General features: G+C 45.2%; 3 protein-coding genes across 5 annotated transcripts; 2 read left to right on the top strand and 1 right to left on the bottom strand.

Annotated features, from left to right (window-relative positions):
• Positions 1-24,909: 24,909 nt before the first annotated feature.
• Positions 24,910-30,116, top strand: LOC125506259 (protein NPGR2). Of its 2 annotated transcripts, none has more exons than XM_048671115.1 (6): positions 24,910-25,245; positions 25,870-26,159; positions 26,920-27,169; positions 27,339-28,552; positions 29,093-29,243; positions 29,621-30,116. In XM_048671115.1, the coding sequence occupies exons 2-6, from the start codon at positions 25,911-25,913 to the stop codon at positions 29,935-29,937; spliced, it is 2,181 nt and encodes a 726-aa protein (XP_048527072.1). In that variant the 5' UTR covers positions 24,910-25,245; positions 25,870-25,910; the 3' UTR covers positions 29,938-30,116. The 2 variants fall into 2 exon arrangements, with proteins under 2 accessions (XP_048527072.1, XP_048527078.1); XM_048671121.1 differs by lacking the exon at positions 24,910-25,245 and adding an exon at positions 25,263-25,650.
• A 3,633-nt stretch (positions 30,117-33,749) lies between these two features.
• LOC125506240 (DExH-box ATP-dependent RNA helicase DExH1) lies at positions 33,750-47,337 on the top strand. Of its 2 annotated transcripts, none has more exons than XM_048671100.1 (16): positions 33,750-34,064; positions 34,602-34,747; positions 35,026-35,125; positions 35,205-35,408; positions 35,509-35,604; positions 37,769-38,044; positions 39,675-39,878; positions 39,956-40,108; positions 40,359-40,451; positions 42,849-43,063; positions 43,654-43,813; positions 43,903-44,176; positions 44,271-44,463; positions 45,870-46,056; positions 46,208-46,576; positions 46,938-47,337. In XM_048671100.1, exons 1-16 carry the CDS (start codon positions 33,777-33,779, stop codon positions 47,067-47,069), a joined length of 3,090 nt encoding a protein of 1,029 aa, XP_048527057.1. In that variant the 5' UTR covers positions 33,750-33,776; the 3' UTR covers positions 47,070-47,337. The 2 variants fall into 2 exon arrangements, with proteins under 2 accessions (XP_048527057.1, XP_048527063.1); XM_048671106.1 differs by having other exon boundaries at positions 33,783-34,064; positions 35,022-35,125.
• A 1,456-nt stretch (positions 47,338-48,793) lies between these two features.
• Positions 48,794-50,828, bottom strand: LOC125506229 (cyanate hydratase-like). The gene is made up of 4 exons (XM_048671092.1): positions 50,439-50,828; positions 49,601-49,672; positions 49,375-49,483; positions 48,794-49,018 (listed from the first exon to the last, which is right to left on the bottom strand). The coding sequence occupies exons 1-4, from the start codon at positions 50,714-50,716 to the stop codon at positions 48,974-48,976; spliced, it is 504 nt and encodes a 167-aa protein (XP_048527049.1). The 5' UTR covers positions 50,717-50,828; the 3' UTR covers positions 48,794-48,973.
• Between the last annotated feature and the right edge of the window lie 20,460 nt (positions 50,829-71,288).

Raw genomic sequence — 71,288 nt, 5'->3', positions numbered from 1 at the left:
CTCCTGTAGCTCCTGAATGGCCTTGCTGACGAACTCTTGAGGGTCTGGCTCTCCTTGCCTTACTCCTTCTTGAGGGAAGCGTGCTTCGAAACACGCCTCCATGTGGTGCCCAAGCGCCTCCCTCGTGACCCTAGCCAGGTCAGTGGCCCTCCAGGGGAGAGCCCCTGAGCCCTGCCTGAGGAGGGCGTCGGGCGCACTTCCCTATGTGATGGAGGAGGTTCCCCCTGGGCAGGCATGGGCCCAGAGGGGCCTGCCTCCTGAGAGGCCGGGCCGGACGATGTCTTCTTCTTCTTAGGGGCGGTCTCAGGAAGCCTCCTGCTTCCGCGATCCGGGTCTTCCAGTGACGCGGCCTGAAAGGCACGTTCCAGGGAACACACCGCATCCTTCTCTTCACAGGGCACCATGATGACTCCGCCACTTCCTGGCATCTTGAGGATGTTGTAGCCGTGGTGAGTTACGGCCATGAACTTGGCCAGCGCCGGGTACCCAAGGATGGCGTTGTACGGCAGGCGAATGTGAGCGATGTCGAAGTCGATGAGCTCAGTGCGGTAATTGTCGCGTGCCCCGAAGGTGACAGGGAGGCAGACCTGCCCAATCGGGACCGTGGAGCCGTCGGTGATTCCGGAGAAGGGCTTGGTTGGCTGAAGCTGGCTGTAGGGCACTTGGAGATTGTTGAATGTTTCCACGTACAGGACATTGAGCCCTGCCCCGCCATTGATGAGGGTCCTGGTGACCACCACGTTGCTGATGATTGGGGAACAAAGCATCAGGAGGACTCCGGCTGTAGCCGCAGACTTGAGCTGATCTGCTGAGCTGAACATGATGGCGCACGCCGACCACCTGAGAGGGCGCGCGGCTTCGAGCTTGGGGAGGGCTGCATTCACTTCGTGGGCGAACTGCTTGAAGATGTGTTGAGAGGCTGGGGCTTGAGCCCCGCCTAGGATGCAGGCGATTGCGCGCGGCTCCTGGAAGCCCCCAGCCCCCTCGTCCTGGTGACGGTCCTCGTTTCTCCTTGGCTGCGACGGCAGCGGAGGGAGGCCTGCGTTGCCTTGCGGGCGATCCTCGCGAGGCTGATCCCTCCAGTCTCCCTCGCGAGGCGGGTCTTGCCAGCGATCCTCGCGAGGTTGTTCGCGCCACCCTTAGCGCGGGCCACAGTCTTCCCAGCGTCCTGCGTTCCTTCCTCCTCCTCGACCGTAGCCCCGGTCACCGCGGTCGGGGCGACGGCCGATCCTTCCTTCTCGCACGGCTCAGAGCTCTTGACATTCGTTGGTGTTGTGAGTGTGGAGGTCGTGGTACACGCAGTACCGACTGCCCTTGGAAGGTTCGGGCTGATCTCTACCCCGCTTGGTGTCTGGCTCTGCCGCGAGCACGGCAGCCCCCTTGCGCTTCACATCCTTGGCCTTGGGCTTCTTCTCTTCTGGGTCTGCGGCAGGCAGCTCGAGGAGGGAGAGACGCCCTTCCTCAGCCCTGGCGCACTTGGTTGCCAAGTTGAACAGCTCCAAGGAAGTGCACAGGTCTTCATGCATCGCCAGCTCCTCCTTGATCTTGACATCACGCACGCCGTCGGAGAAGGCTGAGATGATGGCCTCCTCAGTCACCTTGGGAATCTTGAGGCGTGCGTTGTTGAAGCGCTGGATGTACTTCTGCAGGGTCTCCCCGGGTTGTTGCTTGATGCGGCGCATGTCGCTCATGGCGGGTGGCCGGTCGCGAGTACCTTGGAAGTTGGCGATGAAGCGGGTGCGCATCTCGTCCCAGGAGGAGATCGTGCCTGGAGCCAGGTTCAGGAGCCAGGTGCGGGCCCCGTCCTTGAGCGCCATGGGGAACCAGTTCGCCATGACCTTCTCGTCTCCGTTGGCAGCTTCGATGCCCAGCTCGTAGAGCTGGAGGAACTCCGCAGGGTCAGCCGTGCCGTCGTAACGAGGAGGCAGGTCTGGCTTGAACTTGCCGGGCCACGCGACGCTGCGTAGCTCGGTGGTGAAGGCACGGTAGCCTGCTGTGGCCACGGGAGGCCTTGGGTGACGGAGAGCTTGGTCTTGCATGTCCCCACGCGCTGCAGCTGGGAGCAGCGTGGGGTCTTAACGTGCTGGAGCAGGAGCATGGTCGCGGCATGCTGGAGCAGGGAGCGCCCGGGCAGTTTCTTGCGGGCGAGGGACTTCTTGGCAGCTCTGCTCTTGCCGCGCTGGCACCTGACGGAGTGGGTTCCGCCCAGGGGTCACGCGCCTTGGGGCCATGGCGCCTTCTTGAGGAGGAGGCGGCCGGGGCGCCGCCGGAGCCTCGTCACCCGCGCGGGGCGGGGTGCGGTGCAGCGGAATGGACGGCGCAGGAGAGCCCCCTGCGGCGCGGACGAGCTCGGCGACGTGGTCGAGCCATTCTTCGTAGACGTCGTCGACGGGATGGTAGCGCAGGAGCTCGTTTGCCGCGATGAGCGCAGCTCGAGCCTCCATGGGTGCGCGGAGCGCGCGGGACGAAGAACCAGCTGGGGTGAGCGAGGGAGTAGCGGTGCGGCCGTCTTGCCGCACGGACGGATGCTGAGACGATGCTTGCTGCTCGTCCCCCGCCGGGCCGGTGGCGGCGTTGACGGCAGGTGACGGGGAACGGCAAGGACGCCCGCCGACAGGAGCCGTCTGGGCGACGCGGGAAGCAAGAGCGGCCCGGCGCTCGGCGCGGGCCCGACGAGCGTCAGACATGGGCGCGATGGTCGGAGGAGAACGGGGTGGTGGAAGACGAATTCCGGCGCACCCCTACCTGGCGCGCCAAATGTCGGATTTCGGGTTCCGGCAGACCCTTGAGGTTCGAACACTGGGGTGCGCGCGGAGATTTCGCCTCCTACCTACCTGCACCCCTCCGCCTCGCTAAGATCTAAGCTATGGAAAGAACAACACAAGAGACACAGGGTTTATACTGGTTCGGGCCACCGTTGTGGTGTAATACCCTACTCCAGTGTGTGGTGTGGTGGATTTCCTTTGGGATGATGATGAGGAACAATACAAGGAAGGACAGCCTTGCGAGGGTCTGTTCTTGGCTGGGGCGATGAACTGCTGGGAGGAGTTCAGTCACCCTTCTCTCTCTCTCTCTCTTCTATCGTTGGTCTCGATCCCCCTAAAACTCTCTCCCTTTCTCCCCTATTGTTTATCTCGATCTCCCTGAACCTCTCCCTCCTTTTTTCTCTCTCTTTGCCCTGTGGGTGGCTGGTCCTATTTATAGAGGCCCTGGTCCTCTTCCCAAATATCGAGCGGGAAGGGAGCCAACAATGGCGGGCTAATTTGAAGGGGGGCAGCTAGTACTAGCTATCCTGACAAAAGTAGTCTTCGCCTGCACAAAGCTCTGGTGGTGACGCCGTCTTGGGCTCCACAATGACCTCCATCTTGCAGTCATCCTGGTCTTGGTCTTGTTGCACCGAAATGGCAACCTTTGCCTGATGCCTCGGTACTCCGCGGCTGTGCTTGCCCCCTTTGCACCAAAGAGGAAAGGAGGACACTGCGCGGGCTGGCACCCGCCTGGCGCCTTTGGTCGTCATGGCTTGCGTCACGGGCACCTCGTGAGGTACCCCGCCTTGATCTCTCCGCCTCCTCGCGAGCCAGCCTGATGAGGCCGTGCCTGAGGAAGCTCCGTGTCGTCCGCCCCGCGAGGCTTGGCCCCTCGCGAGGGTCTTGGGTCTGTGTTGATGAAGATGGGCCGTGCTGGGCCCCCCTTTGAGCCACGCCGCAGGCCGCACACAGGCAAGTCTGGGGACCCCCGTTCCCAGAATGCCGACATTTTCCTTTAGAACTTGCGAGCGTAACATTTTCACGCGATCGATCGATAGAAATCCAGAACAAAATGACGAGGGCGGTGCTTTCCCGCTCGTTAGGCGGGCTAGTTTGAGTGATATGACGTGCTACAGTGCCGTCCACTTGCTCCATTTTTATGTAAGCAAGAGTTTACACACTTATGCGGGAGGAGTGCGAAACACCGCGGATCTGATTTTGATCGAGGGATAACTGTTCCCTACCAAATAATGGAGGATTGTTAGCGATTATAGCATGATAGTTAGGGCATCTCCAGCGCTGGCCCACAAATTTACACCGGCATCTGTCCGAGGACACTGATGGATGCCATCCAATGATGCCCGCATACCTTTCGACAACTATATGAACTAACCGGACAAAATTCGTGCAAACAAAGCAAATTTCAAATTAACCGGATGAAATTCATTACATTTCGAAAACTTTTCCTACAAACTGGACGAAATTCCTTACATATTTCGCACAAACCGTACTAAAACCTACTGTAAACCTAATCTAAACGATCGCCGGCGCCCGACCACCATGTTCGGCCATGAACCCGAGAAAGCCGGCCATTGCCTTTGCCTCCTCCTCATTTGCCTCAATAACCTCCTCCTCCGGAGCACAAGGTTATGAAGATTTCCGCCTCCACGTCGCTGTCAAGCGGCTAATCGGCCGCCGATGTTTACCCCACCAAGCTTGGCATCGACTGAGTGGAGTAGCGGTGGCCTTCCCGGGACCAGAGCAGCGGCGACCTACCATGTACTACTCTTCCTTGCTGCCGGCTGCGCCCGCGCACGCGCGCCGGCTTCGTGGTCGTGGCGGCGGAGGGCGGTCGGGGGGTGGCGGCGATCTCCTTCGTTTGCTCCTGCGACAGTACGTCAAAGAGAGCTTTGGAGCGCGCCCGGAGCGGAGCCGCCTATGTCCCTCATCTGCTCCTGCGACAGTACGTCCAAGAGAGCTTCGGAGCGCCAGGAGGCCATGGTTGAAGTGGTGCCGACAGAAGGAAGGGACCGGAGGAGAATAAGTGTGGGTCTTTGGCTATGGCTGGGAGCTGGGGCTCAAGTTAATATAGCGGGCGAATGGCAATGAGCCGCGGCAGACGGATGGACAACTGGCGCCGGAGTAGGTTCGTCGGGCGTGAATGCGGACGTTGCTTCAGTGACTTAACTGTGGATGCATTTGGGTTACTGACATGTGGGCCCAACGGGCATCTGGCCCGCATGTCAGTGACACACCAATTGCACCTGCAATTAAGTCCGGTGAATGCGGCATTGACATTCTGGAGAGACGGTGACCATTTCAGGCGGGAAGCATGTGCTAGCGATGGAAGGGGTTTCGGTGTGCAGTGGCACTAAGATCGGTTGCTCACGATAGTACATACTCCGTACCATACTACCATAGTACCCATATACATGAGCAAGGCGGTCCGAGTATGACCGTTGGTGTTGAGCCAGGTGAATACATGCTCGGCGTTCGCGTAGGCCTCCATCAAACGTCTAAACAGTAATGTCAGGCACCACCGGGGCGCGCAGGTGATGGGCTCGTCGTTTGCGTTGCGCCATGAGCAGGACTTTGATTTAGAGGGCGACGTGCATGCATTAGCATGCTTTGACAGGTGAGCGTGAGTGTCTGACGCGAAGTATTTCATTTTCATTTGGTTGACGAGGGTGCGTCGCAGCGACGAGTCCGTGGTTTGATTCCCCACATACGCATAATTTTGGTTTTTACAATATTTCTTTCTCCATTGACAGGTAGGCCCACGTAGATAGATAAAGAACACGAGCTGATGAGGCGCATGCAGACTGTTTGACTGGTCAACCAGAAAAATACGGAGCTATACGCTGAGCCAGTGACCGTATAATCACCATATCTCGTATACAATGATCAAAGTGAGCTATCAAGACAAGTTCGATGACCGCCAATGCATTTTACTCGGTAATAAATGACCAGGATTGAAGGGGAATCCAAATTTTCTTCGTCTTCTGTCCTTGAGCTCTTGACAAACCAATGCACTATACGATTGTCCGGCCACTTCACCCTAGAGCTCTCACCAAGCATCGTTCATGCCACCGCGCCGCACACTAACCGATAAGGTAGCGATGGCATCCCGTCGCGCCGAGTTCCTCGCCACCCACGACCGCACACAAAATGGTAGGGAAGCAATGGCATCCCGCCGTGCCGAGTTCATCGCCACTCGCGGTCTCACAACTATGTGGGAGGAATTTGAAGATGCCAAGGCCGAATGGGCGGTAGAGCAAGAGGCGGCCAAAGCCGCACAGAGGGAGCGGAAAAGTCGGAAAGCACTCAAGAAAAGAGAGGCCTGCCGCCGCAAGAAAGAAAAGGACGCACGCGCTGCTACGGAGAGGCCGGCGGAGATCCAAGCACAGTGGGGTGTCGCCGACAAAGCCGAGAAGAACGACGGCGTCTGGCCAGCATGTGAGAAGTAGTAGTACTAGTAGTTAGTGTGTGTGTGTGTGTCTGTGTCTGAGTACGAGTATGTACCAATACTACTAGTTACTACTGTAGTATTTGGAGCAAATTACCAGTACATTAGCCTAGACTAAATGAAAAAATTCCTATCTTAAGCATCAAATGGCATCTCTTTCTCTATAGGAATTGAGATGCATGTCATCTCACTTCCTATGATTTTCATATTCCTATCCTATGAATGAAAGGAGGCCTCTGTGAGTAACTACTGTAGCTAGCAGTACTGCCGGTACAGTAGTTTTCTTCAAGAAGCGGAATTCAACGAAGTCATGATGGTTCCTTCGTCTGAGCAACTTCAAAGTGGGAAGTGGACCTATGATTTGACGGCTCATTAGTCATTGTTACTGCGGCGCGACGACCTGGGTGACTCTCCCTTGGAGTTCTGCATGCATGGCAAGTGGACCAGGATGGTCGACGTCCCACATGTTGGCGAACGGAAGTATTCTTTCCGATATCGAGGAGCAAGGAAACCGCGTGGTATAGTATCACTGCTGATTGGTTCGCAAAAAAATAGTATCACTGCCGATTTATAATTAGTATTTTTTTATTTCTGATGAATGCTAGCATTTCAACTCTTACGACGAATGGTGCCAAACACGGCACGTGCTGGATGTCCCACACGTTAGCAAAAGGAGTGGGACATGAATAGCGTGGTAGAGCCCAGCGTAAAAAACAGCGTGGTAGAGCGTCTCCACTTCTTCCACTTCTGGGTCGGAGACCACACGTAGTAGTACTTAGTGGTATGAACGATACAAAGTGCGACCTGGAGAGAAAGACACGTCTAGTTGGAAGGTCTCGGGGCATACTCGTAAACAAATATAAAAGTTAATACGTGCCTCCAACTAATATAGTAGTAGTAGAGTACTTAGGCACGTACTCCATAACATCACTATGCATTGCACGTACAACATTTAGTGGTAGTACGTAGTAAGAGACAAATGCCGCCCAAGAGTTCCCTTCTCGACCTACTTTTGGGTGTTTGGTAGAGTGTATGGAGGGTGCATGAGTCCACACTAGTTTAGCACAAATACACTAGAAGCATGCATGAAGAGGGGTGTTGAGTTGAGCATGCATGAAGAGGGAACAACTATGCTGAGACAAGAACGCAACCAAACACACCATATATGCCACGCATGTTCATACCATTTGTGCCTTTCTACTTCACTTACTGCGCTACATTACTCAGGTTCGTACTTCCACTCCTGGGTACATGTCCATCTCGTAGTTCCACTCCCACGTGTTCTTCATATAGATGGAATGATCCTTTCATAACACGTGCACCTTGATGCTAGATGTCTCGCATGTTGGCAAAAGGATGAACAAAGCTCACGTAAAAAATAGAGTGGAAGAACATAGATTCCGGATGACCGAGAAGGAGAAAGGAACCTCGTGGTGGAGCGTCTGCACTCATAATATTTAATGTTATTCAGCGATACAAAATTAACCAATCATCTCCACAGTGGACTGGAAGAGTACGAAACACGGCAGCCTAGTGTAGTTACATCATACTAGTACATGGCTAACCCATGCTATCACCATATTTCTTGGCTTCCGTGCGACACCTATCTCTAGTAATCCAGCAGCCCGTATCGCTTCTCCCTTCTCGTCTCTATCAAAGTGCGGCGGGCTAGCGTTTCTGCCGTCTATTGAGGTCGGTTAACTATCACATGTTAGCGACATGCCAAGAGCATTCTAAAAAAAATTCCTTTCATGTTTCGTTTTCAAAAAGAAAAAAAATCCTTTCACGTACGAATTTGCCTGTGTGCTTTGAGCAACTTGCATGTCCTATACTGCTCCTGTGTGATACTCTAACTTAGCTAGAGGTTAGACTAACTCATGACTAACCATGAACTAACTGTAGCCAAAGAGGTGTTTGGGTTACAGGGTTAGATTGACAATAAATGCACTTCATGGAGAGAGAAAAGTGATTTTTCAGTGGTCCCAATGAGAACTATCTCCAGTTAGCACCTCTTGGGTGGGATAGTTTTTTTGGTGGGTTCGGTGCAACTTGCTCCAATTTAAACCCTCATGCTTGGATACTTTAGGGCTATTTGAGCCCCAACTAGTGCAAACTAACTCTAACCCATGGGCCCTGTTTGGATCATGGGGTTAGAGCTAGTTTGGATTAGTTGGAAGCTCAAATGACCCAAAAGTATCCAAACAGGGAGGGTTAGAGTGGGTTAGTTTCATCTAACCCAACTATCATGATGGAGAGATGCTTATTTGGGTTAGAGTGGGTTAGAAAATAACTCTAACTCTAACTGTGTTAGAGTATCCTTGGATCCAAACAGGGCCTATAGCCAGTCTCGACGCGGAGCAGTCGCGTGCACCGGGAAGCGGCGCTCTCTCGGCCGTCGCGCCACTTCAAAGCCGGTGCCAGTGAGAGGTCGCCTCCGCTCTGGCCGAGCATTAATGCGGCACTAACGCTCCAGGGCGACGCTGACCGTTTCACGTGGGAAGCGCGCGCTGGCAAGGGAGTATAGGTTTTGAACTGTTTCAGGTGTAGTACTGGTAGTTTGCAAAACTACTCAATTATTGCACTCGGTTTCCTAAGAAATTGTGGTAAAAACGTTACTCCACAGCCCGCTTCCCTTCTCCTTCCTCTTCCACCGCCCGCGCACGTCCACGGGAAGCGACCGGTCAACCCTTATATAGGAGTGCTAGCACAAAAAGATGCATGCATGACCACTAAAATTTCCATATTAAAGCGCCGCTCCGGCGGGAGTATGGCGTATGTTGTTACCTTCGGCCGGCCCATGGCTACCGGGCAACGGTCACCAGAGAAGAGGCAGCGGGAGGGGAATGAATGCAGCTACTGTTTGGGTTCTCCTTCTGGCTTAAATAAATGTGCAGCATCACATGTACCTGCGGGTGCACAAATTGTAACATACGTGTCTGCTTAAGTGGGCGTCACGTGACTGGTGTGTGTGTGTGAGAGAGACATTCTAAGAGACAGAGTGCGTGTGTGCGACTCTACTCTTCGGACATGTACTCAACCTTTTGCATCGGGATATAAGTATAATGGTATTTACTTTAGCTAGTGATTTATGTGGCCATGTTAACGTGGTTGTGTCAAAAAAATCTCAATTCCTGCTCGTGATTTGCGTTATATAATTACAAGCAAGATTCTCGTGCATTGCAGGGAACATCAATATGCATTTTTTTTACAAAACACCTGTTGTGATTGACCCGTGCAGGAGTAATCCCATGTGTAAAAACTAATGATATCTCGAGAATTTTATCGGAAAACTGGTATCTCGAGAATGTCATCGAAAAAATGAAAGATGAGAGATAAGGCGAGGAGGAGTGGAGCGTGGTGGTGACTGGTGGTCGGAATGGGCGGAGGCATGGGGATGGACGGCGCCGGCAGGCGGCAGCGGCCATCATGCATGCTAGATTGTTCCAGAGACTTATTCCTTTTTTAATTGCTGAGCAATGAGGTTGCGAGAGATAATGATGTGGAGAGAGGTGCGGGTATCTTTTGTAAAATTATCATAGTTTGCTTTCTATCCTCATATATAGATCATACGGTCTGTATTACAAGATGGCAGGCACACCATCACTGCCAACTCGTTTTTTTTAAGGGTACAGATGATAATTTTGCTGACTACTAAAGTAAAGTGGAATTTGTCCATGTTATGCAAGTAAATAAAGGTGATTGTTTATCATACGGGTAAAGTTGGATGAAGGGTGGTAGGAACAAATGCTCCGCCTAGAGCATGTGTGTGTGAGATGGAGTCTTAGTGTGTGTGTGTGTTAGAGAGAGAGAGATGGAGTCTTAGTTTGTGTGTGTGTGTGTGAGAGAGATGGAGTCTTAGTGTGTGGGGGGTGCGTGCATGTGTGCGTGTGTGTGTGTGTGTGTTTGTGTGTGTGTGAGAGAGACAGAGGGATGTAGTCTTAGTGTGTGTGGGGGGTGCGTGCGTGCGTGTGTGTGTGTGTGTGTCGCGGGGTCCTCTATGGCGGATGTAATTTAAGTGTGCATGGCTTCATCATAGAGAGGTGATGTGTATGGCAGAGGCCACCAACGATGGGGTGCGAGAGAGAAAATGCTCGTAGAGAGGGAAGAGAAGGTGTGTGCGCGTGAGAGGAGTCGACATCAAGAGAACGTGTTTGTTCGAGAGACACCGATGGAGACTACTATATATCGATGGTGCATGTAGGCGGGAATTAAACAAAGGGATGGTCTTATTGGTTTCGGGGATATAGGGGAAGAGTGAGAGGCGGGGGTAGCTAGAAGGAGATTGTTAAGTGTGAGTGTGTGTTTTACCCATCCAGGCGGAAGTTATGTGCACAAAAGAGGAGAATGATTCGATGTGGCGTTAGGATTGAGGGTAATTAACTACGTATGGAGACATAGAGACCTTGAACGTGCATGTGTGAGAGATATACATGTATATGTGGGATGTGTGTGTGTGCGCGCGCGCATGATCGAGATAAAAGAAAGAAGACATAAGTCATAAGATCAACGACATGGGAGAGACGGATCGCTATGACAATATGCATGCATGTGAGAATGCAGGGAAGAAGGCCTGACAATTGAGCATGTGTTTTTGTCTTTAAGAGATAGTGGCGTGGGCTGGAGCATGCATCTATGGCGAGCAGAGGGAGTGAGGCGCAACGATTGTGCAAAAGAGACCAACCTATAAATGCATATATGGAGAGACATATATAGTGTGGGTGATAGGAAGCAAGACTCCGTGCGAGAAAGAAATGTTGACAGAGAAACTACAGATAGATACAGAGATGGATATGCTAGCTAGAGGGACATCCGCTAGTTTGGGTGTTGGAGATGACCGTCGGGTGGTTCAAAGGGTGAAGTTATATATGTGTGTGAGAGGGCACTTGACTGCATGTAGGGAGAAATATATGTAGTGTGCGTGATAGGAATCAAGAGTGAGGGCGAGAAAGAAGGTTGATGGAGAAACAGATAAATAGAAAGATAAAGATGCTAGCTAGTGTGCGTTGGAGATAGGAGTCGAGTGGATCAGAAGGCTGGGTTATGTGTGTGGGTGTGAGAGAGATAGAGAGAGGGTGCATGTGAGTCACATACAAACATATATCAGAGAGAAACGAGATCCAGAGAGACGGAGTTTTGTGTCTGCGAGAGAGAAAGATATTTCACAACGAGAGCGATAGCTAGAGAGACATACGAGGGAACGCAAGATATCTCTAGGGAGAGAGGGTGTGTGTGAGCGACATACAAGAGAACAATGGAGAAATATGAGACCCTGGGAGATAGAGTTTGTGTTTGTGTGTGAGAAAGAGATATTGAAGAGGAAGAGTCTTAGGTTCTCATATCTAAGGAGTGAAAGACATCTCTATATGAGGGGTGTGTGAGTGGCACACATGGGAATAGTAGAGAGAAATGAGACCCCGGGAGACAAAGTTTTATGTTTGTGTGAGAGAAAGAGATTTCACATGAAGAATCATAGTTAGAGACACATAGCAGGGAGCGAGATATACTTAGAGAGAGATAGAGTGATGAAGGTTGAGGGAGAGAGTACCGTCAGTGTGTTACGAAGATAAAAGATCATTGTTGACATACAGGTAGCACGAGAGATACCTGAGAGACGATGAACGCGTATAGGTCCAGAGAGATAGTCCTATATAAGCATGAGTGATAGCTATATGAGACGAATATCTGGATTAAAGGGGATTCAAATATTTAAACTGGAAATCATGACATCGATAATATCATAACGCAAATTGGTGTATCAAACATGCATATTCATTTGAATTTGGGCACACGTGTAATGTTATATAGTTTATCAATATTGGTGATCCATAGATTCTTCAATTACAAACAATGCATGGTTTATATGCAATTAATGTCTAAACAGGATTACACTATATGTTGCATGTGTGAAACACATTATACATGTTTGAGAAGTAAAAAAATGCATGAAACACACATTAATTGGAGACAGTTAGCGAGGAATGCATACATTGAATTTCAATATAAAGTGGTTTCAAATATTTGAAAATCCAAATTGATGGATACAACCTTATGAATCTGAGATCATGCCATTTGTAAACCATATTTATGTATAAATGGTGTTGTGCTTTTGAAAGTATATATAAAAAAATGATGTATATAAAATGTAATTCCAATTGAAAATGGATCCCGTCCGAAAAAAATAGAATACAAACAGGATTCGAATTAAGTTGGCACGGTAAACGTGCACTCTGCAAAATTTGAACAAAGAAGAGAAAGTCACAGTAACCGCCCGAAACCAAAATCTGCGAGATGGAAATCACTACTGCCTATCCCTGCCACGCAAAGCCTGTATGCTGGATTTCTATAGGTTTCGATAGGGGTAGGTTTGTAATTTCACCCAAACGTGACGTAACCGCCTCTCACCCGGATTCATACACGGTGGACGCCAAAACACAGTGTGTCCTCGGCCGAAATCGACTCCCTCCCCGATTCATATTCATACATGGTGGGCGCCAAAAACAAACTCTCGTCGGCAAATATTCGGTGTATGCGAGATTATCGTCCTATACCCAACCGACTAATGTTGTTGTGATGTAGTAGAAATTTGAAACGGGGGCTAAGTTTGTAAATTTCCTCGCATTTGAGACAAGCACGCCCTGAATACATGGTTCCCCCCTTCCTCTCTACCTCCCTTTTCCCCATTCGTACTCTGTGGGCGCCAAAACACCCTCTCCACCCCACCCTCCTCCGTCCGCCGCCGTCCGCCACCCCATCCACCGCCGTCCTCCTCCACCATGCCGGAGTTGATACCCTGATGCCGCCGTCCATTACAAGAGATCGACCTCTCTCATCCACGGCTTCGGACCGGGATCCTTGCATCCCGTCCTCTCGCTTCATCCCCGTCGTCATCCACCTTGCCGGTGCCGCTCCTACGACCGTCTCGTCCACCACGCCCCGCCGCCACCGTCTACCCTCCTAGATCTGCTTCCACGCCGCCGACAGCCATCGCTACTGCAGCACTGTCAAATTCTCAGCAGATGCGTACACGGCGCCGCACCAAAGGCGGTACTATTTCGTATCTGCTCAACTTATTTATCACAGCAAGAAAATAGATCGCCACTGCTTTACTCTGATTTCTTGTCTTGGTTGCGAAGTTGCCTTTGTCCGGTTTGCACCTTCAGATCCTCCATGGCACGCTCAACACTATACTCCCAATGCTTATGGTTTTCCCCTTTTATATTCCACACTAGTTAAATCACAGTAGACCAAATTTCAAAATTGGGTCAGTCGATTTTTCAGAGCTCACTGGAGTTCGCCGGTGTGATCGAAGGGGCTCGGGTGATTGTGGGGCCTTGCCGAACGAAGAAAACTCGACGCGGGTGGGGGTTGGGGCGGGGGTGGAGTGGGGGTGGCAGAGGAACACAGGCGGTGGGGGCCGGTGGTCCGGCCGGCGGCCCGTGCGGTGTTCTATATGGGAAGAATCAGAGACGAGGAAGAAGAAGGGTTAGGAGACGTAGGATCTTCATCCAACCGCCTGAAATGGTCGAGAGACAGCTGGGAGTTGCATTCTTAATGCGCTCTGGTTCATCATGTGTGGACACTGCGCAACCAACATTTTATTATCCAAAATCTGCTTGCTCTTCTTTACCATGTTCCTCTTCCGTTCTTCTTTAATATGTACTCTCTCCATTCCTAAATACAAGTCTTTGTATAGATTCCACCATGGACTACATATGGAGCAAAATGAGTGAATCTACATTCTAAAATGTATCTGGATACATTTGTATGTGATCCATAGTGGAAATCTCTACCAAGACTTATATTTTGGAACGGAGGGAGTATGATAGTAGTACAGTATGTTCCTTGTAGTGAAGATGAGCAAGGACATTTGCAGTGTAGAGGTCTATATGGTCGGTTGTGATGGACACTTTGAGCCTCTTTGATTCATAGGATCTTGTAAACATAGGAATAGGATTTGTAGTGGCCTGCCCACTTGAATCCTATAAGAATAGCAAGGAAATGCGGGGAGCTGTGTCGCCTTTGAGAATTACACTGATATTAACAGTACCGCACCTTCACTTGAAGAGAGCTGGTATCCGAAGCCTTTCTAGCCGTACCGGCAATACTAGCACATATATTCCAGCAAGTTCCATTTTGCTGATTTTACTCTGATGCTTAAGGTTTTCCCGTTATATCTACACTACGATCTGTGTAGCTGCTTTGTGTCGCACTAGCAGCAGTCCACTCTTGAAGCTAAACACTGCAATGACTTACAAAAGTGGCACCAAGGCATTGAGTGTCATTCTGGATGCAATGAAACTCATACGCTCCCCACCTGTTGATTCTTGTTCAGAATATGATCCTAATGACTATTCTAACCTCGAGGAGTCAAAGGCAGATGGCCTATCATGTTCACCCATCAAGGTGCCTGTTCTAATTTGGCAATGTTTTATTGATTGCGGGTATCTTGCATATGTTGTCTTGCATTTCTTCTACTTTGTTGCACCGCCATCTGCTTAGTTTACTCATCATATATGTCGAGATGCCATGCCCATCCATTATCAATACATATTCCATCTGTCATCATACCATGTTTTCCACTCAAATGTTGTTCTTGTGCATCAGACATCAAAAAGGAAGAGGGTGATTGCCGAACCTGAAGGAGCACCAGCAAAGTCCTTGAAAAACATGATGGTGCCGGAGAAATCAGACAGCACCCCACTTATATTGGTTGTACAACCAGTGACACAAAACGTAGGACCGACTCCAGCAGACTGTACCCATACTTCACTGGCCACACCACTAGCCCCAGCACACAGGACCTGCACTCCAGCAAAAGGTATACCGATTTCATTTGCCATAGCACCAGCTGTACCACAGAAAAATCCCACTTCAGCAAAAAGTACAGCAAGTCCACCGGCCGAAGACCTATCCCAACTGCAGAGACGACCAATTCCTGTAGATTGGAACCCCATTCCATTTATTCCCAATTTAAAAGACAATGCTTTCAATGTTGTTAGGGACTACGTGCATATATTTCCATCATAGGAAGATTATTGTGAAGACAAACACCATTTTCACATCTTCCTGTCCAACTTACGTGTAAGTGCTATTATTCATGGTTATTATTTTCCTGTTTTCTGTTGATTGAACACATCAATGATTTACATTACATTGTTGTAACTAGGCGAGGGTCAATCTGGATAGTCATGACGAGCAAAGCTTGCTTGTGCTTTTCAAGGAAGCATTGCAGCAGTATCGGTGTTACCTGAGGAAATCACACTTTGATGGCAAGTCTATAAACGAATTTTCGGTGAAGTCTCCTGTGCTAAATTTAGAAGACGTTGAATGGAAAAACCTTGTTATGCACTGGTCTCATTCCCAGGATGAGGTACTGTCTATGAAATCACATGACAATTGAACTTCTACTTTTCCGCATGTGCCTTACGGATCTTTTTTGCAGGAAATCTGCTCGAAGAAGAATTCCGGTTTGACAAGAACGACAGGATATCGCAAATATGATGTCCGCTGCTTTGCTCTTGTTAGTACATGTTGCCCTGTATCATTGTACTTGCATACATACCTGGTTCATTATGTGACAGCAGTATGCATGATAGCTTGCTTATCAATTGTTTGCTCCAAATTATCTGATCTGTATGAATGGTTACATTAGTGTAGAATATATCCAATGCCAATGTTTTTTTAGCTCTGCATTGTTCTTGTAAGTACATGTTGTCCTTTATCAGTGTACTTATAATGACAGGTAGTTGTTCATGTACCATCACTTTACAACTTATTTTCCTTTGCCCTCCATTTTCTACACATCAGATCTATATTTACTCTTACCATAAGGTTGGTACTGAAGAAGTTTAGTTGTGCATTGCTCTTGGCTGTACCTTTTGCCTGTATCGCTGTACTTACATTTATAGCTACTTGGTTATGTAGCATCACTCTTCATCTTATCTTAAATATTCTCCATTTTTTCGAATATTATCACATCTATATTTACTCTTAACAAAATGTAGAATAAAGGCAATGCTTTTGAAGAAGATTCTATGGTAAACTTCTTGAATTGCCCCCCCCAATCAGCATGGACAAGGCCTTTATAGAGCCTGTCTTCACCAATAATGTAAGTTTGTCCATCTCAAGCCTTCAAACTTTGTTGTATATATTTGGTTAGGCATGACTGCAACAGCTGTGTATTTTTGGTGTTTGCATCAAATTGCTTGTTTAAAGTTTATTATGTAGTTCATAAACAAAAGTTTGTCCTTTCTCAATTTAAGTTTTCAATTGTACAACCAAGTTCCTTCTTCATACCATGTAAATTAAACTATACAGAGCAAGTGATCTTCTTTTGCACTGCATGTATGCTTCTGTTCTTCATCCGTAATCTAGTGGTGTGGTGAACCTACCCACTACAGCACAATGTCATATTCTGCAATGTCTTAACTATGAACAATGTCATATCATTCTACTATTATTTAAACCGTCTCTTTATTTGCCAATCTGAAATGGTATAAATTGACAGCACACTAACCATCGATACTTATGAGTTCTTGATCTGTAATCCAGTGGTGTCGTGAAGCTGCCAACTCCTTCACAATGTCATTTCCTGCCATGTCTTGACCTGAACAATACCATATTGTGTTAATGCAATTTTAAACTGTGTCACTTTATTCGTCGGTAAGAAATGTGATGAATTGTCAGCACTGATACTTTTATGTGCAAAACCTGTCATTTGTCTGGTTGTTTATCTTTCAGAGTGAGGAAGATATAAGTGTTGAACAAGCGCAGTCTCATCATCCTGCTCAGCTGCTTGCGCTGCAGCTCCCCAGCAGGGCTAACCTTTCTTGAACTCTATTGAAGTGTTGTCGGTTTTGTATATTATTTTGTCGGCGTGTTTATTTTCACTGGTGGCGATCTTTGATGTCCAGTGTATGTAATCTGGTGTCTGCTTATGCTTTATTATCATAGTGGCGAACTTTGATGCCCATTGGATGTAATATGTCGTAATTTCTTTATTGTATAGTCTAGGTTTTTTCTTATTCACGATGTTGCAGTTATTTTACTGTATATATATCCTGTCTTCACAGTAAACCGGCCAAACCGTAAACTTACGGTACATAATCGGGCCGTCATGCAATCACGATGTAGGTTGGGCCTGAAACGTGTCGAACAGCTCACGGGCCGGCAGCAGCCTGAAATGAACCCCGGCCCATGATTGTGCGAATCAAATCACAGGCTTTTAACAGGCCAAAATTGTCTCGGTCCTTGTTTGTCCCAATCAGATATCGGCTGCGAGCAGGCCGGATGCAAACCGGGTCGTAAGGCCCAACTATATGACGGGTTTTTAACAGGCCGAAATTAATATAGGACCGAAATGTTAAACGGGCCCTTAACAGGCCAAAACTAATATCAGGCCGAATTACTAAGTGGGACTTTAGCAAGTGGGCCCAAAAGCATAGTGTCCAGTTGACGGGCTGAATCTGATATGGGCCATAATTGAGCCCAAAGCCTCTTAAAGGGTCGGACCTGATCTGGGCCGTAATTTGGCCCAGAACATGGTAGGCTTTTAACGGGCCGGATCTCATATGGGCCACTATTAGGGCCCGGAGCATGGCAGGCCATTAATGGACCGGATTAAATATGGGCCGGCATTTGGCCCAAAACATGGCAGCCAGTTAATGGGCGGCCTACTAGGGTCCTCAAAATCTTGTGGGCCTACAGCTGGGCTAGCCCATTAATGTTGGCGAAATCTCGTGGGCCTTTAGCTGGGCCGGCCCATTATGATCCGCAAGAATCTTGTGGGCCTTTACCTGGGTCGGCCCATTATGGCACACAAAAATCTTGTGGGCCTTTACCTGGGCCGGCCCATTATGGCCCGCAAAATCTTGTGGGCCTTTAGCTGGGCCAGCCCATTATGGTCCGCAAAATCTTGTGGGCCTTTAGCTGGGCCGGCCCATTAGGGTCCGCAAAATCTTGTGGGCCTTCAGTTGGGCTGGCCCATTTAAACTTGATGGGCCGGTCCACGTGTCAACATATCATAGGCGCGTCTCGCCCATTGGATGAGTGACACCTGTGCCAACGCGGACCTGCCACGTGTCTCCTCCAGCCAATGATGATTTTACATGTGGAAAATTCCCATTGGTCGGGGCTGTTAATGGGTTATCGGATCCAAAATCCGACCTGATAGCTTAACGGCGTTCCGTTATGGTGGATGCCACGTGTCGGTCACCCTTGACGAAAGCACTTCTATGATGCGCGATTTATCGTCATGGAAGTGGACACTTCCGTGATGATAATTTTGGTAATGTCATGGAACACTTCTACGACAGCACAGGTATGACTATCTTGATTCTGTCATAAATTTGTCATGGATGTACATGCATGACAAAAAATGCGACCTACTGTGACAAACACGTATCATCATGAAAGTGTATTTTTTTGTAGTGAGACCACCAGTAGGCGTCCTCCATGCCGTCACCCCGGAGCACGGTCAGCCTAGTCAGCGAGAAGTGAACGGTCTAGGTTCAAACCACTCAAAATCAAGTCTGAAACCACCTTGAGATCCAAAAATAGATGAGATCCAAAAATACAATCTCAATGGAGGCCATATTTCTTGTGATCTAGGGTTGCTGCATCGCCGGCGCCGGCGGCTACTGCTGGCCCCATGACTTCCTCGTGAGGCTGGCTTGATGCCCTAATGAGGTGCCTCCCTTCAGGTTCCTGTCCCCTAGCTTAGAAAGTCAGGGTTTGATGTCCTCCAGTGGCTCGGCTGGCCGTGAGTTCTCTTTGTAAATCATTGCTACAAAGTAGTGATCTGTTGTCCTCCGGCGGCTATGCCGACCGAGAGTTTTTTTGTCGTCGATCACCGGATTCACAGTCTTCTCGTCGGAGGCTGTCCGGTCATCATGAAAGTTCTAAGTTGGAATTGTAACGGGCTCAGAAACGCCTCAGCAATTCGGGCATTGTTGGATGTCCAGCGAGCATGCAACCCAGACGTGATGTTTTTGTCGGAGACTCACTTCGAAAGCTATCTGGCTGAGTGTTTACGAAGGAGATTAAAGATTGATCGCAAATTGGTGTGTGCGGGAGATGGTCGAAAAGGTGGTTTGATACTGTTTTGGAAAAAGGGAGTGAAAATACAAAGGCTGGAGCTTGATCCCATGCATGTTCGTTGATGTAATGGTAGAAGATGAGAGCAATGTTAAGTGGAGACTGGCGGGGATGTACGACGAGTTCACGTAGGAACATAAGTATAAAACTTGGGAAAGGATGCGTCGGTTGCATCAGACAAATAATTCACCATGGCTTCTAATTGGGGATTTGAATGAGATACAATATCTGAATGAGAAGGAAGGTGGTAACCCAAGGCCGCAACAATATATGGTAGTTTTTCAGTCTGTCATAAGCGATTGTGATCTGAGAGACATGGGGTTCGTTGGCAATAAGTTTACGTGGCAGAGAGGTCGGATAAGGGAGATACTGGATAGGGGACTCATCAATGATGCCTGGGCCACGTTATACCCGCATGCCGCATTACAAAACTTGAATTACAATCATTCTGACCATAGGCCGCTTTGCGTTGATACAGATTATTATTCCCAATAGGGAACAGGGGGTGGGCATACTAAGCGCTTTGAGGCATGCTGGCTAAGAGAGAGCTCATTCCCGGATGTTGTACAGGAGACATGGAACGCCGTGGGAGCAAACACAGAACCGATCACAATCCACGAAAAGCTGAGCCGCATGCATGATGCTTTTCATGATTAGGACCAAAGGGTCCTGAAGAAACCTAAGAAGAGACTAAGAAAGGCACAAAACGACCTTGAGAGAATTATGTCTGATCCTATTAATGAGGAAAATGAAGAGAAGAGAAAAGAATTATCAGAACTCATTGAGCATTTATTGGAGCTTGAGCAAATTCACTACATGCAGCGGTCGAGAGCGGGATGGCTGAAGAATGGTGACTGATACGTCTCCAACGTATCTATAATTTATGATTGCTCCATGCTATATTATCTACTGTTTTAGACAAATTGGGCTTTATTATCCACTTTTATATTATTTTTGGGACTAACCTATTAACTGGAGGCCCAACCCAAATTGTTGTTTTTTTGCCTGTTTTAGGGTTTCGAAGAAAAGGAATATCAAACGGAGTCCAAACGGAATGAAACCTTCGGGAACGTGATTTTCTCAACAGATAAGACCCAGGAGACTTGGACCCTAAGCCAAGGCACGTAAGAGGAGGCCACGAGGTAGGGGGCGCGCCCTACCCTACCAAGTGCGCCCCCACCCTCGTGGGCCCCCTGTTGCTCCACCGACGTACTTCTTCCTCCTATATATATCTACGTACCCCCAAACGATCAGAACAGGAGCCAAAACCCTAATTCCACCGCCGTAACTTTCTGTATCCACGAGATCCCATCTTGGGGCCTGTTCCGGAGCTCCGCCGGAGGGGGCATCGATCACGGAGGGCTTCTACATCAACACCATAGCCCCTCCGATGAAGTGTGAGTAGTTTATCTCAGACCTACGGGTCCATAGTTAGTAGCTAGATGGCTTCTTCTCTCTTTTTGGATCTCAATACAATGTTCTCCCCCTCTCTTGTGGAGATCTATTTGATGTAATCTTCTTTTTACGGTGTGTTTGTTGAGACCGATGAATTGTGGGTTTATGATCAAGTCTATCTATGAATAATATTTGAATCTTCTCTGAATTCTTTTATGTATGATTGGTTATCTTTGCAAGTCTCTTCAAATTATCAGTTTGGTTTGGCCTACTAGATTGATCTTTCTTGCCATGGGAGAAGTGCTTAGCTTTGGGTTCAATCTTGCGGTGTCCTTTCCCGGTGACAGTAAGGGCAGCAAGGCACGTATTGTATTGTTGCCATCGAGGATAACAAGATGGGGTTTTCTTCATATTGCATGAGTCTATCCCTCTACATCATGTCATCTTGCTTAAGGCGTTACTCTGTTTTTAACTTAATACTCTAGATGCATGCTGGATAGCGGTCGATGAGTGGAGTAATAGTAGTAGATGCAGGCAGGAGTCGGTCTACTTGTTTCAGACATGATGCCTATATACATGATCATGCCTAGATATTCTCATAACTATGCTCAATTCTGCTAATTGCTCAACAGTAATTTGTTCACCCACCGTAGAATACTTATGCTCTCGAGAGAAGCCACTAGTGAAACCTATGGCCCCCGGGTCTATCTTTATCATATTGTTCTCCTACTACTTTGCTATTTACTTTGCCTTTATTTTACTTTGCATATTTATCATAAAAAACCAAAAATATTATCTTTATCATATCTATCAGATCTCACTCTTGTAAGTGGCCTCATAGGGATTGACAACCCCTATTTGCGTTGGTTGCGAGGATTTATTTGTTTTGTGCAGGTACGAGGGACTCGCGCGTAGCCTCCTACTGGATTGATACCTTGGTTCTCAAAAACCGAGGGAAATACTTACGCTACTTTGCGGCATCATCCCTTCCTCTTCGAGGAAAACCAATGCAGTGCTCAAGAGGTAGCAATGACCGTAACACCGGGTTTTTCCAGGCCTATGCATCTGCACGCCGGAAAAGAAATCTCATTAAGAAGCTTAATGATGGAGTTGGTAACGTATTGGAAGGTACAACAACCCTCAGTTCACATATCCAGAGCTACTTCGCTAATCTATTTTCCTCGGAAGTTCAACATGTTGATCCCTCAATCATCCACAAAGTCCAGCCAAAGGTGACAGATCAAATGAATACCATGTTAATGGCTCTGTATACACATGATGATGTACGTAAATCAGTGTTCAGTATAGGGGACCTGAAGGCACCCTGGCTCGATGGCCTCCATGCGATCTTTTTTAAAAAATTCTGGCATATTCTAGGAGATGATATTTCACAGGAGGTCCTTTTTGCTATAAACTCTAGGCAAATACCGGAGGAATGGAATGATACATCAATAGTTCTGATCCCCAAGGTTGACTCACCTGAGGTAATTACACAGTACAGACCCATTAGCTTATGTAACGTGCTATATAAGATAATCTCAAAAATGTTGGCCGCTAGGCTGAAAGTAATTCTTCCGGATATTATTCCCCCCACTCAAAGTGCATTTGTACCTGGGAGGTTGATTAGTGATAATATTCTTATTGCCTATGAATGTGTCCATAAGAAAAAAAATAAGAGAGCAGGGCAAACGGGCCTGTGTGCAGTGAAACTAGACATGCATAAAGCATATGACTGGGTGGAGTGGATATTTTTGAGAAGAATGATAGAGAAATTGGGATTCCATGGCCAATGGATAAATATGATTATGGCATGTGTTTCCTCTGTTAGATACAAGGTGAGATTCAATTCCCAAGAAACAGAGATGTTCACCCCTACGAGGGGTATTCGACAAGGAGATCCTCTCTCCCGATACTTGTTTCTCCTTTGTGCAGAAGGATTGTCCAGTATGTTGCAGTATGAAGAAGAAGTTTGTGGCATGGATGGGATTAGAGTGTGCAGGAATGCACCGTCAGTATCACACCTTTTTTTTGCTGATGATTCTCTAATTCTCATGAGCGCAGATGTTTTAAATGCAACTTCCTTACAGCAAGTATTGGATACCTATTGTCAAAGTTCAGGGCAGATGGTGAGTCTGGCTAAATCCAGCATATTTTTCAGTCCTAATACCAGTGTTGTGTCCAGAGTAGAGATATGCCAAATTCTTCATATTGACACAGAAGCACTGTCAGATAAGTATCTTGGTCTTCCAGCTATGGTTGGGGCAGATAGAAGTGATTGTTTCAGGCATTTTGTTGAAAGAATTAAAGTGAGAATATTAGGGTGGATGGAAAAGCAATTATCTATTGGGGGAAAAGAAATTTTATTAAAAGCAGTGGCCTAGGCTATTCCGGTTTTTGCAATGTCTGTCTTTAGTATACCCAAGGGGGTCTGCAAAGAAATCACGGATGTTATTGCTCAGTTTTGGTGGGGGGATGATGAAGAACATAGGAAGATGCACTGGATGGCATGGTGGAAGCTTTGTATTTCGAAAAGTGAAGGAGGTATGGGTTTCCGTGATCTCTACTCTTTCAACTTAGCTCTATTAGTGAAACAGAGTTGGAGACTCATAACTGACCCGGATTCTTTGGTAGCAAGAGTACTAAAAACTAAATATTTTCCCAACGGGAGCTTACTTGAAGAGGCTAGAAACTTTTAAAAAAGGATATATTTGGAGAATATGAACCGAAGAGGAAGTCAATATTTGAAACGACCCGTGGATACCTGCTAGCCCAGATATGAAGGTGATCACGCCGAAAGGGGAAACAATTCTGTCCAAGGTGGGTGAATTAATTGACCCTTCAACTGGCACATGGGATGAGACGCTGCTTGAAGCTATATTTTACCCTGTAGATGTTCGAAGGATATTGCAGATTCCTATTCATTATCAAGCTTATGATGACTTTGTTGCATGGCAGCCAAACAGAACTGGAGTTTTTTCGGTTAGAACAGTGTATCACTTGCAGTGGTTACACACTTTTAGGGCGCATGCAACTGAGATAGAGAGACCAGGAAGGTCCGCCCACCTAGCAGTATGGACTACTCTATGGAAACTTCCAGTGCCACGTAAAATTCAGATTTTTTGTTGGAGGATTCTGCGAGGAATGGTGCCTCTTAAAGCTATACTGGCAAATAGACATGTTGGATCCATTGGTTCTTGTCCTATTTATCACCAAGGGGCAGAAGACATCCGACATCTTCTGTTTAGATGCACGCATGCAAGTGAGCTATGGGAGCGATTGGGTATGCTGGAATTCATTAAGCATTCATTACATGTAGATAGATCAGGCTCGACCATATTTGAGTATATGTTGTCACTACCGGATAACCACCTACAGGTACATCCAAACGTCAATTTTAAACAAGCACTGGCTGTAGGAAGTTGGTATATATGGTGGATCCGGCGGCAAATCACGCATAATGAGTCAGTACCACCAACCTGAAGATGGCCGATCTCAGTCCTATATATAGCAAGGAACTTTCATATGGCTTCCTCACGTACTGTAGTATTGCCTGAAACAAGATGGAGTAAACCTGACCCAAGATATACTAAACTAAATGTTGATGCAGCATTCTTTGCAGATGAGGGGTTAGATGCGACATCGACTGTGCTTCGAGATGATAGGGGGAACTTTGTTGCTGCGCAATGTAAGTTCATCCCATATGCGACCGATGCTATTACCACTGAAGCAATGGCTATGAGAGATGGTTTGGAATTTACAAATTCTCTCGGTTTTAACCAGATCGAGGCGGAATCAGATTCACTCAAAATCATTAACTTCTGTACTGGCCACACGAGATGGTGGGATGAAGCAGCAGCTTTATTTGCAGAGTGTGTGGATATAGGTACTATGATCGGGAAGGTCACTTTCAAGCATTGTCTTTACTCTTGTAATCAAGTGGCTCACGTGCTAACAAGTCATAGCTATTGTAATAAGTCTTCTTTTAGTTGGCTAAACGAGCCCCCTGACATTGTTGACGGTAAGCTCGTAGACGATGTAACCGTGTTTTAATTTTAATAAAGCTAGTCATGATGACCTTCCCTTAAAAAAAGTCTGCTTAAGGAGGGATTGATCCGGTTTTAGAGATTTGACTAGAGGGTTGTTGGAAAGGCGTTCAGTTTTAACGTACCTAAATGAGGGGGGAGGGGGGGGGGGGGGCAGACGGGCCGTTCCGGCCCATTAGGGGAAAAAAACACGAGTCACAGAGTCAGTACGACTATGAGCATTCTTCCCAACTACCCCACCCACGTCTCAGTGTTCAAACAAGGGTAGATTCCCGATTCCTGGATTCGGGAGCCTTCGTCCATTTTCTAAGTCGGAGCTCGGCTCGTTCATCGATCCGGCGGCGCAAAACCGTGGTTTCCTCGGCGCTCCGGTGATCCGTTCGAACCCCCGGCTCGCCCAAGTCGCCAAGCGCGACACTGGTCGTTTAGGCGGCTGGTCGAGTTCTTTGACGGAGTCGGCGGCGAGCTAGGTTCCCTTTGGGTTTGGGCAGGAGGAAAGGTGAGCCGGTTCTCTTTTTTAAATTAAAACTCAACTATTCGGTGCTTGGCCCCGGTCGATTGGTCTTTTTACACCTTTTTGCTTTATTCTTTGCAATGTATCTTGATTCACTCTTTCGCTTTCTCACCGCCCGGGTTTTCTAGACCTGACGGGAGGAGGTTGCGAGCTCCGAATCTTGCATTCAGTTGGGGAATTCGCTAGGTCTTGGTAGGCGGTAGATAGGGCTCCGTCGGTGGCCGTATTCTTTCCTGGGGGGAACTCTCGTCGAGTTCTTGGAATAAAGGAGGGATTTTCGGCCCGTGGGATCCGTATTTAGGGCTAGTTCTTCGGAACACGGGGCTGGAGTTTGCACAGATATCTCGATCTGCTGTCGGCGGCGGCCGAATCTTGTCTCGTTCTTCATGGGTAAGTTGATTTTTTTTCTCTTTTCAGAAACTCCTTATCTCCCAGTTCTGTTTCGTGTAAACCACCGAGTACATGCTGTAGTGGAGTATCGCTGAGATGTGCTTCCGTTGCTAAATTGGTTGTTATGGTAGCATGACAAGGCTGTATTACAATGTGATTATTTTGGTTTTATCTTTTCGCGCAATGTTTAGTAATTTTGGACATGCTATTGAATGTTAGGTAATTGTGTGGAGAGATGGGGCGATATATGATACAGCAGGATGGAGGGTAGGAAAGAAAGGGGGAGATTAAGGAATTTTGTCCGGCGCATGGCAATGGAGTGCCTTTGCTCTGGAGAGCAGCTGAAAGGGGCAGATGACACCATCCGGTCATCGGACTCTATGTTTACCAAAGATTTCTCAGCAAGTGGGTACTCTTCCAGGAATGGAGAGGTTGAGCAATACCTTGATAATGGCAACATCGAGGAAGCTGAGTTGTCACTGCGGGAGGGCGTGTGTCTTAACTATGAGGTTGGTGTTTCCTTTTGTGGAACTAATGCTGTTGTTTTGATAAGAGTATGCTTTGAGTAATTGCATTGCTTGCGGAATGTAAAGTCTTTGAACATGCTTCCCATCTGTCTTGTGGTTCCCTGTGATGTAATTTTATTAACATTTAGTTTGCTTGATAGTTTAGTTAACTGCGGCTGCTATTTTCCTTTTATGCATCCTTACGAATTTAGTTGTACATAAATTCCCTGTGAAGTAATTTTATTAACAGCTAGTTTGCTTCGTAGTTAAGTTAATCGTGGTTCCTATTTTCCATTTATGCTTCCTTATGAATTTAGTTGTAAAATTTTAACATGTGCCGAGCTACCTGTTTCCGTGAAGTTAAACGAATGGAAATATTCATATTTTATCTCCTACCAAAATTGGCTCACTAGCTCCTTGCTGTTTTAGGAAACCATCTGCTTTATCCTTTTCTTGCATGCAATTTGCCAAACAAAAACTGATTTCTAGTTTGAATTTTTACTATTCTATTTGCAATATATACTACCCAAGCAATTTAGTTGAGAAGCTTTGTAGGAGTACATTATTTTTGTCCTTTCAGAAAAATATTGATCATTTTTTTACCATGAACTTTGTTTCTTTGATTTAATCATATGCTTGAGTACCTTTTTTTTACAGTATCTTAACTCTACCGTCGGTGGATTTACTGATTACATTCTTGACTAACCCACATTCAATACATGATCATAAATGTATATTTTATTTTGGCATTTGCATTTTACAGGAAGCAAGGGCATTGCTAGGAAGGCTAGAGTACCAACGAGGACATGTAGAAGCAGCACTTCGTGTGTTTGATGGGATAGACATATCTTCGTTAGTTCCTAAGATGAAAATCTCAATTGCTAGAAAAGCACATCGCCGGAAGACTCGTTCACAATGGGATGCTCCACCAATGCCCTTGCATGCTGTGAGCCTACTTATGGAGGCCATATATCTCAAAGCAAGAGCACTTCATGATCTCGGAAAGTTCAAAGGTACCCTATCTCTCTGTCACACACATGATTAGGCATGCACACTCACACATGCGTGCACAATTGCTTGGCATTTTAGTTATTTGGTGTTAAAAAAGATCCTTATCTAGCATTTCCGCTGTCATGCATGTGTTTACTGTAAGCATAACTTCAATTCAATTTGATATTGCAGATGCTGCACAAGAGTGCAGAATGATATTGGATATTGTGGAAGCAGCAGTACCTGAAGGCTTACCAGCAGGCTTTGGAAAAGGTTGTAAATTGAACGAAATAATATGCAAGGCCGTAGAGTTTCTCCCTGAGTTATGGAAATTAGCAGGGTTTTCGCTTGAAGCCATTTCTGAATATAGGAGGTCTCTTCTCAATAATTGGAATCTTGATGGAGAGACCATAGCTAAAATACAAAAGGAATTTGCTGTTTTTCTTCTGTACAGTGGCTGTGAAGCCCGCCCTCCAAATCTCCATTCTCAGTTGGATGGTTCATTTGTACCACGCAACAATATGGAAGAGGCTACACTCCTTTTAATGATTCTATTGAGGAAGTTTAATCTGAGGAGGGTTGAGCGGGATCCCACTGTGATGCATCACCTTACTTTTGCGCTGTCCATGTCAGGGCAACTAAAACCACTGGCTGTACAATTTGAAGAACTGTTACCTGGTCTGCTAGACAAAAGAGAATGGTCATACAATGTTGCATTGTGTTACCTGGCAGAAAAAGATGATTCTACTGCCCTGAATCTACTCAAAAGGATACTGAAGATTGGACAGGATTCTGACAACCTCAAAGAACTTCTCCTAGCTTCAAAAGTTTGCGTTGAGAAGGGTGCTCATGCTGAAGGCGCTGCCTATGCACGGAGGGCTATAACTAATATACAAGGAGGATGCAAACAATTGGCGGGTGTTGCAGATCTTTTGCTTGGTGTGTCCCTTTCTAATCAAGCTAGATATGCTATATCTGATACCGAGCGAGCTTCTTGGCAGTGTGAAGCACTCGAAGTACTTGGCAGTGCCGAAAAAAACATGCATGGGCAAGATTGTAGGATAATGTACAATCTGAGCCTTGAAAATGCTGAGCAAAGGAAGTTAGACGCAGCAGTATTTTATGCAAAAAAACTGGTGAAGTTAGAGGCTGGATCAGAGTTGAGGAGTTGGCTTCTTTTAGCTCGAATACTGAGTGCACAAAAACTGTTTACTGATGCTGAAACCGTTGTTGATGCTGCTCTTGATCAGACTGGGAAATGGAATCAAGGATATTTGTTGCGAACCAAAGCCAGAATTCAGGCTGCACAGGGGCAATTGAGGGATGCGGTTGGGACATATACCCAACTTCTTGCTTTAATTCAACTTAGAACAAAAAGTTTTGGAGCTGGGATCTCACTGGCAAAGGTGCTCTCCTGTTTCCAAATCTAATTGTGGAATCACAAGTTCTTGTTCATAGCATTTAGATTATTACACAAAATTAAAGTTTCCATGTTGCTATTAGAACAATTACACAAAAAGTTCTGGTAGCCTTGTCTGCCAAGTAGTAGGGTGCATTGTGTAATGATCTGAAGACAATAAGACATGAACATTTCATATACATTAATTATGATTTCAAGATTCGGCTCAGGGCATAGTTCTGCTGATGTGATAGTTGTTTCGTTCTCCTTTGTGAGAACAGGAAAAGTTTGAACCAACATGAGCGACAGGCTAACCAACTAGAGCCATAGGGTGATTGCTGCCAGTAATTATGCCTTCAATTCCAAGTGTTCTTTTTATGTTGACTGCTGCATACATGCATAGGACTAGTTGTTGGGTCAAGAGTTTAGTAAGGTCCACCATAGTGACCTCTTCATCCTTTTATATTTGTGGTTATGCGGCTTATGTCCATAACAGAGTAGCATTTAGAAGGTCACTATGTATGACATTTTAACATGATTTCTACAGGGTGGTGAAGATGATAAAAGCCTGGAAACAGAGACCTGGTATGATCTAGCTCTCTTGTACCTAGGCATGTCACAGTGGAGGGATGCAGAAGTTTGTGTATCAAAGATAAGAGCAACTAATTGTTATTCTGCCTTCGCTTGGCATGCTACAGGTTAATCTTGTCCTTTTTTATGCAACTATACTGTCGAAATATTATCTTCTGTAAAGATATTTTAGGAGTTGGAAGTAAGAAAACATTAACATGTCTACTTAATTGATCATCAAAGCTCCAGTTGGGGTTTACTCATTTATTATTACAAAATGTCGATAAATTTCGAGTTTGTTTGTTTCACCTTTGAAAATATACGTACATGTCATTCTCTAGGCACAGTTTTCATTTATCAATCTAACCATGTATAGATGGGGTCATTGTAATTTAGAATGCATTTCTTTCAGTTTCTTTAGCAAGTATTTGCAAAAAATTATTCAGGTTTTTGCACTATAAGAAAGATAGTTCCTTCATATTACTTACTGCAATTTTATTTCCAGGAAAACTATGCGAAGCGAAAGATCTTCCAAAAGAAGCTTTGGGGGCTTATTTTCGAGCATTAGACTTTGATAGTAAACATGTTCCAAGTTTGATATCGACTGCTACTATTCTACGACAACTTGGGGACAGGCCATTGCCTTCTGTACGGTGCTTCCTGACTGATGCACTGCAGCTTGATAGAACAAATCATATGGCATGGTTTAATCTTGGCCTACTCTACAAAGAGGAAGGTGGCAGGTCAGCAGCTGAGGCTGCTGAATGTTTCCAAGCTGCTGCACTTCTTGAGGAAACAGCACCTGTAGAACCTTTCAGATGACATATATGTACAGGGGCTATAGAAATTGTAAGCTAGTATATTCTTTCAAATTTGTTTCACTTACACCAATGAAGTAGATTACAAAGTTCCAGAAATGACCTACATGATTGAGAGATAATAGCATCGGGCAATGTTTCCTTTTTCTTTAACAGTTCAATATATAGTTGAAATTTGTTTTCTATACAGGAAGAACAATGCCGTTCTTCCCAATTTACTATGAGCTTTTGTGACCTAATATGTTAGTCAGTAACATTATAATGTCAATATATCTTGAGAAGCAAACTGTCTCAAGTTTTAGGTAATGGATTTTTCTCTTCATATGTTTAAAATCATACAAGATGCAAGATGTTCCTGGAGGCCTTCGTATTATAGTGCTGTTTTTGTTGTCAAGTACAGTATAATATTCCAGGCAGCACATAAAATTTCCAAGAGTCTAAGTTGCTGTTGCATTACCAAGGTTCTGAAATTTGCTGTATAGCACCAGCATGTCTTAATGTTGTGTGGCAGGATTGTGATGGATACTGGTGGCAAGCAACCAAAGTGGTTGTAGTTGGATGGATTGAACATGGTTGTCAAGCATTAAGATAGCCTCAAACAGTATTCTTGTAGACTTTTCTTGGATGCCTCCCCCCATGGAAGAGACACTTCACTGTTGTTCATGGCTTCATGCAGAGGCTTAGGTAGCAGTCTCTTGTCATGCACTAATTGAGATGGTGTTCTGGTCGGTGGTTTTGCTCAAGACTGGTGGACATTTGCTGGCATCCAGTCTGTTCAGGCAGTTCAGCAATGATGAACGGAAAGATTCCCTTGTGACTTTATACTAAGTTCACATTTCCAGATTTCCCCCATGTTATGTGATCATTATGTCTTTCAGATCAAAGGTTTTTGCACTGACCTTTTAGAAGATTATCCTTCGTGATTTGAAATGCGTAATGAAATGTTGATCACTTAATAGGAACACTGATTTGAAAACCCTTAACCTGCTTCGCGTCAATTCATTTAACCGTAAAATCCGAAGGCTTATTTATTCGGTAGGTTACTAAATCTTAGTCCAGTCTCTCGTCAGTTCAAATGACAGAATTTCGGTCTTCTTCCTTTTATTTTCTGTTTAGTGACCTCCACCAGACAACTAACTTAGAACATGCATTCCGAGTTATTTATGCGTAGATCTAAGGGCAACTTGCCGTCGCAAACGGACACGGATTTTGCCTTTTTTTTATCTGCCCCCGTCCGCGTTTGGGTTCACATTGCGTTCAACGCGCCGATGCAACTTTATCCGCGGCTAGTGTGCGGCTATATTTTTGCTCTTTTTTGCGTACATATAAACACATTGCCCAAAGTTCACATAAATCCAACCAAATACAAATATCATAGTTTCACGACCAAATAAAATCTCATAGTTTACAAAACCAAATAAAATTTAAATTGTCACAAATACTTGTTCTTTTTGCGTACATATCAAAAACATTGCCCAAAGTTCACATAATTCAACCAAATACAAATATTATATTTTCACAACCAAATAAAATCTCGTAGTTTACAACCTAAAAAATATTAATTGTCACAAATACATTTGAAAGAATAAATAGCCGATACATCTGTTGGTTGCCAAGGTAAGTCACATATGCTCAAACAAATCATCTTGTAGCTGCTCAGGCACAACATTTTCTTCCTGAAATTGAAACCCCTGATCGAAGATTTCATCCTCACGCTCATCCACTGTGTTCATGTTGTGCATGATCACACAAGCAGTCATCACCTCTCACAACTTCCTGATGCTCCAAATTCTAACAGGATACCAAACGATGCCCCATCGAGATTGAAGAACACCGAAAACACGCTCCACATCCTTTCTAGCACTCTTTTGTGCTTGGGAGAATCTTCGCCTCTTCTCTCATATCTGATTGGAGATTGTCTTGACAAGAGTAGTCCACTGAGGATAGATACCATCAGCTAGGTAGTATCCTTTGTTGTAGTGGTGGTCATTGATCTCAACATTGACCTTCGGGCAGTTGCCTTCCGCAAGCCTTGCGAACACCTAAGAGTGCTAAAACACGTTGATGTCATTGTGAGAGCCGGCCATGACAAAGAAAGAGTGACAAATCCAGAGATCTTATGAAGCCACGACCTCAAGTATGACAGTGCAAGCTTTCACATGTCCCCTATACTGCCCCTGCCAAGCAGAAGGACAATTCTTCCAGTCCCAGTGCATACAATCTATACTAGTAAGCATCCTCAGAAAGCCCCTATTGGCGTTGATCGCCAACAAACGGGTTGTATCCGCAACAGTTGGTTCTCTCACGTACTTCGGGCCAAAATATTGCCACCACAGCCTTGCAGAACCTATGCATGGATTCTAGGCACGTGGAGTCGCTCATGCGGACATGCTCATAAATAAATCACCGGGTATTCCGTATGCAAGCATCCGAATAGCTGCAGTGCATTTCTGATAAGAGAAGCCAACCTTTCCCAGGGCATCCTCCTTGCATTCAAAATACTTGTCGTATGCCACCACCCCCTCCCGGATATGATTGAACACATGTCTAGCTATCCGGAAGCGGCGCCGGAATAGGTTGTGTTAGAAGGGTGGGTCAGCGGACTGGAAGTAGTCCTACCAGGGTAGGCAATGGCCGCTCTCTCTATTGCGATTCAACACCGAAGTATGCCCCGGGATCGAGCCCCTAAACATCGGTCGCTGCCTACTAATGTGGTCATGGACGACCAAAGTAGCAACCACAATCTCTGAGTCGCAAATGAAGTTGTTGAAAAAGTACTAATTGCCACTATCCATTTGTACCTTGTGGAGAAAACGTCGAACACCTTGCACGCCTACCTCCATACATACAATTAGGCTAAGTGACTAAAGACGTTTGGTGCAAATACTAAAAACATAACGTTCTTCATATAGTAAATTATATACCCCTGCATAATTTTTAAGCATGCAGTATACGTTCCACCATGCCCTACATTCCAAACAAGACAATGAAAATAACTGATTTGTGGAAAACAAAATTCCGAATTGCCCATCCTCAATTTTTTTCGAATTGTCCAGAGCAGAATGGCAAACCCTCAAATTCCTCTGGATTATAGTGACCTAGGAATATGAGCCCAGGGCCCAGGCCCATCGGCCGAACTAAACACTCCTATTTCAAACTCCGATGACGCCGAGAGTTCCTAGTCATCGCTTAGTGCGCTCACTAGCTCAACTGGCATCCACATGCCCCTCAGTTGGTCCGACTCATTAGTTCGAGCAAGATCCTTCCAGTAGCCCCTTTCGGTCATTTGTTGAACTGTTTTAGCCCCCCCCCCCCCCCCCCCGCCCCTACAAAAAAAGATGCTGACCCGGCGACAACTGTCCATTGACCCATTGACTTAAAAAAAGGCCACGGGTATGGAAAAAAGTTCATGGATTTGAAAAAAGTTCACGCATCTGATATTTTTATGAATTTTAAAAACTTCAAGTATTTTGAAAAAATAATGTTCACGATTTTTTTATGAATTTGAAAAGTGTTCACGGATTTGAAAAAAGTTCACAACTTTGACAAAAGTTTGTGATTTAAAACAATGTCATGATTTTCAAGAAAGTTCACAAATTTGAAAAAACTTTGTGAACTTGAAATTGAAATTGAAAAGTAAAAACAGAAAAAAAATGAAAAACGACAAAACAAAAAACCCGGATGAAAAGTTGAAAACCCAGAACAGAAAACTGGTGGGAGAGATAAAGGGCCGGCAGCCCACTTGGGAGAGGGGTGTGTGGCCCCCGTACCAAATGGCCTCTATTTGGCGCTTAAGGCGCCAAATAGGATTAGGTGAAGGCGCAGGTGCACTCCCCGGCCCAGATGCTCCTCCACTCTTCCGGTTGCCGCGGCAGTCTCCTGTTCCGCAGCGGCTTCCCCTTCCCGGCCACCACCACCCGCAGAAACCTAAGGGCGCTCACAACCGCAGCAGCTACTCCCAACATGTATCGCGGCGGGCGCGGCGGCGGCACCAACTCCCAGCGTGGTCGCGGGCGCGGGCGCGGCGGCGGAGGCAGAGGAGGCCGTGGCGGCGGCGGCGGGGGCCGTGGTGAGCAGAGATGGTGGGATCCGCAGTGGCGCGCCGAGCGGCTGCGGCAGATGGCCTCAGAGGTGAGGGCTCTACTCCCGTGCGTATCGTCGTGGCTGGATGATGTTCTGTTTGTTTCGTTTGTATTTCGTGTGGTGGCTCGATGCTGTCACCCGTATCTTATGATTCGGAATGTGTTCTTGTTTTTTCGAAAGCTTGGAATCATGTAGCTAACGTCCATCTAGGTCCGTAGATTGGTCCACAGGGTCATCGCTAATTTGCTGCCATGGCAATCGAGTGAAAGTCTACATACTGCAATGGTACCACATGTAGTTACCTGTCCTATGTGTTACTTTTCAGGAAGTTTGAACAATCACGAGTTAGACTACATACATCACATCTCCTCTGATGTTTGTTCTGTACAAATGTGTTGTTAGTAACTGTTTCAACTATGTTAATTACTTAATTTCCATCCCAATGGTATGGTCACACAAGGTCTAGGCCCATGAGACTTTACTGAATTGCCCTATTTCTTAAAGTTATATACTACATACAGAATTTCCGCACTTGTCTAAGTTGATTTTTTAAGATCTGCACTCTTGTGAATGCCTAATGGTCAGGTGGAAAAGGTTGATGAGCATGAGTGGTGGAATACGATTGGGCAATTAAGAGAAGGATCTCAGCAGGAGTTAGTAGTCAAGAAGAATTTCGGACGTGATGGACAGAATACACTTGCACATATTGCTCAGAGACACGGCCTTTACTTGTAAGGATGGCACACCTATTCTGTGCCTTATTTCTCTCATCACCATCATGCTTAACTTCCATTGATAGATGCAGCATTCTTCCTGTCATCAGCTCATCGATGGTACCAAAATTAAGTAATTTACAACTAACTCTAATTGTTATGTCTCCTGTACATGAAGGACTATCTGACTTTCTCACGTTGATCATTTTATGCCTTTTGTGCTATACCTTTAGATCACACTTGAAATCTGATGAATTATAGTTTCTCTATTTTGTGTTTTAACCTGGGGAAGATAGCAATGCATACAACAAAGGGAAGACACTTGTTTTTAGCAAAGTGCCACTGCCTGATTACCGAGCAGATCTTGATGAGAGGCATGGATCATCACAAAACGAGGTGTTATGCAGTGTCTTTGTGACAGTGAACATCAATATATGTGTTTTTTTTACTGACATTGTGCTTGAACTATGGACAGATTAAGATGTCCAATGAGACAGAGAGACGAGTGGAAAACCTTTTATCCAGGGCACAGTCAAATAACAATGCTTCTGCTAGCACATCCACTGTCTCAATGAGGCAATCTTTGCCCAGCACATCCACGGCAGTAGCTGAATCAACAACATATGTTGATAAACAGAAGCTAAGTTTTCAGCTTAGAGATATGCAGAGATCAAAAAAGGTATCACCAGTGATTTTCTAGTGACTGGCTCAAACCCCATCAATATCAAACATTGAGCAACCCTAAATTCTGAAGTTGCATCATCTACATTTTGTTTCAGATGATGCCAAGTGCTAGATCAATGCAGTCTTTCAGGGAAAAATTACCAGCATTCAAAGCGAGAGAGGAGTTTTTGAAAGCAGTAGCAGCTAATCAGGTACGAAGTAAGAACTATAAGATGTTTCCAAGTTTGATCTATTTAGATGAATATATTCACATACATTGTCAAAGATTCTCAGCCCTTAGCCCACTAGTGATATAAATACAATTGGCTACGTAGTTTGTAAGGATATCCATTTTGTTAGGGAAGACTTGGAAGAGATCGGTTTAGTTAGGAAGGTAAAGATATGGTTTGCTAGGAGGATTTTGCATCAAGTTTAGTCTTCCCTATAAAAGGGACACTGTATACCTCATATGGATTATCCAATAAATTAGAATAAACCAGCAGTCAACCTTCTCCCCTTTTCATCCCCGACACCATGGCCGACCAACCCTCGCTTCTCAGAGCTTTACCCTCAACCGTTTCACATTGACTAGTCTTAGCAAGGGTACCAATTCTAGCATCACGTGCAAGGCATTTGGATCGTCTGTCCCAGGAAGATGTGGAGACCTGGAGGGCATTGTCAACAGCAAGCTCTCCGACCTCCCGTGACCCTATCCACCAACACTCGAGGTGAAAACCAATCCAAGCTGACAAATACGTTGGGCAAAGCTGTTTCGACCTCAAGGAAGGGCAGGCAAGGCGAATGCGGGAGGAGCACAAGGGGAAGCAAATGCGCTGTCCCAACTGCTTGGCACCATCAAGATTATGCAGCAGACCTGTGCGGTGGATGAGTACATTGAGCAATTTCTCACTTCCACATGCAGGTGCTGAGGGCTCTCCGAGTGGCATTAGGTGGATCTGCTTGTGGTTGGCCTCCACAAGCCACTCCAGACAGATGTATCGCTGAAATTTCTGGCCATCTGGAGGACAACATAGTTCACTCCCGCGTCTATGGGCAGCAGCAAAGCCTGCAACTACAAGAAGCAGCAGTAGTGCAACTTGCAGCAGTGGCAGGGCAAACTCCAGCAACAGTGATGGAGTGCCTTCTAGAGGCAGCCATGCAATCAATCTCGATGGCAGTGATGCACACAACAGCAGTGGTGGCGGAGTTCTCTTGCGGTGGCCACACAGCCAGCAGTGGCGGTGGTACCCTTCCTAGCAGCAGCAGCTGGAATGCAGCCATGAGAGCGAGATGTTTCTCCTCAAAGCAACGGCTGCTCTGCCCAAGCCAGTGACGATGCTTCTGTTTCCAGCGACACTCCTCCATAGGGTAGCAGCAGTATCACAGCTCTTTATGCTGGCAGCAAGTGATGAACCATTCCTTGCGTCCCTTCATCCAAACCCTAAGGCTCATGGGATTTCCTTGTTGGGCTTGAGCGTACTTTGACCAAAGGGGCAGACCACACAACTCCTATGCAGGTCAACACAATGAACAGCAGCAAGCAGGCCTCCAAACTGGGTCACATAAATGCATGTATGCAGCTTGGTTGTTTTGCTTTAGCCCCACGAGACGAAGGTGGAATCTATCAACAACTTGGGGGACTGCCTTGGGCTCCAAGGCTCCAACTGTGGCAACCACTGCTCGAGGATGAGCTGTTCAAAAGGGCTGGTGTAATGTCAGAGGCGTGCAGTCAGCCGTTAGCCCATTAGTTATGCAGTTAGTAAGGATTTAGCTAGGAAAGAGATCCATTTAGTTAGGAAGATAAAAGCTATGGTTTATTAGGATAATCAGGATTCTGTTCCTAGGCATCAAGTCCAGTCTTCTCTATAAAAGGTACACCATGTACACCATATGGATTATCCAGTGAACGTGAATAAACCAGCAAAGATCTTATCTTCTCCCGAACCTACTCTCCCTCTCATCCCCATCACCTTGGCCAATCAGCTCTCTTTCCTCAGCTATACCCCGAACCTTGTCACTAATCAGTCTTTAGGGATGGTACCAATTCTAGCACGTTACATCCATATACTGAAATTGTGTTTTCCTGACACTCTGCTTTATATCCTTAGTAACGAGTAAAATTCGTTGCTAGTTTTTTGAATGATTTGGTGCAGTTAAATTAACTTGAATCTCATGGTCAAGTCAGTGTCACAGGTTTAGATATTTTGTACTTAATGCTGGCAGAGTTAAGGTCGCACTGTCGTTTGTTTTGTTCATCTTTGCTACCTGGTGATATTCATTACTATATTCTTAATACTGCCCATAGAGTCGGGCTCTATAGTTGATCTTATTAGTACGTCCATTTAATTTATTTTCTTACTGAATTTACTGTTTCAGGTTTTGGTCATATCTGGTGAGACAGGTTGTGGTAAAACAACACAGCTTCCGCAGTTCATACTAGAAGAGGAGATAGATAACCTTCGTGGTGCTGATTGCAGTATAATATGTACTCAACCCCGCCGTATATCTGCCATATCGGTTGCAGCACGTGTAGGATCTGAGAGAGGTGAAGAGCTTGGTGAGACTGTTGGATACCAGATTCGCCTTGAATCAAAACGTTCCACACAAACACGACTGCTCTTCTGCACGACAGGAGTTTTGCTTAGAAAACTGGTATGACTGACAGATAGATTTGCATATGCACGAGTGACTTACCGCATCACGTCATTTTTGCATTGTTTATTTTGTCGATTTTTTTACTGTGAATTGTATATATCGCCTTGTTCTTTGTTTGTTGTCCATTATCGCTTTCTGCATATCTTAGAACTTCTGGTTTGATCGTAGCTTGATTTATGCATTTGGTTGTAGCTGTATAATCTTTCTCCAGGTTTATTAAGATACTCCCAAGGAATTTAAGCTTCATTATATATGCAACATTACAAAGCCTATGGCAATTATGATCTGAATTTGTTGTGCAGTTGCATGTTCAGCACTCTCTCTGTTTCGCTATAACCGTCACTAGCCTTGGCAGCCTAGTTTTAAAAGCTGTACCGGACCAGCGATCTGACCAGAAAAAAACTGAGTGGCACCTTAACCGGTTCAGTCCTCTTAAAAGACCGTTTTACCCATAAAAACAGTAATACAACTACTGGTTAACGAGTTGTCACACACAGGAATCAAATGCAAGACCCTTGCCCCACCTTCCCACGCGTGTTTGGACTTCGGAGGCCCATCACCAGCTTGCCTGCATTGCTTTGACTAAGTTAGCCAGTATAACTTCTATTACCCGCTCCCTCTGTTTTGCTATATCTGTCCTCAGCCCACCATGTGCACATCCCAAGGATGCTCTAAATCTACAAGAACTTAATACAAGATTTAACTAACACACTACAACCAATCAGCAATTCTGGAAGCAATTAAATAGGGTCAAAAGTGCAAATATTGCAAGAACCACGCTCTTGATCCCCTCAATAGAAACGGAGACTTCCCCGAGACCAAGAACAGAGTAGCTCACGGAGTCAAATTTTCTATAAACTTGAAAATCAATGAGCTATAATATTTCCTTTTGCCTTTATCAAACTGTCTGTGCCGGCGGTTAGATCTGCGAACCGGTAGCTTCAGCGGTCCGATTTTTGAAACTACTCTGGCGTGTCTCTGTTTCAAAATATCTGTCCATTGGGGAAACCAAGAGTGTAATTCATGGTCTCTACTATCTATCCCTACTTTAATGCTTTGGAAGATGTTTAGTGGTTGCAGCACGACATTCTGATTCTAGTGTATGCCATTTTTTATTAACTTTATCTTGGATTTAGTGCTTCCTTGATCTGGGTGCACAGTGGGTGGTGGTGTGATGAAAGATATTGTGAAACTGAGTATTGGAAATTGAATACTTCTCGACTAAAGTAGATTACACTGGCAATGGACACTTCTCGATTTTGACACAAGCAGAACACAGTAGTTTTTTTTTGAGATGTGAAAGAATTGAGGTTTTGTTGTGCAAATTATTTCATCACCCATGCACATGATCCTGTTCCTTTACAGAAGATGTATCCAAAACTAGTCAAATATTGTGTGATTTCTAGCACTCCAATGATCCAATCATATCACAACTGTAGCTACTGTTAACATGTACACGTGTGACCTTAATTATGCAAAGATATTTACTGCAGGGGTCTTAATTTGCTATAGACTATATTGCATCTTGAGATTTGGCAAATCAAATTGAATTGCTTGTTTATTTCCAAATGTTCAGTCATTTTGGTGTTATTGCACTTACACTCAATGCAAACACTATATGTCGCAGGTTCAGGAGCCAGACTTAGTTGGTGTAAGTCATTTACTAGTTGACGAAATTCATGAACGTGGCATGAATGAAGATTTTCTCATCATCATTTTACGCGACCTTCTGCCAAGGCGTCCTGACCTTCGTCTTGTATTGATGAGTGCAACAATAAATGCTGAACTATTTTCCAAATACTTTGGAGATGCCCCAATTATGCATATTCCGGTACTGTAACCTTTTGTAAACAGTGCCCGTTGAAGTGATTTTTGTGCATTATACTTACATCAAGGTGTTTTGAGCAGGGTTTCACTTTTCCTGTTGCCGAGTTATTTCTGGAAGATATTTTGGAAAAGACCCAATACAAAATCAAGTCTGAACGTGATAATTTTCAAGGAAATTCAAGAAAAAAGAGACTTGCTTCAGTTAAGAATGATCCATTGGCTGATGTTTTCCAGGTAAACTTGAGTTACTTTTCTAATCTTGCCCATTGTAGTTTTGTAATTCAGTATTGATGTCAGGGGATCAAAAGTTCTGAGATGGCAAATATTTGGATGATTTAGCTCTACTGTTGCTAATGCAGATAACTAATTTGTTAACACTAAACTGAAGTGTGGAGAACATATTGCAAAAAGTCAGACATGCTTGATTCCCTATCCTTTAAAACTAGGAGGGTCAACAGTTTTGCTTGCTCACTTTTTTTTCCAGGATGTCGACATTAATAAGGAGTACGGAAACTATAGCATTACAACAAGGCAGTCCCTTGAAGCTTGGTCTGTCACTGAACTGGATTTGAGCCTTGTATGTATTCTCAGATCTGAACTGGTTATTTTCATGTGCATTTATTTGATTGCATTAGTAGATGGAACCTTTAAGTCCTTAGATATTGGGATAGTTAGTGGAGGAGATCCAGTTCCATATATGTACAAGTGATTGCAATTAATTGGAGATATATCAGTGATGTTTCTAAAAATGACCAGCTAATTGCCTGTTGTTAATTGTTCCATTAGGTATTAGCAGATCTAATGGTCTAGGACCAACTTCTTTGGTATAGGAACCGGAAGGGCTTATTCTTGTATTAACAGATGTATTGGATCAACTTCCCTGGTATTGAAATTGATCAAGAAGGGAAAGGGCGTAAGGAAACACATGGAATAATATAATATCTACTGTTAGACGCAAATGCGTGTAGTTATGTGCTGATATGTATGATGCAAATATTGGAACTTCTCTGTCTGCAAACATGGTGGAAACTAGTGAGAAGTGCTTTAAGAATTTTCTTCACCCTTTGTAACTTTAACTTCAATAACAATAACAAGAACAACAACAACAACAAAGCCTTTAGTCCCAAACAAGTTGGAGTAGGCTAGAGGTGTAACCCGTAAGGGCTCGCGTCCAACTCATGGCTCTGGCACATGGATAGCAAGCTTCCACGCACCCCTGTCCATAGCTAGATCTTTGGTGATACTCCAATCCTTCAGGTCTCTCTTAACGGACTCCTCCCATGTCAAATTCGGCCTACCCCGACCTCTCTTGACATTCTCCGCACGCTTTAGCCATCCGCTATGCACTGGAGCTTCTGGAGGCCTGCGCTGAATATGCCCAAACCATCTCAGACGATGTTGGACAAGCTTCTCTTCAATTGGTGCTACCCAAACTCTATCTCGTATATCATCATTTCGGACTCGATCCTTCCTCATGTGGCCACACATCCATCTCAACATAGGCATCTCCGCCACACCTAACTGTTGAACATATCGCCTTTTAGTCGGCCAACACTTAGCGCCATACAACATTGCGGGTCGAACCGCCATCCTGTAGAACTTGCTTTTTAGCTTTTGTGGCACTCTCTTGTCATAGAGAATGCCAGAAGCTTGGCGCCACTTCATCCATCCCGCTTTGATTCGATGGTTCACATCTTCATCAATACCCCCATCCTCCTGCAGCATTGACCCCAAATATCGAAAGGTGTCCTTTTGAGGCACCACCTGCCCATCAAGGCTAACCTCCTCCTCCTCACACCTAGTAGTACTGAAACCGCACATCATGTACTTGGTTTTAGTTCTACTAAGCTTAAACCCTTTTGATTCCAAGGTTTGTCTCCATAACTCTAACTTCCTATTTACCCCCGTCCGACTATCGTCAACTAGCACCTCATCATCCGCAAATAGCATACACCATGGGATATCTCCTTGTATATCCCTTGTGACCTCATCCATCACCAAGGCAAAAAGATAAGGGCTCAAAGACCCCTCATGCAGTCCTATCTTAATCGGGAAGTCATCAGTGTCGACATCACTTGTTCGAACACTTGTCACAACATTTTCGTACATGTCCTTGATGAGGGTAATGTACTTTGCTGGGACTTTGTGTTTCTCCAAGGCCCACCACATGACATTCCGCGGTATCTTATTATAGGCCTTCTCCAAGTCAATGAACACCATATGCAAGTCCTTCTTTGCTCCCTGTATCTCTCCATAAGTTGTCGTACCAAGAAAATGGCTTCCATAGTTGACTTCCCATGCATGAAACCAAACTGATTTTTGGTCACGCTTGTCATTCCTCTTAAGCGGTGCTCAATGACTCTCCCATAGCTTCATCGTATGGCTCATCAGCTTAATTCCACGGTAATTAGTACAACTCTGAACCCCCCCCCCCCCCCCCCCCCGTTCTTGAAGATTGGTACTAATATACTCCGTCTCCATTCTCCTGGCATCTTGTTTGCCCGAAAAATGAGGTTGAAAAGCTTGGTTAGCCATACTATCGCTATGTCACCGAGGCCTTTCCACACCTCAATGGGGATACAATCAGGGCCCATCGCCTTGCGTCCTTTCATCCTTTTTGTAACTTTAACTTCACTCAAAATAAATTAGAAGAGACCAAAACAAGAAGCTTGTTATCCATTGTAACATTTACTCGTTCCTTTTGTAACTATCAACATAGATTGAATGCGAACTTAATATTATATACATAGTTATGGACTTATAGTAAATCAGGAAACACGTCTAGACAATTTTCTCCCAGATTTTTTTTCATGTGAATTTGGTACCACAAACCAAAAGTGATTTATGATGTCGCCTAGTTGTGTGATGCACTTGATATCTCTCTGAAAAATAACCTGCATTTCATGACATCCTAATACCATTTCGTAACCTATCTATGCTGCTAATATTTATTACTTTATGTTGGCATTTTTAGGTGGAAGGTACGATTGAGTATATCTGTCGTCATGAAGGAGAAGGTGCAATCCTTGTATTCCTTACTGGTTGGGACGAAATTTCAAAACTTTTGGACAAGATTAAAGGGAATAATCTGCTTGGCAATTCCAATAAGTTCCTAGTTCTCCCACTGCATGGCTCTATGCCAACTGTTAATCAGCGTGAAATTTTTGACAGAGCACCAGCTAATATGAGGTAATTAGTCACGGTGTATATATAGAAACATTTGATCTGGATTATGTGCTATGGATATGATTTTGCTTTTACATATGGATAGTGTGTTGCAGACATACTTCTGTCTTCCTACTTGCATATCTTCTATTCTTCTCACTTTCTCAGTGTCACACCTCCACTATTATAAGTTAATGGAAACATGCTCGGTTTCCTTGCCTTCTTGTTATCGGTGGCAGTGTATTTAATGGTAAAAGTATGTGTTAGCAAGCTCGTAGGTAAAATTATGTCTGGGAAGGAACTACTGTAAGTACAAAATTTTGGTGATGATTTTACATATGCCATAGCAACTTCCACGTTTTCCCTCTCAGTTTCCTTTTAAACTATCTGCTGCCACTTAAGCTATTTTTTCTCTTACCCTCACATTTGATGTAGGTTTTTTTTTTATTATTGTGTGCTGTTAAATTGATATTTTATTTTCTTTATCAATTAATGCAATTTGTTCTTTGTTATGTACTCGTGCAACAAGTTCTAAGTTCATTTGAGCAAGTTGTCCTAAATCCTAATGGTTAATGCCATTAACTGTTTATATCTACTACATATGTAATTTGCAGAAAAATTGTTCTGGCGACAAATATTGCAGAAAGCAGTATTACAATAGATGATGTTGTGTATGTAATTGATTGTGGTAAAGCGAAGGAGACAAGTTATGATGCCTTGAATAAGCTAGCATGCCTTCTACCATCGTGGATATCAAAAGCCTCTGCTCATCAGGTACGTACCATGGACCATGTTACCCACTTTTCTGGCAAAACTGAATATCCAATAACAGTTGTTGTTGATGACTTTCCTAATTTACACAGAGGCGAGGCCGTGCAGGCCGTGTTCAGCCAGGTGTTTGCTATAGGTTGTACCCGAAAGTCATTCATGATGCCATGCCTCAGTTTCAGCTGCCTGAAATTCTTAGGACTCCACTGCAAGAACTGTGCCTTACTATCAAAAGCTTACAGCTTGGAGCAGTCGCTTCTTTCTTAGCCAAGTCACTGCAACCCCCAGATCCGCTTTCTGTTAAGAATGCAATTGAGCTTCTGAAAACCATTGGAGCGCTGGATGACTTGGAGGAGCTCACTTATTTAGGTACAAAGTTTTACTGCCACCCTTCAATTGTACCACTTCTTAAATTTTACTGTACGTGTTTTTATTTACTTTTGCCCAACTTTGATTTATGCAGGACGACATCTATGTACACTACCACTGGATCCAAACATTGGAAAGATGCTGCTCATTGGATCCGTCTTCCAGTGCCTGGATCCTGCATTAACAATCGCTGCTGCTCTTGCTTATCGTAATCCATTTGTGCTCCCAATAGATAGAAAAGAAGAAGCAGATGCTGTCAAAAGATCATTTGCTGGTGACTCCTGCAGGTAATTGTTATAAGCTTATATCACATTGATATTTCGTGAGGAAGCATGTAGAAGTGTTTTTTGACAACCAATATTACAGAAATTATGGTTTTAGTTTGATGTTGTTTTGCCTGTTATTTCTTCAGTACCATCAAGTGCTGCTTTATTTATGGTGCCTACGTAGCATTCCCCCTGTTTCACTATATCTGTCCCCAGCCTACCATGTGCACAAACCAAGCAATCACAAAATCTAAGGATATTTTAATAGATGATAACCTTAAATAAGCAGTTTGCAAAGCAATTAAATAGGGGTACTGTTAGGAAGCAGAGAGGGCGGGGCCGAAGGGGCGGCCGGCGGCGACAGGCGGACGGGGCCGGCGACCGGCGACGACAGCCTGGGAAGCCAGTGGCCAAATCCCCGTTGAATTCGCAGGGCCACGGGCCGGGAGGAGGCGTGGCCGGCGGAGAAGTCGCGGAGCCGCGGGCTGGGAGGAGGCGGCAGCGGTGGAGAAGTCCGGGCCGCGCTCCGGGAGGAGGCGGCAGCCGGCATGGAAGTCGCGAGGCCGCGGCCAGTCGGCTGACGTGCGGTGGAGGGGACGCGTAACTGTCGGACCAATTCAGCCGGGGGCGGATCTGGTGACAGGAAAAACCGGGAGCAGCAGGCGGCCGGTTCATGCAGTGGTGTTGACCACGCGGGCGGAGACCATGCGCCGTGCCTAACAAAGCACCAGCAGCACACGGGCGGATCTTTGGCTGCTAGCCACACGGGCGGATCCTTGGCTGCTGCGCTCCTCCAGCAGCACGCACGCGGCCCGGCGACGCTCCAGTAGACTTCCGCATGAGGGCAACGGGATCCGGCGGAAGAGATCGTGGGGGTCGGACAGCAACCGGCCGGAAGCAGGATGGCGGCGTGAGAGATTGGATCAAGAGAGCACGAGTTGCGCGTGCTAAAAAAAGCCCTAAAGTTCTAATACTATGTTAGGAATATGCAACTTAGTATTATCTGGAGGCCAAAGCCATCATATATACAAGTACAGGTGGGAGGCCAAAGGCCAAAATACAGAAAGGCAAAGGGCATCATAAATATAACTCTAACAGGCACAAATGCAAAAAATGCAATAACTACACTCTTGATTTCCTCAATGGACATGTATATTGGAAAGGGGCCTAGTCCAGGACATATGGTGAAACGGGGTGAGTATTGGAAAGGGCCTTAGTCTAGGACATATGGTGAAACAGGGCGAGTGTTAGTTACTGGTTGCTACATGCTAGAAAGCTTGACCCAGGAGGAGCCACAGGATATGGAATGATAGAACCAGGATAGGGAGTGCATAGTATCACTTGCCAATGATACCATCGCCTGCAAAACGTTTTACGCTGCAGTTGTTTAAGGCACACTGATAGTTTCCTGTGACCTCTTTTGCCAGTGATCACATTGCCCTTCTTAAGGCATTTGAAGCATGGAAGGAAGCAAAACGCAGTGGAAGGGAGCGTTCTTTCTGTTGGGAAAATTTTCTGTCTCCTATGACCCTGAAGATGATGGATGACATGCGAAATCAATTTTTTGATCTACTTTCTGATATTGGATTTGTTAGCAAGACAAGAGGAGTGAAGGTTTGTAACCCTAGATCTCTCTTGCATTCCATAAGTAATTCTACGACCTATGTAGTTATCTATGTTTTTTCATTCCAGTGCACCATTTTATCTACTTTCCAACTGAAGAGCTTCAGTTTCCATTACGATTACTTCTGTGCTAAAATTTCAGGCATATAACCATTATGGCAAGGATCTGGAGATGGTTTCCGCTGTTTTATGTGCTGGGCTTTACCCAAATGTCATACAGTGCAAAAGACGGGGCAAGAGGACAGCATTCTACACCAAAGATGTCGGAAAGGTGGACATTCACCCATCATCAGTCAATGCAGGAGTGCAGCAATTCCCATTGCCTTATCTGGTTTACAGCGAGAAGGTGAAAACTGCTAGCATTTATGTGAGGGACTCCACAAACATATCAGATTATGCTCTTCTACTTTTTGGTGGTTCCTTAAGTCCAAGTAACACCGGAGAAGGCATCGAGATGCTTGCGGGGTATCTTCATTTCTCTGCACCAAAGCGTATCATAGAGTTGATCCAGGTATGACCAACTTCTCAACAATAGCTTGCTTCTTGAACCTTTTCTCTTTTATAAATATAGTGCTAAGTAAATCCAAGTGTTCGTTCAGCAACAAAGAGGTGACATGAAACTTTAGTTCCGGTGCTTCTTTTAATGGTAATTTTGTGTCTGTACTTGCTGCTTGATCTAGATTCCTTGTTATACAAGCTGAGTTCGTATAACAGTAAGTAAGCTTGGCTGTGATTATCATAGTAGTTGGAATGACTGATATCTGGTTTTACTGCTATATTGCAATCAAGTTCATTTCAGTGAATAAAATAGCTTATTTTTCAGCTAAAATTTTCAGTTTACCCTAACGAGAGATGTTCTTTTTACTTGACAGAGATTAAGAGGTGAATTGGACAAACTCCTTCAGAGGAAGATTGAGGAACCTGCACTTGACATCTTTTCGGAAGGGAAAGGGGTTGTGGCTGCGGCCATAGAACTGTTGCACAGTCAAAACATTTACCACTAGATGCTACATATACACGTTGCAGAAGGCAATTCCCCAACTAAATGAAACCCGTCCTAAGATTTTGTAATATCTGTATTCTTTAGTACCTTCTGCTTGGACAAGCACCTTTGGCTCTCAGGCTTAGGTGCACCTGATATGGATTATTTTAGTAATTCCAAAAAATGTCAAAAAAAAAAGTTTCGCCAAGGAATGACTTTCGTGGTATTTTGGGCCAAAAAAAACCAACATTATATACAGGTTACTATTCACGCTTTTTGTCCTTGAAAAATTGTTTGTTTTTGCCCTGAAGTTGATGGGAATTTTTTCTTGGTAAAAGTTTTTATACGAGTACAATAGAAGGTCAAGTTTGTTTCCACAAAAGATTTAGAACTTTTTGACTTTTTGGAATTACTAATTTTTCCTATATAAGGTGCTCCTACACCCAAGAGCAAAAGGGTATTTTCTGATTAATGAAGCATCCTTTTTCCAAGTAGTTAGAAGTCAGCAGCACATAACATTAATATTAGAAAATACAATCGTGTCTTCTTGATGAAAATATTAGGGACAAGCTACACGTCTGACGTAAATATTAGTGGCCTCGCTTTCTCTTACCTCTATCCAGCTTTGGTACTTAAGTGCAGCTTTGTTAATATGCTGAATATTCATCTGCTCCTGATGAACAGTAAACACAAAAAATACTAGAAAATTCATTAAAAAAATCTGTTTTTGTTGTATTGAAAATGTTCAAGTGCATGATGTTTGGGCGAAATTTCACCATGTTATGACATGAGGAACTCGTGGCAAAAAAGTCAAAATTGGTCTGCACAGTGCGTAAAACAATAAACTTTCTCATGGGTTTCTTAGAGCTACTCAGGTGTCCAATCATGATGAAATTTGACACGAGGTCACGCACTAGAACATCTTCCATGCAAAAAAACATTCAGTTTTTTCTGAATTTTTTTGAATCTACTGTTCACCCACGGGGAGGAGATGCACTTGAGAGCCAATCCTGTAGGTACGTCCCAATCCTTCTTTGAAAGAAAAAAAAGCCTCAATCAGAACGAAAGTGCCTTTCTACACCCAGGAGCAAATGCTTCTGGGATGAACAGTAAAATAAAAAAATAGAAAAAATTCAATAAACTCTGAATTTTTTTGTGACATACTTTCATAAATGTTTGTCGTGCACGCAAAAATTCATCGCGAAATCACATTGGTGGAAGTCGTGCCAAAAAAAATTGAAGCTTCAAAATGCTTTTGTAAGTAACATTTTCAGAGCATCGATTTTGTTTTTTTTACCACGCCTTCACCAATGTGATTTTGTGATGAAATTTTGCATGCACAACAAGCATTTGTGAAAGTATGCCACAAATAAATTTCAGATTTTTTTGAACCTTTTTTGATTTTTTTATCTTACTGTTCACACATGCTCCTGGGTGTAGAAACTCCACCTCCCAGTCAGGACTGTTTCTAACAGCAGCATGGATGGCGATCTTTCATCTGAAATTTGTTCCCAACAATCCAACATCATCTTCTACCTCCCCAAACCAATTCCGAAAAGCCATGACTTAACACTTGTCATCTCAACGGCATGGTCCAAGCACAGCTAATATTTTCATGTCGGGGGTCAAAGGGCACACGATGAATATTCCACCAAATAAATTTCATAGGGAAAACATTTTTATTTCAGCACATCAAACCGCATGCTAAATTCATGAAAAATATAATTCACTAAGTAGAACAAAGAATGATGATACAAACCGCATTTTTAACAAATTATTCTGCGTACATGTAGACAGTTCGTTTATTTGTCGGTCATTCATGCCAGAAAAGCCATTATTCATTTTTTTTCCAAGTCCAAAGTAGAATCAGGTAATACACAATGTGTTACACCATGAACATACATCCTCTTCGTAACACCAGCCATCTCAAGATGCATTCCGGTTCAATCTTGACATCATATGTTCAGATCTCTGCATATGTGGAAAAATAAATTGTATGCTTAGAACTGCTTGCTAAATTCAAATGAGCAAGTAGTGTGATAAATCATGATTTAAAACATAAAACGATTATCATAATTAGTTTTTAACTGCCTCCACACTCAATAACTATCTACTAATATCCTATTTAAAAAAAACTATCTACTAATATCCACTGGTAGTCATATTTACTAATGGATCACTGGCAGGAACACATGAATGCAGCTAAACACATCATTATGTTCCAAAATTTTCCGTACAGAAGGCACTTGCTTCAGTATACCCATGAATATAAACTAAGCATCATTGGCTTATCAGAACAAAAGAAACCTCCAAAAAAAATAACAGACCTGCTCGGTGTAAGGCAGATACTTCCCATCAAATGTGACCACCACACGATCTTTTCCATCAGCCCCTTGAATCTTGTCAACTGAACAGTAGAAGTCTATAGCCGACATGCTGCAATTGAAAGCATTTAAATAAAGCAATAAGACATGGAAAGATTATTGAAAGTAATAGTAAGACAGACAGATCAATTTTGCAATCTCCATAATACTATATAGGTCGGTTTCTTACATTCCATCACCAAAATCCTCATTGATGATCTCCTTGATGCTCTCTCCAAAATGCATAACAGCTTCATTCAATCTGTGTACATTATAATATAACAAAGTTAGTAACAACGCAATTCTACAATATTGTAGCATGAATTTCAGTGAAATGTACCTTCACTCCAATAATTAAGTGAAACATTTGTGCGCAGGGGAAGCATCAATGAAACATGTGCAACCAGGAAATAATGTGCCATCCGGATAAATTGGAACAAAAGAAGCTAAACCGATGTGATTAGCAATAAAAAAACAGTGATACACCTACTCTGGACAAAAACAGCATGGTACAACTGTGCCAGACTGTTGAGAACAAAGTGGATTATCAAGTGCAACAGGCAAAGTACAGAAGCTAGAGATTCCAAGGAAAGACAGAGGCATCAGTATCAAGACTCAAAACTATCAACAGGCTATGGTAAAATTTATTCTTCTACCCTTGAGTAAGAACTTGGGTACAGAACATCCCATTTGAGTTTATACAAAGAATGGAAGATTAGAGTTGACACAAATACCAAAGAGCTGGATGGTAGAAGGTTGCTGTTTGTGAAACATTGCGGAATTTTAGCAACTTTCCCTCCCTCGTCATGTCTTCATTCAGATTCAGCAGAAGAGCCAATATTCTTCCATTTTCTCGCTGACATTTAAGGTACCACTTTGCTTTACAACATCATGCGCTATAGTTAGTGTTTGAAGTAGCTGGCAGTAATCGCGCGCCCCCTACACCGAGTTCGAGATGGAATTCGGGGATAAAACTACAAGGGCCTTGGGAGTGGGACAAGACTGGGCGGTCGGCACGAGGTAGGCACCTGTATATGGCGGGCTCGTGGACGATGTGCGGGTGGTAGGACCGGAAAGGCGGCCGCATCATGAGCTCCACGAGCTCGTCGGTGAGCGCCGGGACGGCCGCCCGGAACGCGGGCGCCATGTCGGGCTTGAGCTGCGCCTGGCGGCGCAGCAGCTGCGCGACGTAGACGTTGGTGAGCCCTGTCTCGGCCGCGATGTCGGAGAAGCTTTTCCCGGACTCCTCCTTGGCCGCCAACAGCCGAGGGACTACGGCCGCCGCGCTCGCGCCGCTCTCCTCCATGATTTGTCCGTCCGCCGTCCGCCTGCTTTGCCCGCGAGGTGCTCGACGAAATCGTTGGGGTGGGAGGGTGAGGCACGGGACGAATCTCTGATTGTACACCTCGTGGTGGGTGAGTGTGGCTGTAATTGGCGGCGAAACGACGGGGAAAGTTTTTCTTTTCCTACTGTAATTTTTTTAGATTATCCTACTGTAATTTACTATTCCCTCTGTCTCATAATATAAGAGTGTTTCTTACACTAATGCAGTGTCAAAAACACTTTATATATTATGAAACGGAGGTAGTAGTATTTGATTGATGAGGAGGAAAGTTTTTGCACGGAACTCGCGGAACAAGATGTCTCTTCGGCCATGTGTTTATGTACTAATTAGGCCGGTCTTTATGGCCTGGTTGAATATCCTGATCCGGGCTCTTAGATGGACCAGTTGAGTTCAGTCTGGCTAGTTGTGGGCTTGGCTTTGTGTCCACCAAATTCCTTTACGCGGCCGCCTTCTTGACGGCTCCTGAACCCTTTAGTTTGATTTGGAATATCCGTCTGTCCTTAAAGATCCGGATCTTCATATGGCAATGGATTCACGGCTGCCTCCCAACGGGTGTGGAGGTCCGTAAGCGTAATGGACCTGGGAATGCGATGTGCCCCTTGTGCGACACAGTGGAGGATGCTAACCACATCTTTTTCTCGTGCCCTACGGCCCAGTTCCTCTGGTCCTACTTCCACGAGACTGTTGGGGGCCAGTGGTGTAACACCAACTTCCCTGAACTGCTTGCGGAAATCCATGCTTCCCCCCTCGCTACCGCCATATCAGATGGCTTTGCGTTGGGATCCTCGCCTGGACACTCTGGACTGTTCGCAATAAGCTTGTCATTCAGAAAGTCCCTCTTCGACGTGCTACTGACGCCATTTTTAAAATATGTGAATACTTGTAGCTCTGGCGGCCGCTTAGCCGTCCCTAGGATCGGGACGTCATCAACAACCTCATCGCCGACCTTCGCTTGATGGCCTTCAGCTCGGCGCCCCCCCCCCCCCCCCCCCCCCCCCCCCCCCCCCCCCCCCCACCACCGGAGCCAGACTAGATGTTGTGCAGCACCCTCCGTGTGCATGCCTTTTTTTTTTTGCTTTTCAGGGCTTGTTGAGTTGTGCCCTCAGCATTAACCCTTTTGACTTCTTGCCGTGTCAGACCTGTGCGTGTATGTGTTGTGGACGAACTTTGTTGGCTGTTGGGCTTTATCTATAAAGCGGAGTGAAAGCCTTTTTAGATATACATATGTACTCATAAAATAACTTATACATATCTATATTTTTAATTGATGCAAAAAAATCACCTCAACAAAATACTGATGTAAAAAATCTCTACCTCAACCAAATAATAAATGGGCTATTACTTCCAGCGACACGTCATCGAAATTGCCCTCAAAGTTGCAAAATATTACTCACTGATGCCATCTATAAATGATTAAAAAACATTTCACACAATGGAATCCTTGCATTAGCCGGCCCATGCAGTCACGACCTATACTACACTCTGCGCACTGCAAGGAGACGCAGCACGCCCATGTCCGGGCGGCCTGCTTTTTAAATTTTCTTTTTTCTTTTTCTTTCTTTACTTTAAATAATTTGGTACTTAAAAAAGTTTCTAAAATTAAACAAAATAAGAATTTTGAAATAAAATTTTTAATGAATCATCAAATGTTTGTGGATTCAAAACTATTAGCGATTTTGTAAAAAAAAATGTTTGCTTATTCAAAAATAATTCGTGCTTTAAAAAAATGTTCATGATTTTTAAAAAGTTCGTGTATTAACTATTAGGAAATGTTAATGAAATTGAACAAAATTTTGCTAATTCAAAAACTGTTCATGAATGGAAAAGTATCCTAGAAATTCAAAAACTGTTCGTGAGTTACAAAATAGTTTATCATTCATAAAATGGTCATTGATTTAGAAAACGATCATGTATTCAAAAAAATGTTCATTAAATCAAAAATATTCGTGAATTTCAAAAATGGTTCCACCAATTTCAAAAAATGTTCGTTAAATCAAAAAATTATTCGTAAATTTTAAAAATGGTTCCACCAATTTCCAGAAACTGTTCGTCGATTTTAGAAATGTTTGCCGATTCAAGAAAATTGTTTGTTTTTTACAATTTTAAAAAGTGTTTGCAAATAATATAAAATGTTCATGAATTGATTTTAGAAAATGTCCGAAAATTTGTAAAAGTGTAATGAATTAAAAAAATTGTTCATGATTTCAAATATGTCCACGAGTTTAAAATATGTTCATGATTTCACGAAATTGAGAGTGATAGTGTATCTCGGTGATACAGCAAAATGTGGTTATGGCCATTGAAGATTATGTTTTTTTTTCTCCCGTTGCAATGCACAGACCCTTTTTCTAGTCTAAATAAAATTTATACATATTTTTATTTTCTTCATTTTTTCTTAAAATACTTGTCTTTCTATTCTTTCAGTGCTATTTTACTTATGAGTAATATAGTCACCTACCCATTTGGCCGCATAATAAATTGTTTAAAATTTATTGTAGAGATTTTTTTTGTAAAAATGGTGCGAAAGCAAGATTTTTGAAACGCTGCGGTAAAGCATTAACAATTCATATTGTTTGCCGCCCACTGGCAAAGGATGAATCATAATCGTTCAATATGGCATGCTTTATTCGACTTGTCGATACATGCAGTCAAGAAAAATAGCAGGGCAATTAGCTCTTCTTGGAGATTTACACTTTTCGTTCAACATGTTGTGCGTGCATGCCATACATCGATGGGGATGTACCATGCCTGTGGAAAAAGAGATGGTCAATATGAACATTTTACTCACACTCTTAAGTTCTTTCAGTCAACTCTAGGACGAGACATCGATCATCGGTTGGAGAGATATTAGATATCAGCTGGTTTCATTACTAACCACCTTATTGAGTTTAGGCACAGCGACAGTGAAAGAATATTCAGCAGACCTTCACACAGGCATTTACAACCATAGTGAAGAAGTAGCTACTCGAGATCCGAGACGATCAGACGTACGTCGTCCTCACCCGCCGGCCGGCTACTCAATGCGAGCGCTGAGAAATTAAGTCCCGGCAGCGGCAGCCGTGCAATGATCGGCCGGCTACGGCTACGGCTACATTCACTTGTCGTCGTTGTGACCCCTCGTGGATCTACAGTTGCCGGTCCTTCCCGGATCGCGAGCCACGCCACGCAACACCTGTCACCTGTGGCTGTTGTGGTCGCTGCGTTGCGTGCTCGCGTCGATCGGGCTCGCCAGCTGCTTCTGCATGCATGTGTTGTGTGGTCGATCGTACGTACGCGTTCGCGGAAACGTCGATCGCCGAGGCAGAGACCCTTCCTTCCCTGCTCGACTCGACTGAATAACTGATAGGTCGGCTCGCAGTTAGGGATGTCGTCTTTGATTTATTCATCGGCCTCTGTTTATCCCTGCACCAGCAATAGTTTCTTATTCCACAGTTCAGCTGCTCCAACAGTAGCGCTTAATTTTATCCATGCTTGTCTGTTCTTTTTTTCTTTTCAAAGGAATGATAGTAGTACTCGACTTCTTTCTGGTGTGTTAAAGCATCTACAACCAAACTTTGCAAATCCGGTCCCTCAAACGCCCATGGACGCGACTGGATGCGTCCGCGGACAATGACCGTTCACGTCTCAAATTAGCCATTTTGCATTGGCCTCTTTCATATTTCATTTCTTAAATTCATATAAAGCATGCAAAAGAAATTCTACGTACTACCCTAACTACTCTTCGTCGTCAGAGATGTCCATGACGATGGTGTCGGGCGCCGGCTGGACGGACAGGTAGAAGGGCTCCGGCTCATCCTCCTCCTGCTCGACCTTATCCATGTAGGCGAGCATCTCCGCCTCCTCCGCCTCCATCTCCTGCCAGCGTCCTCACATCCTCCTCCTCCTCCCCATCCTCAAATTCCACCTCCGGATGCACTGCATCCGGAGGTAACCCTACAGTGATCCGGGCTTCGCGCCTAGTCCGGATCTGCTCAAGGAGCTCGAGTCGGTGCTCCGGTGTCAGAAATGGCTCGCTACTCACCCGACAACATGGGGCATGGCTACTAGGTGGATGGGTAAAGTTAAAAGTGGCGGCAACGACGAACATGAGGAGGAAAATGTGGATGGATGATAGAGTTTCAGTGTCGCCGGTTGTTTAAATAGCCGGGCTAGGCACTACGCGGCCCGCCAGGGCTGCTCTACCCTGCGCCACCAGTCCGCCAGAGGAGACGAGTTTCGGACCGCCGGGTTTGAGGGCGTTTCCGGCTGGAACGCCTTCGTCAGTCCGACGTGGCAGGCGTGCCCGGGCACCCCATATCCATCCTATATTTGAATTTGATATAAGGGGTGCCGGTCAGCCCGGCGTTTGAGGCCTGTTTGAGGCGTCCGTCTGGACCGAGAAAAAACGTGACCGATCAATAACCGGACGGCCCGTCTAGATATTTAAGAAGGGTTTGAGGCGCCTGACTGTAGATGCTTGTCGGTGTCAAAACGGGCGGATCTCGGGTAGGGGGTCCCGAACTGTGCGTCTAGGCGGATGGTAACAGGAGGCAGGGGACACAATGTTTTACCCAGGTTCGGACCCTCTTGATGGAGGTAAAACCCTACGTCCTGCTTGATTAATGTTGATGATATGGGTAGTACAAGAGTTGATCTACCACGAAATCGTAGAGGCTAAACCCTAGAAGCTAGCCTATGGTATGATTGTTGTTGTACATCATCTATCGACTAGCCTGGCCTCAGTTTATATAATGCACCAGAGGCCTAGGATAACAAGAGTCCTAGCCGAATACGCCGGTGGGGAGAAGTCCTTGTCTTGATTGCCAAGTCTTGTGGAATCTTTCTTGTATGCGGCAGCTGTCCGAACTGGCCCATGAGTATACGGCCATGGGAGTCCTCGGCCCGATCTAACAGATCGGGAGATGACGTGATGAGTACCCCCTAGTCCAGGACACCGTCAGTAGCCCCCTGAACCGGTCTTCAAGTTAGTGACGTTTTTCGATTCTTCTGAACTGTTCTTCATCTTTGGTTGTCGGTCTTGAAAAGTAGTTCAACAAATCTTCTCACCTTCGATCTTGAGGATCGCCGAAATGCATTCGATGAGTTTACACGTCGGGTATCCGAGGAGCCCCTGTAAGTTTCCGGCCTTTATTAATGCCTTGTTATTTTTATGCCACACCTCGGGTTTGAAATTGTTCCCGGGCGGCAGCGTCCTCTTGCGTCCGAGCTCTAACGTTGGACTGCATTCAAGGTATCTTTGCAGCCAAGCACCAACGCCGGACCGCTTCCGAGCTCTAACGCCGGAATGTATCCGAGCTCCAACGCCAGACTATGTATCCGAGCTCCAACGCCGGACTGTATACAAGCTCCAACGTCGGACTGTATCCGAGCTCCAACGCCGGACTGTATCCGAGGTGTTGTAAATCACCTTGGTTCAAAGAAGTTTGAAGGAGTTTAGCCGAGCTTAATGCCGGAAATGCCCTCTATGGAGCCAACCACTAGCGCCCGAGCTTTATGCCGGACTGCTTCCGAGGTGGTGCACCACCCCGAATGTGGGCCGATTTTTGTCAATATTTTTTATTGGTGCAACTTATTCTCTGCCGAGATATATAGCCGGTAGCCCTCAAGGTGGGTATCAATCTAAAACCCGAGATGCACCTGAAGGATGACGTAAGACCGCTGATCCCAGTAGCCGCTGAGACTCAGGTTGATTTGCAAAATCGGCCTGAGGATCAAGTCCTAACTCGGCAGAATACTTCGGGACACTAAAAGCGGCGTGCTCAGTCCTCGAGACTCAGGTTGGGTGCGGCCGACCAACCTGAGGATCAAAATCTCCTCGGAAACTGTATTACACTTAAAATTTTCTGCATTGGACAGGCAATGCAGTAGCCCCCGAGACACTGGTCGGGTGGCAACACCAGATCAGAGGATCGATGTGCCCCTTTAATATTTGTAAATAATAAGCCCAAAGCCCAGTAGCCCCCGAGCCTTAATGTGGGCACGAGTGGCCGAATTAAGGATTGATATCCATAGTAAAATCACAAATTATATGTAATGACTCTATGTATCCAAGTACTTTACGTCATTTAATGCTCGGATCCGCATTGTATAAAACTTTGTTGACCGACCATCGGCTTCCACCTCCTCGGCCAATAGCCGAGGAGTGTTTGTCCTACTTTATAAAGCCTTTATGAGGGCAAAGATTTACAACAAACAAGGCAATATGGCCATACGGTTTTATAAACAAAGGTACGCAGAGAGATATGTTATATTACTGTTTAACAGAAGAAATGTCTTCCAAAGAAAATAGTCCCGCTATCGGTTCCTTTCTTTGGGTTGTCATGCTAAGCATGATCATGAAACCTCAGCTCCAATGTAAGAGCAAAATATCGAGGATTTAGTTTGGGAGGCCAGTTAATAGCCCCCGGTAGTGTTCGGCGACAGTCGAGGTCAAGCCGTAAACACTTCGGCCATTGTTATGAATGGCCCGTCATTTAACACCGTCATCGGATCGCTGACCAGTTTACGCTTATTGTGACAGTCAGTTTTCGGCTTTCTCCACTTAGGTGCTTAACCATGTGAGCTGGAAGCACAATCGCAGTGGTTCTCCCTTTGCACACCTAGCCGAACAAAGCGGAACGTAGGAGGCAAGCGCAGGAGCCGGGCAACCCAACTATTGACCGAAGACACAATTCGAAACCGATGCATATATAGCAATATCCGAGAATGTTTTTGCCGAATCTCTAAAGGTGTCTGGCGTTGCACTGCGAGACTTGTGCTGAAAACACACAAATAGTTTAAAAGTGCCATAAGCTTGGAAAACCAAAAAACGTCAGTAAAAACTTGACGTCCGAACAAGATCAAGTGTTCGGTGCCAATCCGAAAATTGGCCTTAGCAAAAGAAGTGCTTCTGTCGTGCTTTAACATGATACATCCTATCTCAAGACTTCAAGCGGGTCAGCCTACGGCTTCAACCTCCTATCCCGAGGGCGGAGTACTTCTCATTAGGCCAGTTTAGCAAACTAAACTCTAGCGGCTTTGAGAGAGAAATTAGGCTCCCCGGCTAGTGATCACACACTTGTATCGAAAAAAGGAGTGATAGATAATAATAATAATAATAATAATAAAACTTTGCAATGACTAAGAAGAATAACGGCTCATTTAAGAGCCCCAAGTGACTTGGGTAAAAGAATGATTGCATGTACCTAGGTACTTATATCATATCTATGTTCAACCGAACTTTAAACGCGTCTTAACCGACCGTCGGTTTCTCCCTCTTCGGTCAAGGACCGAAAAGTGTTATGTACTCCATCTGTCGAGAATATCGATGGTGTTTCCAATAACCAGGCAATCAGGCCATAAGGCTGTAACAGACAAAGCGCGCTCAGGGAACTTATGCTATATTACTGCGAAGTGTAAGAAGCATCTTCGAAGAAAATAGTATCCCCACCGATACCTTTCTTCGGTGCTCATTATTATTATGAGACTTGTGCAATAGATTTTTTGTACTCATGAGTTCGGTTGTGTGCCGACCATCATTGAAAACTATAAGAGCGCTAGCTTTCGGCTTCACCCAGTCTGAGGTCCGGCTTGGATGACCCGATTGTGACAATCGCAGAGGTGCTCCCTTTACTCCATAGCCGAACAATCGGGAACGTAGGGGTAAACACAGGAGCGAGGCAACCCAGCTTGCAAATCGCTTAAGTCAATATGGTGCATATTGTGGCGTAATACACGAACAAGGAACGAAGCCGTACAAGTATAATCATATGCAAGAGGAAAAGCTTCATGAAGGAAGCCCCCAAATGAATTGGGTATTCGAATTTATGCGTCACAAACAAAGTTTGGACAAGAAAAAATTTTACAAACAACTTTTCTCCAAAAAAGTATAATGCTTGGTCAAACCGAACACAAGTTAGAAATTAAAGCTTTGAGCATGAAAGCGACTTAGCTGGCTAATGTGTTCGGTATTGATGATGCGGTCCGAGCTTGATGCGGGGCAAGGTTCCATCCCCCAAGCCGGTCCCGAGGTGGCGGAGCGGAGAGCTCGACACGCCGAAGTGGTGACATAGCACGGTCAATGCAGACCAGTAGAGTGACGCCGAAGTCCCCGGATCATTTTCCCGTGCACAAAAAATAGTGCAAACCGGAGATAATAGTAATAATGATAATTAAAAAAATCATTGCATAATAAATAATTTATGCAAAGTGAGTAATAAAATAAATATGGCCTGGCGCCGAAGTCAATGTCGATGCAGGGCGTCGGCGTGATGCGGTAAAGGCGTGGCAAAGCCTGAATTCACAGGTCGGTCCGAGCTCCGGATGCGGCGTTCGTCGGACTATGTACGGAAACTGACCGAACCACCATGCGACTGTCGTTAATGCGGACACCATTTGATAGACCTGTATACATATGATGGACAAATCAGAGTAATAATTCCTTGGGAAAAATGAACCCAAACAAGCAAAAAATACTGGAATTAATAGCACCTGGTTATTTTGTTGTAGCAATCCGAAGAGAGGTGATTCCTAAAATTGGGACTCGATCCGCACACCCATTGCCTGATGGGCGATAAAACGACGGCATGGCAATGCTGGTAAAGGTTGGCTCACCGAGGCAAAACCCTCGGTCCAGCTAACGTGACGGAGCTGGTCGGCTAGTGACGCCGAAGTGTCCGGAATAGGTTGATGAAGAGATGACGAAGCCCCCGGTCCAGCCGAGATGTCGAAGCCTCGATGTCAGCCGATGAGTCGAAATAGGTCAGCGTGATGGACACCAGATTGAAGAAGCAATAGTGTGGCCCTGCCGATGCAGGTCGTGACGTGGCCGATGCCGGCTTGATGAAGCGACCGTGCGACGATGCTGGTATGCCCGCTCCGTGTAATCCGTGGGGCGACGATGTTGGTGATGATTTATTCTTCGCGATGCCGGACTCTTGTTCGGCTTGCCGAGATGATGATCCGAAGAAGTTGAGCTCGGCTCAACAAAGTGACGACGTGTCTAGCGCAGTTCGGCAGCCGTGGAGCAATATTGCCGGACTGGTTTGACACCAGCATGATGTTGAAGATCATGTTTAAAAGATCTTAAAGTTAGCGGGATGTGTTCGGGAACAAAACACAACACCCCATACAAAATTTCCTTCAAAAGGATGTCCGAAATCCCATTCATAAAAAAGACGAACTCGGGTCGAATTCGTTTTCGCGCAGAAAACAGATCCGAAAAGTGATGCACTAATCGGAAGGTTCCCGGAGTTTGGACGGTCGGATCGAGCTGAAATTTTGAGAGGTGGTAGATATAGGAATTCCGCGGCCGATCAACGGTTGGATCTTCCAAAGGACGTCCGAGCTAGAAGCTGGACACCACGCCCTAAACTCATCCAGATTCCCGTCCAGATTTGACAGGCCTCCGGTATATCGTAGATTGCCAGAGATTCGTCCATCGAAACTCAATGAAATTTTCCAGGGTTGTTGTACACTCAATTCCACACAATTCCACCAAAGCGATCGTTAAAAAGACACTTGAGGAGGCGGTGGCGGCGGACACAAGTTTGCTGTCTAGAAAAACAGCACAGTCGCCCGAGGGGAATGTTGACGTTGAGCCCCCGAGCTCCCTGGATGATTCCTCCATGATCTTGATAGAGATCGGAGTTGATGTTTATAAAGGCCCTCATCTGAACATGACGATCGGAGGTAGGGCGCAGTCCTTGGTCAAACCAAGGTGACCAGTCGAGCTGGTGACGAAGATGCCGAAGTCGCAGTTGATCTGCAGGCGAGCCATCAACCTTTTGTCGAACACACATCAGAACTCTCAATGAAAGCACCAATGTCGGTGTCAAAATCGGCGGATCTCGGGTAGGGGGTCCCGAACTGTGCGTCTAGGCGGATGGTAACAGGAGGCAGGGGACACAATGTTTTACCCAGATTCGGGCCCTCTTGATGGAGGTAAAACCCTACGTTCTGCTTGATTAATATTGATGATATGGGTAATACAAGAGTTGATCTACCACGAGATCGTAGAGGCTAAACCCTAGAAGCTAGCCTATGGTATGATTGTTGTTGTATATCATCTATCGACTAGCCTGGCCTCGGTTTATATAATGCACCAGAGGCCTAGGATAACAAGAGTCCTAGCCGAATACGCCGGTGGGGAGAAGTCCTTGTCTTGATCGCCAAGTCTTGTGGAATCTTCCTTGTATGCGACAGCTGTCCGAACTGGCCCATGAGTATACGGCCATGGGGGTCCTCAGCCCGATCTAACAGATCAGGAGATGACATGGTCAGTACCCCCTAGTCCAGGACACCGTCAATGCTCTTACACCAAAGCCATGCATATGCCTTGTACTGGTCCGTGAGGTGTCAGGAGCCAACCATATCATCTCTGCTTTTTACTAAATGACCTTTTCTGAAAATTAATCTCTTCATTGACACCCGATAAACCTATTTTTAAATCTGGCCCATAGTATATAGCCGACTATTCTGCACCCGGGCCGATCTACACCCGCATGTGTAGTCAAAACAAATAGCTGGAAAAAATTTGAATCTTTTGATGTAAGATGCTTAAATGCGTGATGTTCATGTAAAATTTCAGCTTGTTTCAAAGTTTGAGAAGGTTGCGACAAAAAAGACAAATTTGGATGTCTCAGAAACTTTTGAAAACAACATTATTCATACTTGATTTTATCTTTTTTTTTCACGAGCTCCTTGAATGTCCAAACAAGGTGAAATGTTGCACAAACACCACGCATTTGAGCATCTTGCACCCTAAAGAATTAGGATTTTTTTGAATTTTCTTTTTTTTCACCGTTCACTCGGTGTAGATGAGCCCGAGCACTGAATTGAATTTTCGCACACCGTTGGACTATACTTATGCACTATAAGTGTGTGAGTAGATCCAAACAGTTTGTAGCGACTCCAAACCACTTTAGAAAGTCGACTTGTAGTCGTGCCAAACCGTTTGACTGCACTCATGCACTTCACGTAGCCAATGTTTTTGGCTACATTGTGTCTGTGAGTGTAGTCGAGGATCCTTCACCTTTCGATGTTGGCGTGCCTTACCTTCGGCTTTGATCGGAACTTGCTTTAGGCGGGGCCATCTAGCCTCATGGGTTAATGACTTCTCGCACAACAAGGATTCCCCATGGTCGTCACCAACGTTGTTGTTCAAGAATCAATTTTTGATAGGGGGTACTCATCAGGGGCGGAGCTAGAATTGGGCCAAGCCCCGGGCCCCAGGCCTGCTACAATGCGCAACAATGTCGCTACAGTACCTGAGATGCTACAGTCAAGCCTGTGATTATTCTTCACGCCCCAGGCCCAGGCCCCCCCGGCCTGGGTCCTGGATCCGCCACTGGTACCCATAGCAATGTGGTTAGTGAAGAGTAGGCGGGGGTGTGTACGATGGCCCTATAGCGAAGGCTATCGTACACTAGACAAAGTGACAAAATATTTAATCTATAACAACAATCTTAACGAAGATAAAGGAAGAGGCTACCGGTTGAAGCATTGCAAAGCATTTGAGCACAATCATACCGCGAGAGTATTTCTTTTTATCTAGCTTCACGCGGGAGCATCTGCTCCCTATGATAACAGTAAAATCAAAAGAGACGACAAGATAACAAATTAAAAGAATCTGAACATTTTTTGGCATCAAAGATAAACAAGTTCTCTAAGGGTGTGAAAAATTCCGTGGCGGTCGGGCATTGAAGGAGTAGTGGAGAAAAAGTTTTTTTTATTTTGCAACAATGATTCCTTTTTTTTTCTATCCAGAGCTGCTCTGTTAAATTGCCATAAGATTTTGCACGCCCTTAGAGAACTTATTCATCTTTGATATGTAAAAAATTATTTTGGGACCAAGCTTCGATGTCAAATCGCCATGAGAGTATTTCTTTTGGTTTTACTATTCACGCGAGAGCATATGTGTTCATGATCAACTATGGATTACCACTAAGAGCGCTTCTATTGCACATACTAAAAGTTATTCTTAATCAATGAAATGAGACAAATCTTTCTCTCTATTTGCAAAGTGTAAAAAAAATAGTGGTCAATCATGGCAAGATCATTGTTGGAAACATCCGAGTTAGGTGTGTGTAGAACAAATCAGAAACTTAGATCTTAAAAGCAAAGCAATATTAATTGGGTTAGCACCAATGATGTTCCGATTTAATTAAGTACAGTGTTTACGAATATAAAAGAATACTAGTACATGGCATTCGTTGACCGTCCACATCGTCTCTAAATGTGTGAACACTAAGTCTGGTCGTAATGGAAGTATCGTAAGCGGTATCATGCATGCGAACTAGACTTTTTGGATGAAGTGGAATACAATTAAATGAGGAAAGAGAGTGTGTGGTATCATATCATGATACCATATCATATTAAGTGTTGTACTACTTTGTGTCATGCATAACAATTAATAAGCCAACCTAAGATACTAACTTATGATACTATGCATTATGAAGGTAGTATTATATACTAATATCATGATATATGATACTCCCCATTACAACCAGCCTACCGTGAGCTCACTCCCGATCATGGATCGGTTGGCCATTAATAGATGCTACTAAAGACAGTTAGATTGTTGTTGTTTGTTTAGTGTAAGTCAGCTAGGAGTAAGTAGAAATATGGTGTGGTATTGTAACTAGTGACACGAGAGAGGGTTTTAGTATCATATTATGATACATCATGGCTGTTGGGGAACGTTACAGAAAACAAAAATTTTCCTACGGTTTCACCAAGATTCATCTATGAGTTCATCTAGCAACGAGTGATCGGATTGCATCTACATACCTTTGTAGATCACGCGCAGAAGCGTTCAAAGAACGGGGATGAGGAAGGCGTACTCCACGTGATCCAAATCACTGGAGATCCTAGCGCCGAATGGATGGCACCTCCGCGTTCAACACACGTACGGTCAGCGTGACGTCTCCTTCTTCTTGATCCAGCAAGGAGGAAGGAGAGGTTGAGGAAGATGGCTCCAGCAGCAGCACGACGGCGTGGTGGTGGTGGAGCTGCAGTACTCCGGCAGGGCTTCGCCAAGCACTATGGAGGAGGAGGATGTGTTGGAGAGGGAGAGGGAGGCACCAAAGGCGTGGGGTAAGAAGTCCTCCATCTCCCCACTATATATAGGAGGGCCAAGGGGGGGCGCCGGCCCTAGGAGATCCAATCTCCTAGGGGGGCGGCGGCCAAGGGAGGAATCCCTCCTCCCCAAGGCACCTAGGAGGTGCCTTCCCCCTTTGGGACTCTTCCCTTCTTGAGCCCTAGGCGCATGGGCCTCTTGGGGCTGGTGCCCTTGGCCCATGTAGGCCAAGGCGCACACCCCTACAGCCCATGTGGCCCCCCGGGGCAGGTGGCCCCACCCGGTGGACCCCCGGGACCCTTCCGGTGGTCCCGGTACAATACCGATGACCCCGAAACTTGTCCCGATGCCCGAAATAGCACTTCCTATATATAATTCTTTACCTCCTGACCATTCCGGAACTCCTCGTGACGTCCGGGATCTCATCCGGGACTCCGAACAACATTCGGGTTACTGCATATACATATCCCTACAACCCTAGCGTCACCGAACCTTAAGTGTGTAGACCCTACGGGTTCGGGAGACATGTAGACATGATCGAGATCGCTCTCCGGTCAATAACCAACAACGGGATCTGGATACCCATGTTGGCTCCCACATGCTCCTCGATGATCTCATCGGATGAACCACGATGTCGAGGATTCAATCAATCCCGTATACAATTCCCTTTGTCAATCGGTATGTTACTTGCCCGAGATTCGATCGTCGGTATCCCAATACCTCGTTCAATCTCGTTACCGGCAAGTCACTTTACTCGTACTGTAATGCATGATCCCGTGACCAGACACTCGGTCACTTTGAGCTCATTATGATGATGCATTACCGAGTGGGCCCAGTGATACCTCTCCGTCATACGGAGTGACAAATCCCAGTCTTGATCCGTGTCAACCCAACAGACACTTTCGGAGATACCCGTAGTATACCTTTATAGTCACCCAGTTACGTTGTGACGTTTGGTACACCCAAAGCACTCCTACGGTATCCGGGAGTTACACGATCTCATGGTCTAAGGAAAAGATACTTGACATTGGAAAACTCTAGCAAACGAACTATACGATCTTGTGCTATGTTTAGGATTGGGTCTTGTCCATCACATCATTCTCCTAATGATGTGATCTCGTTATCAATGACATCCAATGTCCATAGTCAGGAAACCATGACTATCTGTTGATCAACGAGCTAGTCAACTAGAGGCTTACTAGGGACATGTTGGTGTCTATTATTCACACATGTATTACGATTTCCGGATAACACAATTATAGCATGAATAAAGACAATTATCATGAACAAGGAAATATAATAATAATGCTTTTATTATTGCCTCTAGGGCATATTTCCAACAGTCTCCCACTTGCACTAGAGTCAATAATCTAGTTACATTGTGATGAATCGAACACCCATGGAATTCTGGTGTTGATCATGTTTTGCTCTAGGGAGAGGTTTAGTCAACGGATCTGCTACATTCAGATCTGTATGGACTTTACAAATTTCTATGTCTCCATGTTGAACATTTTCACGAATGGAGTTGAAGCGATGCTTGATGTGCCTTGTCTTCTTGTGAAACCTGGGCTCCTTGGCAAGAGCAATAGCTCCAGTGTTGTCACAGAAAAGCTTGATCGGCCCCGACGCATTGGGTATGACTCCTAGGTCGGTGATGAACTCCTTCACCCAAATTGCTTCATGCGCTGCCTCCGAGGCTGCCATGTACTCCGCTTCACATGTAGATCCCGCCACGACGCTCTGCTTGCAACTGCACCAGCTTACTGCCCCACCATTCAATATATACACGTATCCGGTTTGTGACTTAGAGTCATCCAGATCTGTGTCGAAGCTAGCGTCGACGTAACCTTTTACGATGAGCTCTTCGTCACCTCCATAAACGAGAAACATTTCCTTAGTCCTTTTCAGGTACTTCAGGATATTCTTGACCGTTGTCCAGTGTTCCTTGCCGGGATTACTTTGGTACCTTCCTACCAAACATATGGCAAGGTTTACATCAGGTCCGGTACACAGCATGGCATACATAATAGAACCTATGGCTGAGGCATAGGGGATGACACTCATCTCTTCTATATCTTCTACCGTGGTCGGACATTGAGCCGAGCTCAATTTCACACCTTGCAACACAGGCAAGAACCCCTTCTTAGACTGATCCATATTGAACTTCTTCAATATCTTATCAAGGTAGGTGCTTTGTGAAAGACCTATGAGGCGTCTTGATCTATCTCTATAGATCTTGATGCCTAATATATATGCAGCTTCTCCAAGGTCCTTCATTGAAAAACTCTTATTCAAGTAGGTCTTAATGCTGTCCAAGAGTTCTATATCATTTCCTATCAAAAGTATGTCATCTACATATAATATGAGAAATGCTACAGAGCTCCCACTCACTTTCTTGTAAACACAGGCTTCTCCATAAGTCTGCGTAAACCCAAACGCTTTGATCATCTCATCAAAGCGAATGTTCCAACTCCGAGATGCTTGCACCAGCCCATAAATCGAGCGTTGGAGCTTGCACACCTTGTCAGCATTCTTAGGATCGACAAAACCTTCCGGCTGCATCATATACAATTCTTCCTTAAGGAAACCATTAAGGAATGCCGTTTTGACGTCCATTTGCCATATCTCATAATCGTAGAATGCGGCAATAGCTAACATGATTCGGACGGACTTTAGCTTCGCTACCGGTGAGAAAGTCTCATCGTAGTCAACCCCTTGAACTTGTCGATAACCCTTAGCGACAAGCCGAGCTTTATAGATGGTCACATTACCATCCGCGTCTGTCTTCTTCTTAAAGATTCATTTATTTTCTATGGCTCGCCGCTCAACAGGCAAGTCAGTCAAAGTCCATACTTCCTTTTCATACATGGATCCTATCTCGGATTTCATGGCTTCCAGCCATTTGTCGGAATCCGGGCCCGCCATCGCTTCTTCATAGTTCGAAGGTTCACTGTTGTCCAACAACATGATTTCCAAGATAGGGTTGCCGTACCACTCTGGTGCGGAACGTGTCCTTGTGGACCTTCGAATTTCAGTAGGAGCTTGATCAGAAGTATCTTGATCATTATCATTAACTTCCTCTCTAGTCGGTGTAGGCACCTCAGGAACATTTTCTTGAGTTGCGCCATTTTCCGGTTCAAGAGGTAATACTTCATCAAGGTCTACTTTCCTCCCACTTACTTCTTTCGAGAGAAACTCTTTTTCTAGAAAGGATCCATTCTTGGCAACAAAGATCTTGCCTTCGGATCTGAGGTAGAAGGTATACCCAATAGTTTCTTTAGGGTATCCTATGAAGACGCATTTTTCCGACTTGGGTTCGAGCTTTTCAGGTTGAAGTTTCTTGACATAAGCATCGCATCCCCAAACTTTTAGAAACGACAGCTTAGGTTTCTTCCCAAACCATAATTCATACGGTGTCGTCTCAACGGATTTCGACGGAGCCCTATTTAAAGTGAATGTGGCAGTCTCTAAAGCATAGCCCCAAAAAGAAAGCGGTAAATCGGCAAGAGACATCATAGATCGCACCATATCTAATAGAGTGCGATTACGACGTTCGGACACACCATTACGCTGAGGTGTTCCAGGAGGCGTGAGTTGTGAAACTATTCCACATTTTCTTAAGTGCGTGCCGAACTCGTGACTCAAGTATTCTCCTCCGCGATCTGATCGCAGGAACTTGATTTTCCTGTCACGTTGATTCTCAACCTCACTCTGAAATTCCTTGAACTTTTCAAAGGTTTCAGACTTGTGTTTCATTAAGTAGACATACCCATATCTACTCAAGTCATCAGTGAGGGTGAGAACATAACGATAGCCACCACGAGCCTCAACACTCATTGGACCGCACACATCAGTATGTATGATTTCCAATAAGTTGGTTGCTCGCTCCATTGTTCCTGAGAACGGAGTCTTGGTCATTTTACCCATGAGGCATGGTTCGCACGTGTCAAATGATTCGTAATCAAGAGACTCTAAAAGTTCATCAGCATGAAGCTTCTTCATGCGTTTGACACCTATGTGACCAAGGCGGCAGTGCCACAGGTATGTGGGACTATCATTATCAATCTTACATCTTTTGGTACTCACACTATGAACATGTGTAGTATTACGCTCGAGATTCATTAAGAATAAACCATTCACCATCGGAGCATGACCATAAAACATATCTCTCATATAAATAGAACAACCATTATTCTCGGATTTAAATGAGTAGCCATCTCGAATTAAACGAGATCCTGATACAATGTTCATGCTCAAAGCTGGCACTAAATAACAATTATTAAGGTTTAAAACTAATCCCGAAGGTAAATGTAGAGGTAGCGTGCCGACGGCGATCACATTGACCTTGGAACCATTCCCGACTCGCATCGTCACCTCGTCCTTCGCCAGTCTCCGCTTATTCCGCAGCTCCTGTTTTGAGTTACAAATGTGAGCAACCACACCGGTATCAAATACCCAGGAGCTACTACGAATACTGGTAAGGTACACATCAATTACATGTATATCACATATACCTTTCGTTTTGCCGGCCTTCTTGTCCGCTAAGTACTTGGGGCAGTTCCGCTTCCAGTGACCACTTCCCTTGCAATAAAAGCACTCAGTCTCGGGCTTGGGTCCATTCTTTGGCTTCTTCCCGGCAGCTTGCTTACCGGGCGCGGCAACTCCCTTGCCGTCCTTCTTAAAGTTCTTCTTACCCTTGCCTTTCTTGAACTTAGTGGTTTTATTCACCATCAACACTTGATGTTTCTTTTTGACTTCTACCTCTGCTGATTTCAGCATTGTAAATAATTCGGGAATGGTCTTTTCCATCCCCTGCATATTGAAGTTCATCACAAAGCTCTTGTAGCTCGGTGGAAGCGACTGGAGGATTCTGTCAATGACTGCGTCATCCGGGAGATTAACTCCCAGCTGAGTCAAGCGGTTATGTAACCCGGACATAGTGAGTATGTGCTCACTGACAGAACTGTTTTCCTCCATCTTATAGCTGAAGAATTTGTCGGAGACTTCATATCTCTCGACCCGGGCATGAGCTTGAAAAACCATTTTCAGCTCTTCAAACATCTCATATGCTCCATGTCTCTCAAAACGCTTTTGGAGCCCCGGCTCTAAGCTGTAAAGCATGCCGCACTGAACGAGGGAGTAGCCATCAACACGTGTCTGCCAAGCGTTCATAACGTCTTGGTTCTGTGGGACGGGTGCGTCACCTAGCGGTGCTTGTAGGACATAATCTTTCTTGGCAGCTATGAGGATGATCCTCAGGTTCCGGACCCAGTCGTATAGTTGCTGCCATCGTCTTTCAGCTTGGTTTTCTCTAGGAACGCGTTGAAGTTGAGGACTACGTTGGCCATTTGATCTACAAGACATATTGTAAAGATTTAATACTAAGTTCATGATAATTAAGTTCATCTAATCAAATTATACAATGAACTCCCACTTAGATAGACATCCCTCTAGTAATCTAAGTATAACATGATCCGAGTTAACTAGGCCGTGTCCGATCATCACGTGAGACGGACTAGTCAACATCGGTGAACATCTTCATGTTGATTGTATCTTCTATACGACTCATACTCGACCTTTCGGTCTTCTGTGTTCCGAGGCCATGTTTGTACATGCTAGGCTCGTCAAGTCAACCTAAGTGTTTGCATGTGTAAATCTGTCTTACACCCGTTGTATGTGAACGTTAGAATCTAACACCCGATCATCACGTGGTGCTTCGAAACAACGTACTATCGCAATGGTGCACAGTTAGGGGAAACACTTTCTTGAAATTATTATGAGGGATCATCTTATTTACTACCGTCGTTCTAAGTAAACAAGATGCAAAACATGATAAACATCACATGCAATCAAATAATAATAGTGACATGATATGGCCAATATCACATAGCTCCTTTGATCTCCATCTTGGTGCTCCATGATCATCTTGTCACCGGCATGACACCATGATCTCCATCATCGTGTCTCCATGAAGTTGCTCGCCAACTATTACTTCTACTACTATGGCTAACGCGTTTAGCAATAAAGTAAAGTAATTTACATGGAGTTTCTCAATGACACGCAGGTCATACAAAAAATAAAGACAACTCCTATGGCTCCTGCCGGTTGTCATACTCATCGACATGCAAGTCGTGATTCCTATTACAATAGCATGAACATCTCATACATCACATATATATCATTCATCATTCATCACAACTTTGGCCATATCATATCACAAAGCACTTGCTGCAAAAACAAGTTAGACGTCTTCTAATTGTTGTTGCAAGTTTTACATGGCTGAAATAGGGTTCTAGCAAGAACGTTTTCTTACCTACGTGAAAGCCACAACGTGATTTGTCAACTTCTATTTACCCTTCATAAGGACCCTTTTCATCGAATCCGCTCCAACTAAAGTGGGAGAGACAGACACCCGCCAGCCACCTTATGCAACTTGTGCATGTTAGTCGGTGGAACCGGTCTCACGTAAGCGTACGTGTAAGGTTGGTCCGGGCCGCTTCATCCCACAATACCGCTGAAGCAAGATAAGACTAGTAGCGGCAAGAAAGTTGACAACATCTACGCCCACAACAAATTGTGTTCTACTCGTGCAAGAGAACTACGCATAGACCTAGCTCATGATGCCACTGTTGGGGAACGTTGCAGAAAACAAAAATTTTCCTACGGTTTCACCAAGATCCATCTATGAGTTCATCTAGCAACGAGTGATCGGATTGCATCTACATACCTTTATAGATCACGCGCGGAAGCGTTCAAAGAACGGGGATGAGGAAGGCGTACTCGACGTGATCCAAATCACCGGAGATCCTAGCGCCGAACGGACGGCACCTCCGCGTTCAACACACGTACGGTCAGCGTGACGTCTCCTTCTTCTTGATCCAGCAAGGAGGAAGGAGAGGTTGAGGAAGATGGCTCCAGCAGCAGCACGACGGCGTGGTGGTGGTGGAGCTGCAGTACTCCGGCAGGGCTTCGCCAAGCACTATGGAGGAGGAGGATGTGTTGGAGAGGGAAAGGGAGGCACCAAAGGCGTGGGGTAAGAAGTCCTCCATCTCCCCACTATATATAGGAGGGCCAAGGGGGGGCGCCGGCCCTAGGAGATCCAATCTCCTAGGGGGGGGGGCGGCCAAGAGAGGAATCCCTCCTCCCCAAGGCACCTAGGAGGTGCCTTCCCCCTTTGGGACTCTTCCCTTCTTGAACCCTAGGCGCATGGGCCTCTTGGGGCTGGTGCCCTTGGCCCATGTAGGCCAAGGCGCACACCCCTACAGCCCATGTGGCCCCCCGGGGCAGGTGGCCCCACCCGGTGGACCCCCGGGACCCTTCCGGTGGTCCCGGTACAATACCGGTGACCCCGAAACTTGTCCCGATGCCCGAAATAGCACTTCCTATATATAATTCTTTACCTCCGGACCATTCCGGAACTCCTCGTGACGTCCGGGATCTCATCCGGGACTCCGAACAACATTCGGGTTACTGCAT

Source organism: Triticum urartu, chromosome 1 (assembly GCF_003073215.2).
Source record: "Triticum urartu cultivar G1812 chromosome 1, Tu2.1, whole genome shotgun sequence".
Classification (NCBI taxonomy): domain Eukaryota; kingdom Viridiplantae; phylum Streptophyta; class Magnoliopsida; order Poales; family Poaceae; genus Triticum; species Triticum urartu.
Note: the sequence above shows the minus strand (reverse complement) of the source record. Positions and strands in the feature narration are given on the sequence as shown.

What these genes read in the sequence shown, in the direction of transcription:
- LOC125506240 (XM_048671100.1), top strand. Translation starts at nt 33,777, where the DNA reads ATGCTCCTCCACTCTTCCGGTTGCCGCGGCAGTCTCCTGTTCCGCAGC. An exon ending in GAGTTTTGCTTAGAAAACTG is followed by an intron (nt 38,045 to 39,674) that starts GTATGACTGACA and finishes TATATGTCGCAG; the next exon opens with GTTCAGGAGCCAGACTTAGT. An exon ending in CATTGGCTGATGTTTTCCAG is followed by an intron (nt 40,109 to 40,358) that starts GTAAACTTGAGT and finishes TTTTTTTTCCAG; the next exon opens with GATGTCGACATTAATAAGGA.
- LOC125506259 (XM_048671115.1), top strand. Translation starts at nt 25,911, where the DNA reads ATGGAGGGTAGGAAAGAAAGGGGGAGATTAAGGAATTTTGTCCGGCGC. An exon ending in TGATCTCGGAAAGTTCAAAG is followed by an intron (nt 27,170 to 27,338) that starts GTACCCTATCTC and finishes TTGATATTGCAG; the next exon opens with ATGCTGCACAAGAGTGCAGA. An exon ending in CTGGGATCTCACTGGCAAAG is followed by an intron (nt 28,553 to 29,092) that starts GTGCTCTCCTGT and finishes TGATTTCTACAG; the next exon opens with GGTGGTGAAGATGATAAAAG.
- LOC125506229 (XM_048671092.1), bottom strand. Translation starts at nt 50,716, where the DNA reads ATGGAGGAGAGCGGCGCGAGCGCGGCGGCCGTAGTCCCTCGGCTGTTG. An exon ending in CACGAGCCCGCCATATACAG is followed by an intron (nt 49,673 to 50,438) that starts GTGCCTACCTCG and finishes TAATGTACACAG; the next exon opens with ATTGAATGAAGCTGTTATGC. An exon ending in ATCTGCCTTACACCGAGCAG is followed by an intron (nt 49,019 to 49,374) that starts GTCTGTTATTTT and finishes CCACATATGCAG; the next exon opens with AGATCTGAACATATGATGTC.